Source organism: Crinia signifera, chromosome 2 (assembly GCF_055691185.1).
Source record: "Crinia signifera chromosome 2, ASM5569118v1, whole genome shotgun sequence".
In the NCBI taxonomy this organism is placed as follows: domain Eukaryota; kingdom Metazoa; phylum Chordata; class Amphibia; order Anura; family Myobatrachidae; genus Crinia; species Crinia signifera.
Window position 1 is genome coordinate 142,980,522 of NC_139218.1, and position 72,089 is coordinate 143,052,610.

Consider the following 72,089-nt stretch of genomic DNA (forward strand, 5'->3'; position numbering starts at 1 on the left):
AATGTAGATTTGCACAAAATGGGACGGTCACTAAGAGTGAAAGAATTTTTCCAGAATAAACAGAATACCCAACGTGACAGACATGAGGATTTCATAAAAAAATTTGGTCACTCCACTTTCGATCCCCCTTCAAGTAACGCTGCTATAAAATCTTTTGTGAACATTGTAGATGAATCGGTGAAGAAATTCGATGTTACAACTCCCAGCAAGTGGTCGAACATGACCAGGAGGGAAAATCAAGCCCTTAAACAACTGTCAAACAACCTAGCCATTACTATACGCCCCGCAGACAAAGGCGGGGCTATAGTGATACAGGATACGGAGCAATACATCAAGAATTTAGATGAGCTGTTATCAGATCCAGTAACATACAGAAAACTGCCAACAGATCCGACTGGTCAATTTAAGAAAGAATTGGACGCAATTTTAGCTCAGGCTCACCAGACGGGCCACATCAGCAAAAAAGTTCTGCGTACATTAACCAAAGACCACCCTATCACCCCGGTCATCTACACAATACCGAAGGTGCATAAAGACCTGCAGAACCCCCCGGGTAGACCGATCATCTCTGCCCGGGGGTCATTATTCCAACCGATCTCGCAGTTCTTGGACAATCTTATTCAGCCATACATCATGACGCAGAGGACGTACTTGAAGGACACGACCCAGTTGCTTTTAAAACTTAAGGCACTGGGAGAGTTACCCCAGAATACAGCACTGTGCACTTTAGATGTGAAAAACCTCTACACTGTGATCCCCCATGCACAAGCACTTTCAGCCACTAGGGCGTTCCTTTTCAAAGTCAACTTCGCGGCACTAGACATTCCGCTATACTTGGAACTACTGAACCTCACACTTACCAGAAACTTCTTCCTCCACAACGGCAGCTATTATCTACAGTTAACTGGATGCTCTATGGGGTCTAACGTATCACCATCACTTGCAAACATATATATGTTTGAACAGGAACAGGAGTTCTTCTTCATGGATCAGATTATCAGCAGCCAGATAGCTATGTATACCCGTTACATAGACGATCTGCTGATCGTATGGACAGGTACTCAGGAAGCCCTCATAGACCTCATTAACAACATCAACGGCCGTGAAGGCCCCATCAAGTTTACTTATAACCTAGGAGGACAGAAGGTGAACTATCTGGACGTGAACATTGAGTTGATAGACAAGCGGATAGTGACTACAGTGTTCCACAAAGAAACAGATAGGAACACCCTACTGAAGGCTAATAGCAACCACCCACTGGCGCTGAAGCGAAGCCTACCCAAATCGCAGATGATGAGGGTGGCCAGAATACATAGTGATACTTCTACAGTGGGTCAAGAACTGGACAAAATGGTTGAAAAGTTTGCTGCCAGGGGCTACGCAAGATCCCTTTTAAACCAACAAAAACAACAGGTACTGGAAATCCCTCGTGAACACCTATTACAAACGAAGAAGAACTACAAGACCAATACTACCAACATCATTCCATTCATTACGACCTACACACCGGCGACTACAGTCCTTCCAAGAGCGCTCAGAGCAGTCTGGCCCTTAATCAAATGTGATAAACAACTGCCGGGGTTTAAGGACAAAAACATCATGCCATGCTACAAAAGGGGCCGCAATTTGCGGGATTTCCTAGTAAGGACCAACATTACAAAACCTCCACCCCCTACCCTGTTTAACATACAGGAGAAAAAACCCGGATGCTACCGATGTCCCTCTTGCACTGCCTGCGGGTACCTTATCACGGGCTCCTCGTTCAAACATCCCCAGACAAGCAGGACATATCAAATTAAGCACGTAGTTAATTGTAAAACACCATACATTATATACATTATTATGTGCCCCTGCGGGAAATTCTACGTGGGTCAGACCATAGTCAACCTACGGGTTCGCATGGCATTACATCGGTCAGCTATTTTGGGTTGTCTGCATGGCAAAGAAACAAACCAGCCGGTAGCGAGACATTTTAAAGCCAGTGGGCACTCTTTGGCCCAATTAAAGTGCCTGATCATTGACCATGTGCCACCATTGGACCGGGGAGGTGACAGGCAGAAGATACTCTCACAGCGAGAATCCCAGTGGATTTGCAGACTGAACACGATGGCACCACTGGGACTCAATGAGATGATAGCTTGGAACTCATTTGTGTGAAAAAAACCCTAGGAGGCTACAACATCTAGCCAGTTTAGAGGGTGTACCACTGTGGGTCATGTAACATCTAGTTTAATAATAACACTGAGACTTGAGTGCTAAATGCTAGATAGGTTTATTTGTCTGATTGCCATAAATATGATGTCACTATAGTATATTACCTTCACACAGCCATGTTCGCAGGAAGCGCTTGGATGTTCATAAGATGTAGAATACTTGTAATAAGAAAAAGTCATATACCTTTAATTCATGGAGAGAGTCATTTTAATTCTTCTATTTCTAAGCACTACTTATATACCCTTTGATATTTTTAGTAGCCTCAGCACACGTTTTTTATTTGTAGTGGTATGCATCACTTGTCATCCAACTGTATTTGTAAAGTTGGTCTTACGTTTTCCCGCACACAGGCACAGCATGTCCAGCTGATGACGGCAGGAGGCGTCCAGGGTAACCAGGGCAACGGCGCGACGTCACTGTGGGCTGCGCCCCGGGTCCCGGAAGCTGGAAACCGCACACGCCGGCATGTCCCCCTACACAGCTACAAATAGGTAAGAGAGCAGACTGCTCGTGTTTATTCACCGCACCTTTGGCACTTTAGACACATCACAGCGCATCCTGACGAAAAGGCATTCTGCCTTGAAACGTTGAAGAATATGCTGTAACTTTTTTTCATCTATCATGTATTGATAAAATTACCCTGCTTTTCAAATCCGTGAGTGCCGTTTTTTCCCCTGTGCCTGGGCTCAGGACAGGGGGTTTGGATTTCTGTACCTATCATCATAAGGGCACCGCGGTAGTTACTACTGTTGTCCGGAGTGCCGAACATACCAGGACACTATATATATATATATATATATATATATATATATATATATATACTGTATCTGCACCGATTTGGACAAATCAGTGGGGAGCAAAGATATTTATTTGACTTTGTAAGACAGGGGTGGGAAACCTCTGGCCGCGGGCCGTAAACGGCCCCCATAGCCAGTTTGACTGGACCCCCCACCCTACGGCTTGCTCGGGATTCAAGGAAGGGGGAGTTCTCACGAGAGGTGTCTTATTCAGAGCAGGCAGCCGGAGCATGGGATGGGTGAAGCAGGCAGCAGGAGCGTGGGGTCATTTGCAGAAGCAGGGTAATGTGTAAGTGTCTAATTTACATATGGTCTACAAAGGATTTTTTCACATTACAAATGGCCCTTGGAAGAAAATAGGTTCCCCACCCCAGTTGTAAGACAATGAAAATCCTATATTCAAGAAAAGTAAACAAAGGAGGAAATTTAATAGAATGCGAGATTCAGAAAGTGATAGATTTGGTAAGAAATCTCCAGGGTTTTTTTAAAGCGGCAATCATTTACAATGCAAAACCAGTTTGATTTTGCAGTGTAAATGATTGCTGCTTTAAAAAAACCTGGAGATTTCTTACCAAATCTATCACTTTCTGAATCTCTCATCCTATTAAATTTCACCCACTTTGTTTTATGTAAATTAATACAAATGTTATGTTTGAAGCGGCTGACAAGTCACTACGAACCTTGTATAGTGTCGGTGTTGGTTAGAGGAGAAGAGGAAGACGATGCTCTTGGTCTGTCACTAGTCTGCCCTCTACTGGATGTCCTGGAGTTTAGTCCTAGAGTGTTGTCTGCATAGAATACATTTTATATTACTAGGACCATTCACTCACTGCTGATGTTGCAGCTTTTTATATGAAATTGCCGATAGACTCCATTACTACACCGAGGCAAGCAATGCTGGTGAATGAACTCACTTTTCTATAGATATAATATGCAATCTGGTACACCTCAAACTAATATTGTAGAGGCTTCTAATCTGTTCCCATTCTAGGAAATTAGTTCTAAAATTGAAAGCTAAAAGATTACATTACTGAGCATGGTCATAAGATCTGCGTAAGGAGGGCCACCAGTGTTGAGTCATGTGTACCACCAGTTTCCCCTGACTGAACAGTTGTAGTTATGCTGGCTGTTTTGTAGATATATCACTGTGATGCTCTTTGTATTGGTACAATATTAAAGTAATCACACACATTTTGAATATGGAACTATTTTTTGATTGACTTGTTCTGAATTTATGTAGCCATGGTTACCATTAGTCTACATTTCACCCAGATTTCAGTGATTTTCAAATCAAACTTTTCTCCGTAGTCATCCCTGAATTAAAGAGATAAAAACTCTGGATCGAGCCCAGATAATAACTTTTCAGAATTGGAGGTGTATTTAATCCAGGGTGCTTTTTCCCACAGGGCAAATTGCACCCGCAACTTATTCAATGCTGCCATTTTCAACAGCATTGAAGGCGGAATTCGAAAAAACAGATTCAGCTTTAAAACAAGTTAGATCTATTTTGTTGGAAAAGGCCATGGATTGACAAATTCACGGCCGTTTCATTCCACGGCTGTTTTCGCCAACAAGTCCTCCTTTTCGCCGCTCGACAGGTGAAACATTGAATTGAGAAACTGTTGATCAGCCAGAACCCCGTAGTGTTCAGGTGACCTAAAAATAACACATTTTAAAATGTGAAGTCTGTCCTGAATAAAAGGGAAATAACTGCTACAATTCAATGGAGGCCAAAGTTATTTGTAAGAGTTTGTGCAAACATAAAAATCCTATATAAAATGAATAGTAACAAAGAAAAAAGAAATGTAATGCTTGCAGTTGCTGTTATTTTACTACCAACCTTGTCTACTGTCAGAGGTGATTAGGGGAGAAGAGGAAGATGTTGTACTTGGTCTGTCACTAGTATACCCACTTTTGGATGTCCTTGATTGGAGTCCTATTGTGTTGTCTACATAGGAAACATTTCACATAACTATGACCTTTCAAGCACTGGTTATATTGTATCTTTTAATATGAAAATACCAATAACCTGCCATGCCCATTAACACTACATGTCCTTGTTACCGGTGGTAGATTAATTATTTTTTCAACATTTACATAAAATACAATCATCATACCCCATATAATCTAGAATATTCTCAAATGTTCCTAAAGCTGTGTACATAGGTATCGCTGCCAATATTTCCATTGAGCGACCATATTGCCAGTGATCTGTTTGTGCTGTGCCTATAAATCGTCAGGTGCACGCTCCCGTGTTCAGCTCCTAATGGTCACTGGTCGCAGGAGCATGCTCCTGTAACCAGCTATTTCCCCCTGCGGCTCCCCCAGCAGAGTCTACTTTTCATCAGCGACCATCTCTGGTCTGAGCAATATATTGCACCGTGTGTACACAGCTTAAGAAATCAGTCTACTCTTTTCTGTATACATTTTAGCGACACATGTACAATAATTTTAAATTTGAACATGTTCTGAATTAACTGAAAGCACAGAATGGCTTTACTGAATGTGTCCAGAAGAACAGAGTAAGGACCTCCAGGGCTGACGTGTATTTCACCTCTCACCCAGCTGTAGTTACAGTAAGTCTCTGAAATCCTAACTGTATTGTAGATACAGTATGTCACTGAGGGGCAGATTTATTAATCTTGGAGAAGAGATAAACTGGAGATAAAGCGGAGAAAAGGTAAAAGGAGATAAAGCACCAGCCAATCAGCTGTGTTTGAAAAAGACAGTTGGGAGGTGATTGGCTGGTGCTTTATCTCCTTTTACCTTTTCTCCGCTTTATCTCCAGTTTATCTCTTCTCCAAGCTTAATAAATCTGCCCCTGAGTGCATGTCAATTCTGGAACCAGTTTAATGAGTTGGTTCTGAATTTAATTTGCTATGGTAACCAAGACTCTAGTCCTCACCCAGATATCTTTAGATATCTCTAAGAACATAAAAATTGTATATTAATGAATATTAAACAAATAGGGGGAAATTTACTAAAGGAAATTTGTAAAAAATAGGTGTATTTGTATTTAGAAATACACTTATTTTTGACATTTACTATCCCGAAAATACGGCAATTCGTATTCGTATTGATGTGCTATCAATACGAATACGAATTGCCATATTTTCGGGATAGTAAATGTCAAAAATAAGTGTATTTCTAAATACAAATACACCTATTTTTTACAAATTTCCTTTAGTAAATTTCCCCCATAATGTTTATATAAATTATAACTAATGTTTTGGTTGAATCTGTGCACAATTCAGTACCAACCTTGTATACTGTTGGCGGTGATTAGATGAGAAGAAAAAGTTGTCACACTTGGTCTGTCACTAGTCTGCCTTCTACTGGACATCCGGGAGTCTACTCCTTGAGTGTTGTCTGGATAGAATACATTCAGAAACCTGTGACTTTTCATGCCATAGTGGCACTGTATCTTTATATATGAAGTAACTAATAATTTCCCTTGCCAAGTCAATACAACACTGAGGAAAATTAAAATGGTGTTAGTGGGTATGGAGGAACTAAAGTTTCAAAGAATTAATTGTATTAGGCATATGTTGTCATCACACCCTCCAGAGCTGACTCATGTGTATCCTCAGGTCTCTCTTTGGTTGCGGGTGTGAACCCATAGCCATGACTGCTGTTCAGAACGGCCACAGTGGACCCTACACTGACACTACCTCTGTTGCCTTCCCCAGTTCCCAGTTAAGTACCTGCAGAGCTAAGCTTCACCTATAACAGCCACATTTGAAGGGGCAAATTAAGTCCCCCCCCCCCCCCCCAACTGGTGCCACCAGGTCTCAATTAAGGACAAAGCACTAGCAGGATACAGAGAAAAACAAAAAAGGCACATTATCTGAGGCTAATAACAAAGAACCAAGGGATAAAAAACTTAAGCAAGTGACACCGTCGCACAAGGGAGGTCTTAGCCAGAAGCAGAAACGACCCAGTCAGTAACCAAAAGCAATAAGAAATGCAGACCAAATTTCAAAACATAACAAAACACCAGCGACTCCATCACAAGAATACACAGAACTGAAATATAACAATAAATAAGACGACAAGATCTTCCCGCAATGTACAGGAGACCTGAAAAATTGTACTCATGACACCCTAGTTGGAAAGTGGCACCAGAGACTGGAAGGAAATGCACTGCTAATGCAGGCAGGAAGCATGGATACAAAACTCCTGATGGACTCAAAGACCAAGACTAGGTCAGACAGGAACCTGGACAAGGCAGACTGGAGACCAGGGACAAGACAACCTAGGATCTATCACCGGCAGGGCTGAATTGGCCTGAATCCTATAAAAAGACCTAGACGGGCAATCAAAGGATTCCTAGTGATACTAAACCCAAGAATCCTAATAACTCCAGCTGCGCCTAGGTGCGCTAAACCCGGCATCATATGTATATATATATGCATATATGTATATATAGACACTATGGATGTGCACCGGCCACTTTTCGGGTTTTGGGTTCTGATTACCTTGAGGTTTTGGGTTCTAATGGGTTTTGGCAAAACACCTCCTAAGTGTTTTGTGTTTGGATTTCTTGGGTTTTGGGTTCTGATTTTTTTTGTTAAAAAAGCACAAAAACTGCTAAAATCGCAGAATTTTGGTTTTTTTTTGCTCCTACGCTATATTAACCTCAATAACATTCATTTCCACTCATTTCCAGTCTATTCTGAACACCTCACAATATTGTTTTTAGGGCAAAAGGTTGCACCGAGGTAGCTGGATAACTATGCTAAGCCACACAAGAGTGTGGCACAAACACGTGGCTCATGTAAGAGTGACACTGCAGAGGTAGACACGGCAGTATTAGGCAGTGGGCCCCAGACCAGACAGCTAGATACAGCAGTACTAGGCACCAGACAGTAGATATGACAGTATTAGGCAGTGGGCCCCAGACCAGACAGGTAGATACGGCAGTATTAGGCACCAGACCGTTAAATACGGCAGTACTAGGCACAAGACAGGTAGATACGTCAGCAATACTAGTATGTGCACCAGCAGAATTTATAATAATTAATTTTATTATTAGGTACTGCTTGGCAGTGACACTCAGTGGCACACGTCAGTGCACCAGCAGCATGGAATTATTTTTTACAGTCCCACACAGCACAAGTATTATTTTTTTATTAAATTAGATATAGCAGCCAAGTATGTAGTTGTACTACTAGGTAGGTACACTTAGGCAGTAGCACTGCCAGTGGCAACAGTGGACTGAGTAAATAATACTGGCAACCTCTATTCACAGTATTCAGTGCAGGCAGCACCAGTGGACTATATATAATTCAATTAATTATTAATAATATAGCAGCCTAGTTTGTAGAGAAAATAAACTACTAGGTAGGTAGGCAGGCAGGCAGGCAGTAGCACTGCCAGTGGTCACCTCAAGAGGTAGTTATATTACACACCACCAGTAGCTTTATGCAGTGCACCAGCAGAATTTATATAATAATTAATTTTATATTAGGTACTGCTTGGCAGTGGCACTCAGTGGCACACGTCAGTGCACCAGCAGCATGGAATTATTTTTTACAGTCCCACACAGCACAAGTATTATTTTTTAATTAAATTAGATATAGCAGCCTAGTATGTACTAGGTAGGCAGAAAGTGCTTCTGCCTACCTAGTACATACTAGGCTGCTATATCTAGCTGCTATATCCAGTGGCAAAAGTGGACTGAGTAACTAAATAATACTGGCAGATTCAGTGCAGGCAGCACCAGTGGACTATATATAATATAATTAATTAATTATTAATATATAATATAATATTACAGGCACAGCACAGCACCAGAGGTAGGCCCCAGCACTGAGGAGACAGTAGTACTACAGGCAGGGCCGGCGCTGCCCGCTCAGCAGCGCCTGCAAAGCAGGGAGGCGCTGAGCTGTAGAGGCGCACTCCCGGCCTGCTATGCCGACCCTGCTGCTGTGCGCTGCTGCTTCTTGCCTGTTGCGCTCACTGAACTTTGACAGCGCAGCGCAGGAAAGAGAAGGCAGCTTGAAGAGTGGCTCCCCTCTATATTAACAACGGCGCCACCCGCGCATTCTTCCCAAGTGCTGTAACGCTGGACGCCCACCATCCAGTGAGCACTGAGCAGCAGCCTCTCTTCCATCTCTCCCCCAGTTCCTGCACACGGTGACCCGGGCCGCCCAGTTCCGACCTCTTCCCCTAATTATACTAGCGAGGTCACAGGCAGGCACTGCAATTCTGCAACCTGTGTATGCATGCACTCAGGGCATATACACCTGCTGCTGCTTGCCCTCAGAGTGAACTCAGGTATGCAGCCTTCTTACTTTTTTTTTATTTTCTTTTTTTTTTATGAATACTTTTTTATTTGTATATTTATGATAAGCAGAGACATATATAGTGTAGGTGTATATAGTGTAGGTGTATATAGTGTAGGTGTATATATTGTAGGTGTATGAGCAGCATACTGGGAGAAATGGAGACAAAAACCTGCATAGCTTCAATTTAACAATATATATGTATATATAATCTCAATCCACAGCATTTAGCCAACCTAGATATGGGGGTGTACCTGTCCGGTGCCTCTCTTGAGGGATAAGCCTCTGTATATCCACACCAATGTGTTAAGATGGCACCCTAGAGACTTTCCAGTGATGAAAATGAAAACGGTGTTTATTCACATAGTCTATGTTTTGGGGAACGTTCTGTTCTGTCCCAAGGAAGGGTAGTCTGTCCCCGAAACGTAGACTACATGTGAATAAACACTGTTTTCATTTTCATCACTGGAAATTCTCTAGGGTGCCATCTTAACACCTTGGTTTGGATAGATTAGATATATATGTATAGTTTATATATGCAGCAGGCACTTCAAGCGCAGTTTTTGCTTTTCTCATTTCTCGCTTTCACCAGTATGGCGGTGGGGCCCTTTACTGTATACTGCTCTCCCGCAGGCAGTGTCCATATGCCCCACTCCTTTCTGCTGCAATGTCTTCCACCGCTCTCCCACTGCTCAACGACTATTTCTCCTAGAAGGTCTTGCCCCCCTACCATCTGGTGACAGTGCAACAGTGTCTCTTATCACACTTCCCTGCTCCTCCATAACACGGCAACCAGCGGTGTAGCTAGATGACAGGGTGCCCGGAGCAAGGGCAAGTTTTGATGCCCCCTCCCCAGCTCTCAGATGGCTGCCCCCCCCCCCCTCCTTCTAAGAGAAGTTAGATGGAGGGGGAGGGGTGAGAGGCAAATGAAGAGATTGCAGCAGAGAGAGAGAGAGAGAGAGCGATGTTAGATGAAGAGTGAGTGAGAGGCGGGTGTGAAGAGAGAGAGAAAAGGTTAGAGGGAGCAGAAGGGGGAGAGAGAGGGAGGTCGAGGTTAGATAGAGGGGGAGAGTGCAGGAGAGAGAGATATAAAGAGGATAGATGGAGGGGGGAGAGTGCAGGAGAGGGAGAGATAAAGAGGATAGATGGAAGGGTAGGGGGTGAGAGAGAGGCAGGCAGGCTAGCAGAGAGAGAGAGAAGTTAGATAGAGGGGGGAGAAACAGGGGTAGTGCACTTTATTCCTCCTATTCTCAATCTCTCCCCTCTACCAGCTGAGTACATGCTATGTTGTTTTGTGTGTCCCTCCCTCCCCCCCCCCTCCCCTCACCCCCTCACCCCCTCACCCTTAAGCAAGCAGGAGTGCTGCTGTATATGTCCTGGTCGGCGCTGGGTCCTTCCCTGGTCGGCGCTGGGTGCTTCCCTGGTCAGTGCTGGGTCCCAGCTTTGCCATTTCTCCTGCAGGTTGGTCATGCGTGCTTGATTCACGCCGGGGCTGGTCACTAGATAGTGACGTCGAGCCCCGGCCAGCAGCATCAGAGAGGGGAGAGGGGAGGGGGACAGGCAAGGAGGCTGGATCAGCCGACACTGCCGCGCTGACTGGGAAGGGGGAGGCGGAACAGCGCCGCCGACAATGTTGCCCATGCATCATCATTTAAAAAGCACAGAGCGGCAGCAAGTTCTCTCCGGCAGCGGGTACTTATGGCACACAGGGAGGGCAGGGATGCCATTGCGATGCACGGCTCCGCCCTCCCTACGCCTCTGGAGCTGGCTGGCGAGCGAGAGGGCGAGCTGGCGGTGCCACAGCACAGCTCCGGCGCCATGCAATCATCCTGCGCCCGGAGCGTGTGCTCCGCCGGCACCGCCCTCGCTACGCCTCTAACGGCAACTACTGTATCTCTCCTCTCTCCCCTGCTCTCCCACCTGTGTCTGTGTGTCAGCGTATATGCAAAATCATCTTTGTGTCTGTGTGTCAGCATCAGTGTGTCATTGTTTAATTATATGTGTCAGCATCACTGTGCCAGTGTCCATGTGTCAGCATTTATGTATTTCAGTGGCTGCCTGCATGTCTGTAGCAGAATCCATGTGGCTGTATGTCCACGCCCATGTGTCAGTGTATATCTGTGTGTTAACTATTAGTGTCTGTGTGTCCACATCTGTGTGTCAGTATGTCAGTGGATGCCTGTGTCAACATCTGTGTGTCAGCATCTGTCTGCATGTCCATTTGTTATTCCGTCTGTGTCAGAGTTTGTTTGCCAGCCATTGTGTCAGCATCCGTCTGTGTCAGCTTATCAGCCTCTGTCTGTGTCTGTGTCCATGTGTTAGCATCTGTCATTGTGTCATCATCTCTAAGTGTGTCAGCATTCATGTGTTGACACCTGTGTATCCATGTGTAAGCATCTGTGTGTCCAGGTGTCAGTCCAGGTGTCAGTCTGTCAACGTTTCAGCATCTATGTGTCAGTCAGTGTGTCAGCACTCATGTGTTATCTTCAGTTTGTGTGTCAGCACCTGTCTGTGTCAGCATTTGTATTTCCATGTGTCAGTGTCTGTCAGTGTTTTAGCATATAAGTGTGTTAGAGTCTGTCCGTGTGTCATCTGTATGTCAGCATTTGCCTGTGTAAGCATCTGTGTATCCGCGTGTCAGTGTCGTCTGTCAATCTATCCTTGTGTCTGAGTGTGTCAACGTCTGTGTATCTATGTGTCAGCACCTGTCAGTGTGTCAATGGCTGTATGTCAGACTTTGTCCGTATGTCAACTTCTGTGTGTCATCATCTGTCTTTTTTTTCAACAGTGTGTCAACATCTGTGAATATATCAGTGCAACACTTCCCCAGTGTGCCTCACCGCCCCTCTCTCCACACAACTTGTAGCAAGTGGCACTACTACTGTGGGCATTGTGTATATGGAGTATTACTGTGTAGCTTAACATGAATAAGGGGTACTACTGTGGGTTGCAATGTGAATAAGGTAGACTACTATGTGGTGTATTGTGATTAAGATTGTGCCACTCTGCAGTGTAATATGAAACGTGGGTACTATTGTGTGACAATGCTTCTTTTGAGAGTAAGCCTTTTTGTTTTGTTACATGCACTGAAGTTATGAGAGTGAGGGCGCAAATTTATAGTTCACAGGAGGGCGCTAAACACCCTTACAGGTACACAGTTAGACTGTCCTCCTTGCCTGGGAGAGCCCACCCTAAGCAGAGAGGAGAACAAAGTACACAGCAGCACTGAGGGAGACAGCCCCAGCGAATAAAATAATTATTACAGCACAGCACACCAGAGGTAGACCGCACAGAGGAGACAGTAGTACTACAAGTACACAGTTAGACTACACAGCAGCACTGAGAGACAGCACCAGCGATTGAAAAATATTGCGCTCAAGGTCAAGCTCAAGTTTAAGCCCCAGCAGCAGCACCAACACACCCTCTCCCAACCCACTACTAGACTGGAGTGAAGATGGCGGGCGCGGCAGCCGCTTTTAAAGCCTCGCGAAATCCGGTGCCGGGAGATGACGTTCTGACTACGCGGACGGACCCGAGTCAGGCGGGAATCTCCGAGCGCTGCTCAAAATCGGGCTCGGAATGATGACGTCCGTGGGGGCTCGGATCTCTGGAATCCGAGTCTGCACATCTCTAATAGACACACAAACATAATTAAATAAATGTTATTTTTGAAGCTGTGGGCAAGTTACTACTAACCGTGCACACTGTCTGTGGTGGTTAGTGGAAAAGAGGAAGCTGTTGCACTTGGCCTGTCACTAGTCTGCCCTCTGCTGGACGTCCTGGAGTGCAGTCCTGTAGTGTTGTCTGCAAAGAATACATTCTGTATGACTATGATCTTTCATGCACTGCTGATGTAGTAGCTCTCTATAGGATATAACTAATAACCTCCCTTTCCCACTAACACACTATTAAGGAAAAGAAACATTGCTGTCACTAGGTTGACTGAACCCATTTTTGCAACATTCCCTTATTGCAGTGGTTCCCAAACTGTCTGCCTAGGCACCCTGGGGTGCCTCAGGACACTTGCAGGGGTGCCTTGAGTTGGTGGACCAAGATCAATTCATATTATTTTATGGTCAATGTACCAGGCAAAACCAGTGCTTGTGGCTGCCAATCATAATATATGTGGACAAACAGGAGCAAATCCTGTCCCTCACCAGATAACTGTGACATACACACAATGCACTTTAATATTTTTTTTCTGAATTTCTCGATAAGAAGCATTTGGCCTAGGGGTCCCTTGAAAATATTTTGATGCTCTAGGGTGCAATGAGTCAAAAAAGTTTGGAGTAAGGGTTTGTCAAAAAGGAACCACTGCCTTATTGACAATACATTATTGTGCATGGCCCTTCCCATGCATCTCCCTTTATGCAAAGAGTTGTAAGTGCTAAATGTAACTTTGTCTGAATTTGCATTCCTCCCAGAATGCTCTATTCCTGGACTTCCATCTTACTTAACTCCCATCACCTGTGGTGAAATAGGAAAGGGAGTTTAGACGACCGTTTCGCTGTCGCTTCATCAGTTTGTGATTCATCAGATTCCTCAGATTGTGAAGCAAACAGCCAGACACGAGACTAGCAACTATCATTACAAATTTCTGATCTTCGTGTTGCCAATTGTAATATCTCAGAGTACACTGACTGAATCATTACAAGTGAGGCAATATCACATTGGAAGCATACTAGATATTCCCTCACAAGGTGATATTTTCGCCAGTTTGCTATCATTAAAACGTAGCTCATGTGTTCCAAATTGTACAGTAGCAGAGAGCTACATTACAGATATTAACAGTATTTCTGCTGTAATATATTTTTAATATTTCTTTGTTCTCCTGTCTAGGAGATATATTTTCTCTTGACATGTGTTAGATGTTTAATGTATGTATGTAGAATTGTCTTTGTCTTGATAGTTGGCTCCCAATATTTTAAATTGAATCATAATAAAAGTTAATTTTTAATATTAAAACATTATACAAATAATTAGTTGTGCCCCTAAAAAAGAGAGTTCTTTTCTGTCTTTCCTTCCTGCATCTTATCACTCTCTAGGGAGCACCTCCACCTTAATAATCTACAGATACGTTAGTATCTATTATTATATTTTTTCTACTGTGGAACATTACATTTTGACTTGACATGAATTTTTGTGTTACAAACAGTGATACTTGTGCATAGACAAAATTTCCCTCTCCCCTTTCCCCTGGTAATAAAATATTTAAGTGGAGCAGATACTTTAACAATACAGAATCTTAAGCAGCCTAATATTCTAGAGCAGGCATTCCCAACCTTAGTCCTCAAACTTGGCACACTAACATTGCATTTTTTTAGTGATATCTAGGCTGCAGCACAGATGGTTAAATAAAAAAAAAATGAGGTTCTGTGCTGCTGAAGTCAACTGTGCTCAAGCATGGAAATCACTAAACCCTTGAATGTCAGTGTGACTTGGGAACAGTGGCATAACAATAGCGCCGAACACCCTGCAGTGGCGGGGAGGTGCCGAGTAAGTGTGGGTGCCAAGGTCTGCGGGGGCTATTGTTACGCTGCCGCTACCTGCCTTATCCCAACGCCACGTCTGTACTCTGTGGCCGGGAGTCGGAACCGCAGATCTACTAGTCTGCATCTCGGCGCTCCTCCTGGCTCCTTATGACAAAATGTCCATCACAAAATGTCCACCCCCTTGCAGAAGACAGTTTTTTAAGATGCTAGAGGAGGCAGCGGGGGCCTCCTCTAGCATCCTTAAAAACGGTCTGCTGTAAGGGGGAGGCCATTTTGTGATGGACATTTTGTCATAAGGAGCCAGGAGTAGCGCTGGGACGCAGACTAGTAGACAGAGTGACGGGGACGGGTATGACAGGGTGGGGTTAAATTTACAGGGGGGGGCACCAACATTTTCAGGTGTGTGTGGGGGGGGGGGGGGGGGCGTAAAACTTGGCGCTACGCCACTGCTTGGGAACCCAGGTTGGACATGCCTGTTCTAGAACATAAGCAACTTGGGTGTTGATTTACTAAGCCATGGATAGCCAATTCCAATCCCAGATAGCTACCAGCAGTTCACTTTTTCCAGACCACCTAGCTGGTGCACAAGTGTGCTTATAACTAGCAGATTTTAAAATATCCACAAATGGAGCTAATAACTTCACTTGTGATTCTGTGAGGAGACATGGAAAACTTTAACTGTTGTTAGCATTTAATAATAATGATAAATAATGTCTTTATTATCATAAAATGCTCACATACATGAACATTAAACGAAATTCAGTTATGAACAGTACAAAAGATAAGAAAAGACAATAAAAGTAGAACAACATGCAAATAAGATCTGTACCCAGAAAAATTCCGACTAAGAATTTAAAACATGAATTGCTGTTGGAAAGAAGCTCTCTCTGTATCGTTTAGACTTGCACAAGACAGAACGATAACGCTTGTTGGAGGGGAGTAAGGAAAACATGTCGCTACTGGGATGGGAAGAATCCCTCAAAATACTGTTTGTCTTCTTAAGAAGCCTGGATTCGAATACATGGTGGATACTTGGCAGAACAACCCCCACTATTTTGCTTGCCACTGACACCACCCTCTGGAGGGCTTTACGATCAGCTGCGGAACAAGAGCCGAACCACACCACAATACCGAAGGATTGGAGTAGACGTTTCGGTATACCTGCGCACTAAGTGTTTCTGTTATGCACTAGCTACAAAACACTAGGACTGGTCTGACTATACCTTCCTGTTCAAAGAGTACATAAACAAAATTGGGTTTTGTGTTGAGCTTTGTCCCTATGTGGAATTAAGGGATGATACAGTTGGTAATTAATACAGAGGTATCTTTACTTGGTAGGATCATATGTTACAGTGCAGGGTATGACATCCTAATGCCGAACAAAATTTACAATATTGACATAGAAAAATACAAAGTAAAATCAATCTAGAGTGATACAGTAGCGAGTGCTAGTGTATGTCCGTAATCAGTGCCAAGTCCCTATTTTTGCGCATCGGGCTTGCAGCCCGTCCTGTCAAACTTGGGAGGATTGGTCTCCTGGGTATTCTAGATTGATGAAGGTCTGCTTGTCCTCCTTCAATAGGGGAGATGAGATTGTCCAATTACTGTAGTTAAACTTGTCCTTTTCTGTAGGGTTACCACCCGTCCGGGATTACTCCGGACAGTCCGGTAATTAGACAGGGTGTCCGGAGTCCGGACGGGTGCCGTTCCCGGACTATACAATGTCCGGGAACTGGAGACCTGACTGGTGATCCTGCACAGCGCTGCCGGGGACAGCCAGATCGAGACCGGCAGCGCTGCGACAGTGTGTGGAGGAGCCTGCCCTACTCTCGGTCAGCCAGCCAATCGGGTGCGGCGGCACCTGATTGACAGCTGGACCATGAGCAGGGGCATTGTTAATACCACAACAGCCTCTCTTAGCCCGCAGGGCGTGTCACTGCCAGCCACGCCCCACGCCGACGGCCGCAGGACGGAGCTTCTCCGCTGTTCCGACCTGCTCTGCTCTGATTATCAGGGAGAAGTCACATGTTTACTCAGCCAATAATCTGTTTTCTCAGCTCACCACAACAACACCCGTGAGGGAAAGGAAAAGGAAGCAAATGAGGAGGTGAGTGTGTGTGAGGGGGCGCGTGAGTGTGTGTGAGGAAGTGTGTGCATGTGTGTGTGTGAGGGAGTGTGTGTTAGTGTGTATGAGGGAATGTGTGTTAGTGTGTATGAGGGAGTGTGTGTTAGGGTGTATGAGGGAGTGTGTATGAGGGAGTGTGTGTTAGGGTGTTTGAGGGAGTGTGTGTTAGGGTGTATGAGGGAGTGTGTATGAGGGAGTGTGTGTTAGGGTGTATGAGGGAGTGTGTGTTAGTGTGTATGAGTTAGTGTGTATGAGGGAGTGTGCGTATGTATGAGGTATTATGTGTCATCGATTGTGGATTGCCATCCCTAGTGTGATCATTAATACAACCAAACATGCATATGAATTGCAATGTGATCAGGCGTTAATTTGACCTGGGGTTGGAACCTGATTATTTCGCTTTTTAGGCTTTTTCAGAATAGGACCTTTTTCTTTTTGCCCGTGTACTGGCATCTCAGCCCCCCCCCCCCCCCCCTCCCGCCTCCTGACATCCTGACGCTTTTATCTATAAAAATGAATGTCCGTTGGTCACATCTAAAGAGCTGGACTATACCCAAGACACATTCTGTACGTCTCCAGTGACACTGGAAAATAACACATTATGTTGCAAAATAATAATGGTGTACTATGGCATTTTTGTACACTATGTAATGGGTGTGTGATGTTTAATTGCCATTATGTTGAAAATTTTTGGCGCGCACTGTCTATTTTGTTCCTCCTTTACAAAACACGTTTTCAGTCCTAGCATATTGTAATGAGCATTGCCGTGTATGGCGTAACATGTAATGGGCATCGCGCTGTGTGACGTGTAATGGGCATTATGGCATGTGGTATACTACGGCATTTTGTACACTATGCAATGGGTGTGTGACATGTAATTATGTAGAATTTTTTTGACGCGCGCCTGCGGCGCGCACTGTCTGTGTTATTCCTCCTTACCAAAAAACTTTTACAGTTCTGGCATATCGTGTAATGAGCATTACTGTGTATGATGTAACATGTAACTGGCATTATGGTATGCAAAATCAAGAATGAAATTGAAGCAAAGGTTAAAAAAAAGCAACATAAGGCGGGTCAAAGGGCGGAGCTGGGGGAGGGGCATGGGTGGGGCAGTGGGTGTGTCAAAGGGGCGGGCCACTGTCCGGGAATCTCTCAACTAAAAGGTGGTAACCCTACTTTTCTGATTGCGGCGTCCCGCAGATCAGAATGTAAGTAATAGGATGCAATTGTTCGGGTACCCCTTTGTGAACGTCAATAGTGATATAGTCGGGCTTTCGGTAGAGGGACTGGGAGGTGCAGCTCAGGGGTGCCAGTAACGTTGGAGTGTCCAGTGAGGTGCGGTGCTGCACGCGTGTGATTCACACAGTGTGCCGCAGCCGCAGTACTTCTGGAGCTCCTCCGGGTGTTTGAAACAGGAGGTGGAGGCACGTCGCCGTAGTCAGGTAGCTGACATGTGCGCCGTGTCCACCGTGCTGCCTGGGATCCCTCCTGCCTCTCGTCACCAAGCCCCGCTTCCTACTTACCGATTCTTCACGTTTGGTGCGTCCTCTGTCTCGCTCCCGCTGGCGGCTTCTGTCAGGTCTTGCTGACTCCTCAGTGGCCACTGTCGGGGGAGTGGATGGTATGCTCCCTGGGGTAATCGTCCTGGATTGCTTCCTTTCGATGTGTCCCTCAACGCGTTTCTGCTCTTTAGAGCCTTCTTCAAGGAGGTTGTTCCGTCTGGTGCATTGTGGGTTTAAATGTCCCTCTCCTGGATGTGAATGTTCTGAGTGTCTGCTTGCTCATTGGCTCAAGCAGCTGTCAGTCTTCAGTTGATTGGTTTGATTTTACGTAGCCAGTCTTTTGCTTATGTGAATTGTAGCCTCAATCTAGAATAACCAGGAGACCAATCCTCCCAAGTTTGACAGGACGGGCTGCATAGGTACTTGGCACTGATTACGGACATACACTGCACTCGCTACTGTACCACTCTAGATTGATTTTACTTTGTATTTTTCTATGTCAATATTGTAAATTTAGTTTGGCATTAGGATGTCATACCCTGCACTGTAACATATGATCCTACCAAGTAAAGATACATTTGAGGATTGGAGTTAGATGCCCCTTTACTAAGCAATGAAATAAAGAGGAGAGGTACAGTAGACAAGCAGAGAAGCCACTCATAGCAACCAGTCAGCACCTGCAGTACCTATCATATTCTATAATGTACTTTCTAAATGCTGCCTCAAAGCCTATTGGTTGCCATGGGTAACTACTCCAATGTACAGTTTCTCCACTCTCTTCACTGCTTGATACATCAAACCCTTCGTTTTCAGTGCATTAACAAAACTGGATAAATCTTTCATTTCAGTTCTATTATTTAAAAAAATGGCTATTTTTTGTAGTATTCATGAAAATTGTGCTATGGATTATTATTTTTTTAAAGGAGGGAAATAAATTAAGCATATTTAAATAAAAAAAAACAGTTCAAAACATCTATTTAAATAGAAAGACTAAAATGAATTATGGTTCTAACCAATATTCTAATAATATTATAAAAATAATTAAAAAAAAACCTTGAGTAGTATCTGGTAGCAGGTCTGACAATGTTGTGAATCTAGGTGGCCCTCTGCTGGAGGATTGCTCACTCCTGGCCGAACTGAGGTAAACTTCTGTAGTGGTAGCTGCTAAGACAAAGCCAAAAGACAATTGTTAGTCTATTCCACCATTCTTTTTAAATAAGTAAAATTAATTTGAAAGATATTATAATATTGTTTTGTTTATTATTAGTTTTATTATAGCAGTCAAGGACTTAATGTAGGACCATGCTATGATTTTATACATTTGTTTTGGGTTAACAACTTAAGTGAATTATATATTATGTGTCCGTTTTGTAACATCCCAAGAACACAAGCAGCTCATGTAATAATATGTTAGTATATGTACCTGTACTGACCTATATTGCAGTTTAGAAGAAAATAGTTGAGTAAAGAGCTTTATAAAGCTTATATTAACCCTGCAGTTACACAAGTGTAATTTGCGTTGGAAATATGAATGTATTTGTTTTGGTACTTGTTTCGTAGCACGGCGCCAGCGATTTTAATTGCATCCATCGGGACCCAAAAAATCGCGTTCATCGCATTGCATGCAACCAAATCGCATGCGATTCGATCTACATGATTACATGATTTTTTACATTGGAACTAATGTAAAATGGTCCCTGAGACCCAGGGGCAGATTGGGAATTAAAACCAGCCCGGGAAAAATCTTGAAGCAGCCCTAAGAGGGGGGGGGGAGTGTTGTTGCGCGCCAGAGGCGCGTCCGAATTTTTAGGGGGTGTGGCCTATCAATATGGGGGTGTGGCCTATTCCAACAAGGCCACGCCCAATTTTTGCCGCTGTGAGGGGAAGGGGGGGGGGTGACAGGGGGTCTCCCAACACAGTAGAGTGGCAGGGTGGAAGAGGATGCAGGGAGGGAGGGGGGGATGGAGGGTGCCGTAGAATGCTGGGAGGGGAGATGCAGAGTGGCTGAGAACGAAGGGAGTGAGGACTTACACAGGGTGGCACAGGACGCAGAGTGTGAGGGGGCATGGTGGCACAGGATGCAGGGTAGGAGGGGGGATGCAGAGTGGCAGGGGATGCAGGGAGGGGAGTCACAAAGTGGTGGAGGAGACAGTGATGCCCATTATAGATATGCCATACACCGTGATGCCCATTATACATATGCCACACATCCTGATGCCATTATACATATGCCGCACACCGTGATGCCCATTATACATATGCCGCACACCCTGATGCCCATTATAGATATGCCGCACACCCTGATGCCATTATACATATGCCGCACACCCTGATGCCATTATACATATGCCGCACACCGTGATGCCCATTATACATATGCCGCACACCGTGATGCCCATTATACATATGCCGCACACCGTGATGCCCATTATACATATGCCTCACACCGTGATGCCCATTATACATATGCCTCACACCGTGATGCCCATTATACATATGCCGCACACCCTGATGCCATTATACATATGCCGCACACCGTGATGCCCATTATACATATGCCACACACCGTGATGCCATTATACATATGCCTCACACCGTGATGCCCATTATACATATGCCACACACCGTGATGCCCATTATACATATGCCACACACCGTGATGCCCATTACACATATGCCTCACACCGTGATGCCCAATATACATATGCCGCACACCCTGATGCCATTATACATATGCCGCACACCGTGATGCCCATTATACTTGTGCCGCACACCGTGATGCCCATTATACATGTGCCACACACCGTGATACTCCATTATACATATGCCGCACACCGTGATGCTCCATTATACATATGCCGCACACCGTGATGCCATTATACATATGTCACACACCGTGATGCCCATTATACATATGCCGCACACCGTGATGCCCATTATACATATGCCGCACACCGTGATGCTCCATTATACATATGCCCCACACCGTGATGCTCCATTATACATATGTCACACACCGTGATGCCCATTATACATATGCCGCACACCGTGATGCCCATTATACATATGCCACACACCGTGATGCTCCATTATACATATGTCACACACCGTGATGCCCATTATACATATGCCACACACCCTGATGCCATTATACATATGCCGCACACCGTGATGCCCATTATACATATGCCACACACCGTGATGCCATTATACATATGTCACACACCGTGATGCCCATTATACTTGTGCCGCACACCGTGATGCCCATTATACATATGCCACACACCGTGATACTCCATTATACATATGCCGCACACCGTGATGCTCCATTATACATATGCCGCACACCGTGATGCCATTATACATATGCCACACACCGTGATGCCCATTATACATATGCCGCACACCGTGATGCCCATTATACATATGCCGCACACCGTGATGCTCCATTATACATATGCCCCACACCATGATGCTCCATTATACATATGTCACACACCGTGATGCCCATTATACATATGCCGCACACCGTGATGCCCATTATACATATGCCGCACACCGTGATGCTCCATTATACATATGCCACACACCGTGATGCCCATTATACATATGCCGCACACCCTGATGCCATTATACATATGCCGCACACCGTGATGCCCATTATACATATGCCGCACACCGTGATGCCCATTATACATATGCCGCACACATGTGATGCCCATTATACATATGCCTCACACCGTGATGTCCATTATACATATGCCACACACCGTGATGCTCCATTATACATATGTCACACACCGTGATGCCCATTATACATATGCCGCACACCGTGATGCCCATTATACATATGCCACACACCGTGATGCTCCATTATACATATGCCACACACCGTGATGCCCATTATACATATGCCGCACACCCTGATGCCATTATACATATGCCGCACACCGTGATGCCCATTATACATATGCCGCACACCGTGATGCCCATTATACATATGCCGCACACATGTGATGCCCATTATACATATGCCTCACACCGTGATGTCCATTATACATATGCCACACACCGTGATACTCCATTATACATATGCCACACGCCGTGATGCCCATTATACATATGCCGCACACCCTGATGCCCATTATACATATGCCCACACCGTGATGCTCCATTATACATATGACGCACACCGTGATGTCCATTATACATATGCCCCACACCGTGATGTCCATTATACATATGCCCCACACAGAGATGTCCATTATACATATGCCACACACCGTGATACTCCATTATACATATGCCACACGCCGTGATGCCCATTATACATATGCCGCACGCTGTGATGCCCATTATACATATGCCACACCGTGTTGCTCCATTATACATATGCCGCACACCGTGATGCCCATTATACATATGCCGCACGCCCTGATGCCCATTATACATATGCCCACACCGTGATGTCCATTATACATATGCCCCACACCGTGATGTCCATTATACATATGCCACACACCGTGATGCCCATTATACATATGCCGCACACCGTGATGCCCATTATACATATGCCACACACCCTGATGCCCATTATACATATGCCACACGCCGTGATGCCCATTATACATATGCCGCACGCCCTGATGCCCATTATACATATGCCCACACCGTGATGTCCATTATACATATGCCCCACACCGTGATGTCCATTATACATATGCCTCACAGTATGAACCTCTCTCTCACACTTTAGTTACCTTAAAATCAAGCTGGCTGGCACTTCATCTACTTCTTCCTTTCATTAGATGTGTGCTCCCGTGTAGCTCCGCCCCCTTCCACTCGTGTAGCCCCGCCCCTCAACTCCGTGTTGCTCCGCCCCCTTTCCAGTCCCTGCTGTCATGACTGATGACACATGAAAGTGGGTTGGAAGCCAGGGAGAGAGCTCTGTGCTGCCGGCGCTGCTGCCTCTAATGTAGTGTGACAGTGTACTGGCAGCCGGCAGCTACAGAGTCTGAGGACAGAAGCGGCCGGGGATGTACAGCAGGGAGAGAGCCTCCCTGCGCAACCATCCTCACAGTGAGTGCTTGCCACACACAGAACCGCGGGAGCAGCTGCGTGCGGTCGCACATGCGCACCAGCACTCCCGCGGCCATTTTTATTTCTGTAATAGCCGAGGCTGCCCGCAGCCATATTTGTTTGGGGCACAGTGCTGCGGCCACGGCCGCCCGTTAACCGCAGAGATTGCGGTCTGCGGCCCCGCCAATGGGGTGAGCGGCCTTTTAGTGACTATTAGGGGCCGGCCCACCGGGAAATGGCCCGGTTTCCCGGTGGTCCAATCCGCCCCTGCTGAGACCCGATTTTACATTGGCCATAATGTAAAATGCCCCCCAGACCCCAATTTTCATTGTACACCCACCCTCATGGGTGAAATGCTCCCCCATTGTTAATGCCACCCCACGCTCAACGCCAACCCGAAGTGTGGCGAGCGCAGCGAGGCCGCGAGTGGCGGCGGTACGCGTCCTCCGCCCTTTTCATACCCCACTATCCACGTCGGCGTGGAGTTGATTTTATATAGTGTGGCAAGCGCAGCAAGCCACCGAGCCCGAAGCTTGGCGAGGAGACGCGCATTACCTCACAGGTATTACGCATCCCCACGCTGGGCTCGCTGTGCTCACCACGCTCCGGTCTCGATGACTCGCCACACTACATAAAGTCAACTCCACGCCGACGTGGATAGTAGGGGTATGAAAAGGTTGTAGGACGCGTACCACTGCCCCTCGTGGGCTTGCTACGCTCGCCGCGCTTCGGGTTGGCGTTAATCGTGGGTTGCCGTTATCAATGGTGAGGTGTTTAACATACACATCACCCATTAGGGTGCCTATACAATGAAAAATCGGGGCCATTGGCCCATTTAACATTGTTCCCTATGTAAAATTGCGCTGATCGCGTCGGTCGCGTCGGTCGTGTCAGTCGCATCGCATGCCATTATAATGGCATGCGATGGACACGATCAATGCGATTTTTCATTGCCGGCTAATTTAACATTGCTCCCTATGTAATATCGCATTGATCGCGTCGGTCGCATCGCGTGCCATTATAATGGCATGCGATGGACGCGATCAATGCAATATTTCTCATTGCTGGCAATAAAGGCTAAAAATAGCCAAATATCGCGTCGGTCGCGTCCATCGCATACCTTAAGTTACCTTAACTTAAGGTATGCAATCACCCACGACGGGCGCCGTGCTAGGAAACAAGTACCTTTGTTTTTAATGCATGTAAAGGGATGAGGCACTAAAATTATTTTTACAAGTGAACTTGTAGCCATTTGTCTAGCATTGAGGTCTATTTTTCTGAATGGTCTTTGTTCCTTTATGATGCTTTCATTAATCTATATAGACAACACTTAAAGTCACATTACAACACACGTAACTATACTTATCAACTGCATAGGAAATTAGTATTGTATGCATTTTATGTGTGTCAAGTGTTTTTTTTTTTATCTGGGTTAAAAAAAATCACTAATGCCATTGATCAAGTTGTCAATTGCTATGTTAATTCACTGCAAAATATATTCATTGAATAAGGATGCTAAAAATGGGTACTTTACATGTACAGATAAAAGACAAAATGTACATACAGTATACAGATGCAAGACAAAAAGACAAGATTTTTTATGTCTAAAAATTGTTTTGTAATTACAGGTTGAGTATCCCTTATGCAAAATGCTCGTGACCAGAAGAATTTTAGATAACGGATTATTCCATATTTCAGAATATTTTTAGATCGAATTTAGGTTCTTTCTTTGTTTTTCTTTGATTAATGTAAACCATAGTTCTGAGCATCATGATTACTGGACCAAGGACTAAATGACCCCATACAGTACATTTAAATCTTGTTACCCCCAAACCACTGATTGAATCAGCCAATCAGCGGGATACGGTTGTGTTGTCGACCCGAATTAGGTCGACAGGCAACAAGGTCGACAGGGTTCTAGGTCGACATGGATGAAGGTCGACAGGTGTCTAGGTTGACATGGGACAAGGTTGACAAATCCGTTAGGTCGACATGGCTTCAGTCAACATGTTTTTTTCCCCCTGTTCTTTGAGCCGACATGTGCCGACAGGCGGTATTTCATGCCCTACCATCCACTAGGGCGTGGTGGGAGAATAAAATAGTGTGCCCGAAGCATTGCGAGCGACTGCGGTTGAACTGTGTCCATGTCGACTGTGTCGACATTCGGGTCAAAAAACTGTGAAAAAACCCATGTCAACCTCGCGACCTGTCGACCTAACCCTTGTGGAGCTAACGCATTTGTCTCCCTAAACCCATGTTGACCTTGTCCAATGTCATCCTAGACACATGTGGACCTAGTTGCCTGTCGACCCAACGGTGTGTCGACCTAATGACTGTTGACCTAAGTCGGGTCGACAATACGATCCACACCCCAATCGGCTACCATCAATGAACTGTGATACAGAAGGCAATCTCAAAATTCTTTGTTTTAGAAATCCTCGTTTTGACAATCCCAACTGTTTTTGGTTGGGATCAGGGAAACAAGATTTTCTAAATGTTTAATATTCCAAATTCCCTAACCTGGCCCACACGTGACCAGGTAATTGTGTAAAAATGAGGACCCTGTCTAGTTAGATGCCTAAAAATGGTTTGCAGTGTCTAGATCAACATTAACAGAAGAAACCAGAGTGTTTCAGTGTGAAATAGCTCCTACAGAAACTCAAAATATTCAATAAAAACATATTATACAAAAAAAAAATATTGTACTATTTATACTTTTAAGAAAACTACTCCTTTTCCCACCCCTAAATCTTGTATGATAAAGCCTGCCTCAGGTTTCCTCATTATAGGCTAAACATTGGTCTGCTAATTTATTGTAATTTATATGGTGCACACATATTTCACAGTTCTACACAGAGAAGTGGCTCATTCTTTTCAGACCCTGTTTAAATCTGTATTGCCTATCATATGGGTAGACACTGTTGTAAATGGGGAGGGGGCTGTATGGGCTTGGTAACATGGGTCCTCCTCTCTCAGGAGGCCCATCTGGTTGAAGCACACATAGGGATCACCAGCTGGCCCTACAATGCTAGGGAAATTGTGTGCCTTCTCCCCCAGTGGCTGCTGCATCAACACTGCCTCTAGTGACCTGCACTCACTTGGATAGTGCAGCCTCCACTAGGAGGAGAGGAGAGAGTCGAGAGATAGAGAGGTGATGGCAGCAACACACAGTGCCCTCCTCTCCAGAAAGGAAAAGGAGGAGAGGAGGGGAAAAAATGGGGCAGCTTGGACAGATGAGCAGAAAACACAGTCCCACTCCCACCACAGGTTATGTGAGCTAAAGTGGAGCGGTGCAGATGGGGTGGTACTGCATAGCAGTACTTTCCTCTCCTCTTCACCCTGCACTCTTATGCATGCTGAGTTTGAGGTTCCCAGTGAGGAGGAAGAGACCAATGTGTACCTGTGTGAGGACGGGAGTGTTAGCACTGGCTTCCGGGGTCCATGACCAGACACGCGCAAGGTGCTCTCTTGCTTTTACAGATACCAGTGTCTTGGTGATTTTCAAATTTGCTTTGACAGTAAATCCAGGTAAGTTAAACATAGAACAGCAGCGATGGCACTCTTTTCATTCACATGAAGAAGCAGACATATTCCTTTTTTTTTATCAATCTTGACAGTTTCTTGGCTGTTCATTTGAATTCATGTCACAATATACTGTATGTCTATTATAGTAATTCCAGAGAATATTTACCAGTGTATAGAGCCACCGGCCACTGTGCATATGAACAAAACAAAGTTTGCCAAAGTGTGACAGTGAAGAATAAAAGACTGATACACTCCTGTGTTCAAAGGGAAAATGATTTCAGCTGGGTGCCTTGCTGTTGGGGACTAGCTATGAAATATCCAATCCCACAATTCTAACAAGGTGCAATTGACCGGCACTCCATTGCTTTTACAGATACCAGTTTTAACCTGGGTTATAGACTCTTTCCTTTATTTTTTTGCACAAGTCTAATAGAAATGAGCTACACCTACATTCTCACCGAATATGGGATGTGTTGTCTCTGATGTGATGTTATTGTATAGTTAAGGAATATGTCTGCATCTTCATTTGAATAAAAAAGACATCCAAAGTACTGCCACCGCTGCAGCTCTATATATTTCTGTAGCTTCACTGCCTGGCATTGCCATGCCTTAAATTGACCTTAATTGTTATTACACCCTTCCCCCATTCGCCTCCTCAATTTGATTAGTTTACAAGTGGGAGTCGACCGAATGACAGCTTGTGGTGGGCTGAATGGTGGGTGGAGACCGTGCTGATGATGGAAGTGCTCCCCCCCCTCAATGCTCGAACCGACCTTGTCAATAATTGTAACCACTATGAAGTCAAGATTCTTACCTAAAATATGAACAACAATGGATGACGTGTGCAGTTTCCTCCCATCGATGATGACACACCAGTACACTCCAGTATCGTTCAAATCCAAATGAGACATGGTGACTGTGGAGATTATGTTAGTGACATTCCGGGTCTCCAAGTACATTCTGCTCTGAAAGTCATCCTGGACAAATCCATTTGAGTCTATTAAATGCAAGCAGCCAGTCTCATTCCATCTGCACCAGTATATCAGGGAATTAGGTCCAAAGCTTTCTGGAACCTGACATTGTGCCATAAGTGACTGACCTGGAGATCGAATGAATTGCTTGGGAATTCTGTTCTTCAACTTATTTGGAGCTAAAATACAAATGTAATGGCTGTGAGTAAAATAATAAAGTTTTAAAATTCAGTCAATACGGTGCAAACAACCATAATCATTGGTAAACTGCAGCAACACATTACTTCCCTGAAACACACCTTCCTCTCCTCCTCAGCTTCACACAGGACTTCATCTATACCAGGCATGTCCAAAGTCCGGACCAGGGGCCAATTGCGGCCCGTGCTGTCATTTCAAGTGGCCCTCAGACTCCAGCCGGAAGTGTATGGAGCATCAGATGCGGGATGCACAGGACACTAAAGGTGGGGCCCCGGCGAGCATGCCTTTACCTTGCTGTGTGCAGCAGTGAGGCCGCCACATTGAGAGGTGTTTGGCATCTTTTGGGTGAGTATGCGTCCAACCCCTGCTGCTGCAATTGTATATCACCCTCCTCCACAATCACAGTGACAGCAGTGTGTGGGGAGGGGTCGCACCTGTAAGATGCAGAGTGGAGGAGGAGGGCAGCGGGAGCCCAAGCATCTCCTGTCCTTGCAGTGCCTGCTTTGCCTCTCTGTCCTCTGGATCACACAAGAGGCTGGGAAACATACAGAGAAGGGAGGGGGCAGGCAGGGGGACATACAGTGAATGGGGCAGACTTTGGGACATGCAGGAAAGGAGGGTCGGGCTGGGGGACATACAGTGAATGGAGGCAGTGATGGACATTCAGAGAAGGGGGGCAGGCTGGGGGACATAGAGTGAATGGGGACAGAGTAGGGGGGACATAGTGAATGGGAGTCATACAGTGAATGGGAGTCATACAGTGAAGGAGGGGGAGGCTGTGGGGCAGATTGGGGGACATACAGTGAATGGAGGCAGTGATGGATATTCAGGGAAGGGGGCAGGCTGGGGAACAGAGTGAAAGGGTGCAGAGTGGGGAACATACAGTGAATGGGGGACATACAGTGAAGGAGGGGCAGGCTGGGGAACATACAGAGAAAGATTGTCAGGCAGGGGAATATACAGTGAAGGGGGCAGAGTGGGGGGGCATACAGTGAATGGGGGCAGACTGGGGGAAATACAGAGAAGGGGGGCAAGCTGGGGAATATACAGTGACAGGGAACGCTGGGGGACATAGAGTTAATGATTCAAAGAATGTCAGGCTGAATGGTCGGCCCCCACATCATTTCACCTCACCAAATCTGGCCCTCGTCTCAAAAAGTTTGGACACCCCTGATCTATACCTACTTTGTATACCTTCTTTCTGGTCGTATGAAAATTGTACATACTGTACTGTAGCAGGTACTTTTCAGCATCAAGTAGGTGGATGTAATCAGATGTCTAGCTGGCATTTATTTTGCTGGCTGCGGAGTTGCCTTCAGGGAGAATAGCCTAATTCCCCAGAAGTCCAGGAGGTCTGTCAATAATCTGGAGCATCTGAGACAGTAGGCAACTATGTAGTACATACCCAAACGCATACCTCTGTAGTACTGATAGGGTGCTTAGTGGTTGGGTCTTTGCAGAGATACTAAAGATTATATTATATTTTCTATATTATATTATATTATTTTCTATGTTATATTATTATTATTATTATTATTATTATTATTATTATTATTATTATTATTATTATATTTTTCTATATTATATTATTATTATATTTTCTATATAGAATTTTGTTATACTTACAACTCAAGATATGAATATGAACATCCTTCCAATCAGTTATTTCTTCATATGTCCCAGTTCCACAGCGGTAGAACCCAGAATCTTTCATTTGAAGGTTAGTTACAAGAACCTTGAAATGTGTTTTGTTGGTGTCCTTTTCTAACAAAACTCTACCCCAGAAGTTCCCATGAACATATCCAAAACTATTTATTATTGTGTCACAAGTTCTGTGAGTAGTTTTACACCAGTACATCCTTTTGGTATTAGACTGCAGACGAATGGGACAATCAATCATAAGTGTATCGCTGAGCATTGCAATAATAACCTCAGAAGAAGAGGGAATCTTGTATCCTGCAAAGATATTATAAACATACAAATAAACTGAATTAAGATACATATACACTGTTTTTTTGCAGTGCATAGTATACCTGTATACACACAAAAATGATGCAGTAAATATTAAAATGAATAAAATAATAATAATTGAACTGTACTTAAGAGTGTTTCATAAGTATATTCTCTATAAGTTTTTTTTTCCTACATTTGATTAGCATCATTATACTGTGCTGTAAATCTCTTAATGTGGTTGCAGATTTGACTATTGGTCAAAAGAATTTGTTTAAGAAAAGTTCAAAATAAATTAAAATAACTAATCTGATAATACCCTAAAAAGAAGATTTAACATCATATAAACAGGGACATATGAAAAAAATAATATTTAGCTCTCACATTGCATTTGCATTGTTGTTTGTGTTTTTATGTTTTTTTTTTACAATTTTATTTGAGACTCGGATTAAATCAGATTTGCTGATACAAAATATAATTTTACATGACACTTAAACTACAAATGTATTGATGCGAGTATGGGTGAAATAAAACACAAGGCCCTCCCATCTATTGAGTCATCTGGTGAAATTTAATAGGATGAGAGATTAAGAAAGTGAGAGATTTGGTAAGAAATCTCCAGGTTTATTAAAGCAGCAATTATTTACACTGCAAAATCAAACTGGTATTGCGGTGTAAATGATTGCCGCTTTGAAAAAACTGGAGATTTCTTACCAAATCTCTCACTGAATCTCTCATCCTATTAAATTTCACCCATCATTTAGGAGATCACAGGAAACCACCAAAAAAACAAAAGATGCAGTGCCAGATAAAGGTTTGTGGGGCTCTGGGTAGACTATATTGTGAGGGCCGCCAACAACTTAATTGATACCAAGCCTCCCCATCCCCTCTGTCTGATTCTGTGGATGGTAGAGAAGGAAAGACACATAGGGTAGCTACTCACTGTCACTCTATTGGTGGGAGCGCGGACACTCACTAAAGTGAGAGATCAGTGGTCAACAGCAGGAGTCAACAAGAAGCTGGATGGAGGTAGGTGGGATTCCCAGCCCAGCAATTTCCTAGCGACTGGGCAGCCCACGGCACCATGCCTGCCCTACTCCCTGCACTGAAGAGATGCCGTGCGCAGGTGCATGGCATCTCTGCACCAATTACCCCTAACTGCCCCCCATCTGCCCGCGTGACACTGCCACATGTGGGAAGGACAGTGGAAAAGTATCCAAATAGCAGGGCTATCCCTCTGTAATCGGGACAGTTGGGAGGTACAGTATGCTATATATACTGGTGTGGCACCTGGTAATGCATGCTACATGAGGTTGTGCAGTCTATTCATCTTTGTATTGATTGTTGTCTATATTTATTCTCACAAAATCTCTTCTCTGTTTACATTTTCCTACTCTCTGTGGATCTCCTATATAAAGTGAGCGCCCCCAAGGGTTTTATCCCCAAAAATGTTTGATGGTTTATATTTGATGGTGCTAGGTGACACATTTGTGATCATTTGTATTGTGGCTGACCCTGAGTGTGCACCGGTATTTACTGCTGTTTTATATTAGTAAAATATTATTTGGTTGAGTTTCAGTTACCCTTATCATAGATATATTTATTTAGATATAGCTATAAATATCCTACAGTATATCTAGATTTCATGTATAATAAAATCTCAAGAATCCTATGAAAATTAAACATATTTTTTTTAAAAACAGAGAAGTCTCCATTTCAGCTACTCTTGCCTAGATTAAATTATTGTATTTCCTCATAATGAGAAATGCAATTAACTGTTGCACTTACTAATCATATTCTTAAGGGGCAATACATTAACATATATACAAGGGTATGTACTGTACCTTCAGAAATGGTCACGTTAACGGTGTAATAAAAGCCATTATTATTGTTCCCAATGCCACACCTGTAGGTTCCACCATCTTTGTGTTGCAGACTTGTCATATTTATCATGAAGTTACTCCTGAAATCCTGAAGATGAGTCCGGTTAATGTGATCTTGTGCAATATAAGGAGTGGTGGATATGATGGTGTTACATTGGCTTTTGTACATCTTGCACCAAAACTTCCTTCCATGGACATTGGCAGAAATAGTATTGTAGTAGCATGATATTGTCACAGACCCTTCTAGTGCTCCTGTAACTTCTCTTGGTCCCAGCAGATACCCAGTTGCCACTGTGTAATATAATTCAGTTAGGTGCATACTGACAGTCTAAGTGATTTGATTATTAAAATGAAACGGTCTTACTACTGTATCACATGTACAATATCATTGCTATAAGGAAATGTAAATGTATTCCTAATAGTAATTAGACTATTGAATCATGTTATATTGTTCCCAGATAATTAAAAACAATGAAACACATAAAAGAATAGAAATCTAGCACAAACACGGATGCGGCCTAAAAAGAGCCGGATAGCACCACAATGTTCCTGATTGGAGCAGCATTGCTAGTGTACATTGGCGTGTGCAGTCTTCCGATAAATGCTCAGCTGCGTGAATATCAGCATTGCATACAAATTTGAATCAGGCAAATTACAGCAAAGTACAGCACTTCTTGGGGATGTAGGCTGATGCACATTGCAACCACATCACTGATAGCTTAATTTACCTCTAAGACTTATACCCCTCTTCCACCAAAATCCTGGGTTTGGAATTAAGTTCTAATCCGAGTAAGACCTCGGACAGTCCCCCATTTCCACTATGGCATCAACACAGATTATTCCCATGTCAACACTATTTACGCTTCACATCTGTGGAATCTTTCTTCTACCAGCACTTGTAGATGCACCGGGAATTCTGTCCCTCCCAATGCTATAAACAGGACCGAGGTCCGATGATTAAATCAAATTGACTGTGGGACTAATGAAGTCAACCGTGCTCAAGTATGCATTACCTTAAAACCTTGACAGTCTTCCATCGAGGACACCAGGGGAACATAATAAGTGTTTGCACCAGGTGACAAAAAGGCTATACAGTATTTACTGCTGGAGAGGATGAGATGGATTAGGGCCATCTCCTCTCTCAGGGACCACAGGGCTCTTCCTCTCTTACCGCAGCAAGCAAGGGGTCTGAAATCACAATCTTATGGCAGCAGTGCTGTGCCATCCGATACATTCCTTATACACACAGCAGATTCTCTACACAGGCCATCAGTAATTATTCATGTACAATGCAAAATAGGTCAAATGTACATAAATAAATACTGATACCCTGTCTACATTGAGGCAATGTCTTTTCTCTGGTCACATGTGAAGAGTCTACTTTGGGATTCGGGATTGGGGACCAAAGCATATTGTTGCACCTGTGCCCACCACTCACTAGTTCTGCCTCTGAATACAGTCACTTGTTAACTATTTCATTGATAAGAAAGGTGTTTCAACACAGGGGGTACCATTCTTAAATTAAGTTGGAAATCCAGGAACAGAGCATTTTGTAACTGATGGAAGGGATCATATTGCGGGGTCTGCAGGACAATTCAAAACATAATATATTAATTAATAAATTAATAAAAATACACAAAGTATTTATGTGTAACAGTTTCTTTTTATAGGTTATGATGTTTATAAGTAATTTTGCAAAAACTCACCATGAATAAGAAATGAACACAGAATAAACACTGGCATGTTATCCCAATATCACTGATCTCAGAAAATGAAATGATGTAATTTGGCCACAATATAAACACTGTATAGTCATTGCAAGAAAAAGAAGAAGAAATACTGTAAATGCTGTGCACATCCAAATGTTAGCACACCACAATGAGTCCATAACATTAACCTTTTATGACAATTAGTTTACTGTATAAAAGAGCACCATGTGACCGGACTGAAGAACACGCCTACCACAATATAATATAAGACTATAAAGGTATAAAGACTACAATATATTCCCCTAATTAGAAAACTCTAATTAGATTTAACTCTGCTGTATGGTTTCTTTTTCATATAATTTAATTTAGACTCCTTTTCTTTCCTACAAACATTTGTGTGTAGCTTCTATACAATGATTTAATTCCTGGAGGCAATTGAGACTTTCCACTGGGCATTAGCCATCTGAGGGGCAAAGAGAGCAATCACACAGACCCTGAAGACCATGATTGCAGTTAGGGGTAGCATACTTTTCACAGCAGAGTCCTGGGAGACCGTGCATTTACATGAACTGCTGCGCTGCGGGCCTTAAGGTCTGTGGATGCACTCAGAGCCTGGGCCTATCTTGTGGGGCCTCCTCAGGATCCTGACGGATCCTGTCAGTGTCCTCTGCAGTACCTGCTATCTCACTTCCCATGCTGTGGAGTAGGCTGTTATTTGAAGTGTATTGTTAAGGGGATTCTTCTTGTCCACTTAGTTCACGTCCTCTGTGCTGATTGGTATTCTCCATGTTCAGTGGTACTAAAAGGGGTCCTCTCTGCCTCATTAGTATTCACTATAAGGGGTTCTGTCTTCTGGTGTCTTCCTGGTACTGAGAGTGGGATACATCCATAATCTTTGGATGCTGCTGCACTTCTCCTCAGTACCTAGACCTTGAGAGGAGTTGTCTTGGTTACTTCAGTGGCTGTTGTCCCCACCAGCCACTCTGACTTCTCTTAGCAGGTCAGAGTCCTTCTTCAGTTCTTTATCCTCGCAAAGTCTCAACAGCCTTTCTCCTGACACCACAGTGTAGGGTCTGAGTTGGAGGTGTTGGTGTGAGAGGTGCAGGTTCTGAGCTGGAGTCGTGGGGTTGAGAGGAACAGGGCCTGAGTTGGAGAGGTGATGGTGAGAGGTGCAGGGTTTGAGATAGGGGTGCGGGTGGGAGAGGATGCAGGGACTGAGTTAGAGGTGTGTGGGTGAGAGATGCAGGGTCTGATTTGGAGGTGTGGGGGTTGAGAGTTGCAAGATCTGAGATAGAGGTGTGAGGTTGAGAGAAACAGGGTCTGAGTTAGGGGTGTGGGTGGGAGAGGTGCAGGGTCTGAGTTAGAGGTGTGGTAGTGAGAAGTGCATGGTCTGAGTTAGAAGTGTGTGGGTAATAGTTTCATTGTCTGAGTTAGAGGTGTGGGAGGGAAAGGTGCAGATGCTGAGTTAGAGGTGTGTGAGGGTGAGGTGCAGAGGCTGAGTTAGAGGTGTGGGAGGGAGAGGTGCACAGGCTGAGTTAAAGGTGTGGGAGGGAGAGGTGCAGAGGCTGAGTTAGAGGTGTAGGAGGGAGAGGTGCAGAGGCTGAGTTAGAGGTGTGGGAGAGGTGCAGAGGCTGAGTTAGAGGTGTGGGAGGGAGAGGTGCATAGGCTGAGTTAGAGGTGTGGGAGGGAGAGGTGCAGAGGCTGAGTTAGAGGTGTGAGGGTGATAGGTGCAGTATATGTATAAAACATTTATTAGATAGCATATCCATATGGTGGTTATAAATGCTGACTGTGTGTGTGTGTGTGTGTGTGTGTGTGTGTGTGTCTGTGTGCATGGGGGGATCACTATCTTTATCGCTTCCAGGGACCTTGTATGTACTTATGCCCCTGCTTCTATATACAACACAACTATATTTTGAGATAAGAGCTTTAGTAAGTTTTGTAAAATAAGCTGTTTTATGTTGATTTGTGACTTAAATATTATTGCTATGTGTGCTTGGGATTATGAAAGTATTAGTGATAATGTCTGTACAGTAAACCATAGTGATTGCATGGATGTACATCATAACTCACCCAGACCTATACATAATATGTTGGGAAATGGTGCTACATGTTCACCCAGACATATTGGTTTTATGAGCTATACCACCCGGGCAACTTTGCCTTTGTTTTAACAGCGCTAGATATATTTGTACCAATCTCCATTTATCAAAGCTTTGAGAGAGATAAAATTGTCAGAGATAAAGTCAGCTTCTAATTTATGTGTTACATGTAGTGTTTGAAAATGCAATTAGGAGCTGACTGGTTGGTACTTTATCTCTTGCAAGTCTTGATAAATACTCCCCTAAATATCTAATTTATCAATCTACAGAACAGGTGCCAAATATACAAACAACTGTACCTTATAAATTTTCTAATAAAATATACATTTTTATTATTTATTGATTATTTCTATTAAAAGGTTCTTATTGTCTATTTTCTATTATTTTTTGCAATACGTTGTACTAAATATTTTTCTCTTTGTCTTCAATTATAATTTATCATATGTTGCCAGCTGAATTCTGCCTTAATAGTTAATACAGGTTGAGTATCCCGTATCCGAATATCCGTTATCCGAATTATTCCGAAAACTTACTGGGGACATCTGTAACCGGCACTACTGAGTACATGACATGTAACTGGCACTATATATCTGCAAGAAAATGATTGCTTGGCATTCAAAGTCAATATCTGAGATAGTACACAAATTTTGTTTCATGTTTTGAAACCTTGTTTTTTGAACAAATAAAATATATTTGTGTGCATTTCATGTGTTTGTTGTGTTTATACACTATAAATGTAAGATACTTCAAAAAACATCATTGAAATATTAAAATATTCCGAAATACGGAATAATCCATTATCCAAAATTCTCATGGTCCCGAGCATTACGGGATACGGGATACTCAACCTGTACTGTATAATCGACTGTAAAGTTTACATCAATATAAATACAGTGCAAGAATAGAATTTTAAGAAATGGTGAAAAAAATATGTTGCTCTATATTGCCAGACTAGCCTGTTCTGTCGCAAAACCTAATGTGCTGAACATTTTGCATGATTTGTCACCAGTATTTGGCATATATTTCAAATTAAAATAACTACAGGTATATTGACACCATTTGTCCATGAACATCTGTGCTGGAAGTACACTATAGCTTTACATAAATGTGTTATCAATATAACAATAAGTCCAGCTCTTACCTTATTCTAGTGATTTGGATTTAATTAATCATGCTTAGACAATAATATAAATTGTCGGGGGAAATTTTGAGATCTTCATTTATCCTTTGCTTCCGTTTAAAGATTTTAGCCAGAATGATAGAACTGAGCATTTGGGAAGAGAACATTATTATACTGCCCATATGTGTCATGTGATTGTAGTGCAGCTTACAGTATGAATTGAAAATGAAAGTCCCTACTATAGACCGACTTCTCCTAGACATTGTTCTTTTGTTCCCTTTTTTTTTTATTAAACATTTTAGTTACAACATATACTGTAATTAATTCAATTTCAGTGCTAGATATTTGTATGTCTCTTGCGTAATTCCAGATGACATATTTAGCTTTTATAATGCTACATTTAGCTCTTGTTAATTTATTCAAATACTGTATTTTGAGTTTGTCATCAGAAACTAAATACTTTTAAAAATAATAATAATAATAATAGTAAATACTGTATATGCTCTCCCCTCCTGATGAATTTTAATTTGGAGCAACGTGACTGGCTCTGCGGTACAATCTCAAGGTTGGGTAGGGCAAGTATAATTAAAATGAATGTACTTCCCAGAATCCTTTATTTGCTCCAGGCCCTCCCAATACATGTACCCAAATCCTGGTTCTTGACCATTCATCGATTAGTAGAGGAGTTCGTATGGGGGAGTTGTAGACCATGCTTCCGGCATGATGTACTCTTCTGTTGCAGACATCTCTGTGGTATACAGCTGCCCCACTTCTATTCCTATTTTGAGGCAGTGTCTCTGGGTAGAGTTTTGGAATTAACTAGGCGGGATTCGGACACACAGTGGGTGACGCTCAAGAGATATGGACTTCCGGTCCACCTTGAAGTGTCCTCTTGGCTTCAGTCCCTTCCCTATACTGCACACCCAAATGTGGGCCACTAATGGTGTGGAAGTCCCTAAGAAAAAGATTGTGTGTTTCTTCCCCGCTCTCTCCAATTACGCCACTTTTTCGTAATCCAGATTTCCCACCAGAGTTGAATCCCTCCCCATTTCATAGATGGATGCGGACTGGAGTTTTACGCATCGGCCAGCTGGTTTCTCCTCCAGGTCTATTTCCCTTCCCTTTAGTATGTGAGATCTGGGATTTACACCCCAGTATCGCCCTATTAAACATTTCCTTTCAAGACTATCGATCCACGAGGCTGCCAGTATACCCCTTAGAACTTTTGAATCCCTGTGCCAGGCTAGGTCCCATCCTCAACATTTCCATTTAACAGGCTATAAACATCTTATATACGATACTTTCTCCAAATTACTACACTTCACCTCAGATTGGGAGAGAGACCTTGGTATACAGCTGGACCCTAAATATTGGGATAAGATTTTCTAGGTTACTATGTCCTCCTTTGTCAGCTACTCAGTAGTGGAGACCCAGTTTAAGGTCTTGGCCTGATGGTACAGATGCCCTTCTATATTACATAAAATGTACCCGGGTGTACCTGCTTCATGTTGGAGATGTAACTCGGCTGTAGGCTACCCGCTTCATATCTGGTGGAAATGCACCACACTCTGTCCCTTCTTGAACTCTGTAGTTTCTCTCTCCAAAGAAATCATGGGTCAGGAGTGAGTGCAGAACCATTGTTCTGGCTTCTTAGTAAGATTGACTGCTCTATATCCTCCAATAAAAAAAATCACTTCTGAAGCATTTAAATAGTGCAGCTAAGGCTTTTATCCCAGTTCACTGGGAACTCCTTCCTCCGTGGCAGAATGGTTCACTAGAATTGAGTTCTATATGACCATGACATTATATCACTTGACATTATCTGGTTTATCTAATTATAAAGCGTTTGGTACCGTCTGGACACCTTGGCTCTTTTTCAAAGACTCCCCTTCCTACTTAAGTTACACTTAGTAAAAGTGTTTATTTATTCAGGTCTATAGTTGGCCTTCAGACAGTTTGCTGGCCCGGATGGTTTCCATTATCCTTCCCTCTCCTGCCCCTCTCTCTTTGCCTCTGTTTTAGTTTAAGTAACCATTTACCAATCTCGGCCTATAACTCTGTTGATATGTAAATGTATACTTCCTAATATCGTAATGCTTTCATGTTTTTCACATGTAGCTGTCAGTGTTTTGTACCTTTTCTTATTGCTCGCAATGATTTCAATAAAAACTTTTTTTGGAAAAAATATATATGCTTCAATTTTGTAGAAAGGTTACATCTATATGCAAAACATTTTGAGAACGTGAAACAATAGGTACATTTGTTACAGCCCACGAGTAAGGTGAAACACATAGGTATAAATATTACACAACAAAAGCAAAGTGTAAAGGAAGCACAAATATAGCCTATACTGGAACAAGAAAGCAAGTCGGTGTTAGTGTAGGTACCATTCCATAGTAAAAACATGTTGAATGGTGAGGAGAAAGCTGCATCAGCAACTAGACAGCCAAAGGTAGGAACTCAGCTGAGTACCATCCTCATCACTAATCGTTAAGCATCGATATTGAACCATTACTGCAGCATGAGATACACCCATACTAATTCACATCTGGCTATATTTATTTATTTATTATTTATTTGCAGTTTCTTATATAGCGCAACAGATTCCGTTGCGCTTTACAATAGTAGACAGTGATAAAACAAACTGGGTAACAACAGACAGACATGGAGGTAGGAGGGCCCTGCTGCAAGCTTACAATCTATAGGGATATAGGAGGGAAACACAAGGACAGGCACCAGTAATAGCATAGCAGTCCCAACAAGTTACAAGTCCAGAAGGGAAGCTATATAATACATAAATGCCTCGGAGGGTTATGCATGTAGAACTTAAATATGATAGGCTTGCCTGAAGAGGTGAGTTTTCAGGGAACGCTTGAAAGTTTGGAGGCTAGCGGAGAGTCTAATTGTGCATGGAAGGGCATTCCATAGGATGGGAGCAGCCCGATGAAAGTCCTGTAATAGTGAATGGGAGCTAGTGATCCGCTCAGATGAGAGACGCAAATCTTGTGCAGAGCGGAGTGGTCGAGATGGGAGATATTGTGTGATAAGTGCAGAGATATATGCTGGTGCAGTATGGTTAATAGCTTTATATGCAAGTAGAAGTGTTTTATATTGAATACGGTAATATACAGGCAACCAATGGAGGGACTGGCAGAGCGGATCAGCAGACGATGAGCGTCTTGCAAGGAAGATCAGCCTAGCAGCAGCATTTAAAATGGATTGCAGTGGTGAGAGTCTGTTCTTGGGAAGTCCAGTTAGGAGACTATTGCAATAATCAATGCGGGATATAATGAGTGCATGGATAAGAGATTTAGTAGTGTCTTGTGTGAGATACGGTCGTATTTTGGATATGTTTTTTAGATGCATGTAACATGATTTGGAGACAGATTGAATGTGGGGAACAAAGGACAGGTCAGAGTCGAGGGTGACCCCTAAGCAACGAGCTTGTTGGGTAGGGTAGATTGTCGAGTTGTCAACAGTGATGGAGATATCAGGATGGTAACTGTTCTTAGTTGGCGGGAATATAAGTAATTCAGTTTTGGAAATATTGAGTTTGAGTTGGCGAGAAGACATCCAAAGTGAGATGGCAGAGAGACATTCAGAGACTCGGCCCAAAACCACTGGTGACAACTCTGGGGTTGATAGATAGATTTGAGTATCATCCGCATATAAGTGATACTGAAATCCGAAGGAGCTGATTAGTTTGCCAAGCGAGGAGGTATAGATTGAGAAAAGCAGAGGACCTAAGACTGAGCCTTGCGGAACTCCGACTGACAGAGGTAGTGAAGAGGAAGTAGAGTCAGAGAAGCGAACAGTGAAAGAGCGATCAGATAGGTAAGATGTGAACCAGGAAAGGGTTGTATCATTAAGACCTAGGGAGTGTAGTGTTTGTAAAAGGAGAGTGTGATCCACAGTGTCAAACGCAGCAGAAAGATCTAGAAGAATAAGCAGTGAGTAATGGCCTTTAGACTTAGCTGTTACCAGATCATTAACCACTTTAGTCAGTGCTGTCTCAGTGGAGTGTTGAGAACGAAAGCCTGACTGAAGCGGGTCTAATAGGGTGTTGGAGTTAAGAAAGTTTGTTAGGCGAGAGTAGACAAGTCTCTCAAGTAGCTTGGAGAGGCATGGGAGCTGAGAGATAGGACGATAGTTAGAGAGAGAGTTAGGGTCAGAATTGTGTTTTTTCAGAATGGGAGTAATCGCTGCATGTTTGAGCAGAGACGGAAAAGTACCAGTAGCAAGAGAGAGATTGCAGATTTTAGTTAAGGTTGGAATAAGCACAGGAGATAGATTTTTAATGACTTGTGCAGGTATAGGATCAAGAGGAGAGGTAGTAGAGTAGGAGGATAAGAAGAGTGCGGATACTTCCTTTTCATTTGTGGGCTCAAACGAAGAGAAAGTGCCAGAGGGTTCAGGTGTGGCAGAAAGAGGGTTAGAGATTGTGGAGCATACCATTTCATCTCGGATGTTATCAATCTTGTCCTTAAAGTAGGAGGCAAGTTCTTGTGCACTGATGGTAGCCGGTGGGGGAGGAGGGGGAGGGTACAGAAGAGACTTAAATGTGTTAAAAAGTCGCCTAGGGTTGGTGGCATGAGAAGAGATGAGAGATTGGTAGTATGTTTGTTTGGCCGTGTCCAAAGCATTGCAGTAGGAGTGGTAGCTAGTCTTATATGTGAGGAAATCAGTAATATTACGAGATTTACGCCATTGGCGTTCAACTTTACGTGACTGATTTCGTAGTTGTCTTGTTGTGTTGGAGTGCCACGGTTGGCATCTAAGCCTACGTGGGGTATAATGGGTAGCTGGAGCCACTCCATCAAGGGCTGTTTCAAGAGTCTGGTAGAGGTGGGAAACAGCAGAGTCAGGAGAGGTAAATGTAGAAATTAGTGAGAGCTGTTGTTGCAGGGAGGTGGAAAGTTGTGGAAAATTAATAGCATTAGTATGTATACAGTCAACCGTAAGAAGAACTTGATTTGCTGTATTAGTTGCTGTCTATGGACTAAAGTCTGCAGGCTATATTAATCTTGCCAGAAACAATGGGTGAGATTTAATAGGATGAGGGATTCAGAAAGTGAGAGATTTGGGAAGAAATCTCCAGTTTTTTTAAAGCGGCAATCATTTACACTTCAGAATCAAACTGGTTTTGCAGTGTAAATGATTGCCGCTTTAAAAGAACAGGAGATTTCTTCCCAAATCTCTCACTTTCTGAATCTCTCATCCTATTAAATCTCACCCAATATCTATTACAAATAGTATAGCAGTAGATGAATTAACAGTTGCAATAGAGAGAAAAAATTATTTATATGGGGCAGATGTATTATTAATCACTTTTTTTCATGCAGAAATGATCCCTTTTTTATTGTGGCAATAATAAAGGGCTTTTCATTATAATGCAGCAAATTGCATTCATAATTGAAAAGTGTTTATTCCTGCAAGAGTACAAAAGTAAAAAGTAAGAATAATGGCTTCAGCATATGACTGCGAAACCATGATTTAATAAAGTATTGTTAAAACTATTTAATAGCTATTATATTGAAAAACAAATTATTACATATATGGTACAGAATTAACTTGAGGACAATAATGACGAAACTTAAAAAATGGACTGACATGGGTCAAATTTATATAATATGGTTATTTAGAAACAATGTTTTTAATACATTTTTTATATGTATCTGGAGATAATAACTGAAAAATATCAAGTAATCGGATTAAAGTGGAGAAAATCTATTTAGTATTCTGCTGTTACTGCAATACGCTTGTGCGTCAAGAAGAGCAACCAACACAGATATTCAGGGGAGGGATGAGAAAAGATGCCTTTCACCAAAAGATGGCAAAAAAATCTAAGGTTGATGCATTAAAAATATTTATTTAAAAAATCAGTTGTTTGGCTATATTGTATCTTATATTATGAAAATTTTTGTGGCAAAGATTTGCAATATCTACAGTAAAACATAAACAGGTTAATACATATCAAAAAAATTAAATGAACACCAAAATGAAGAGTCACTGCATCCCCCCCCCCCCCACCTCCTAAGTTCACTTACCGTCCCCAGCTCCTGCTCCCCCATCGCCTCTTCGATGTCCTGCCTGCACTGTGCTCAGTGCGCTGAACGAAGCAGATCCCGGAGCGCAGACTTCTTCAACTCAGGATACCGGCGGACAATTAAAATGTAGCACCGGCTGGTGAGCCAATCAGAGCTTGCCTACCGGCAGCCGCTCTGATTGGCTAATGGTACACGAGCTCTGATTGGCTCAAAATTGTATTCATTTTAATTGGCCACTGGCGTCCTGAGTTGAAGAAGCCTGTGCTCCGGGACCTGCTTCGTTCAGTGCACTGAGGCAGTTGGGGGCAGGGCAGCACAGTGGAGGCAGTTGGGGGCAGGGTGCAGTGAGCAAAATTCATCTCTCTCAGAAAAGCCAGACCCAGGACAGGTGTACCCACAGCACCCTCCTATGCAACCGCATGTAGGAGAAATCATTCGATGGTCACTCGCCAATGAATGATTTCTCCTGGCTTCGCTAAGAAAAGTCAGCGGGCGCTGATGTCATGTTATGTCAGCTGCCCATCCCAAGAAGGCATCACAGTGCCTGTGTCTGCAGGGGAACGGCCAGCATTATTATGGGGATGCTCATAAAACATTGAGCATTCCCCTGCTCCAGTTTGTCTGATATAATCAATATATTTATTTTTATTGTTTTTACCTATAAGTCCTCTGATGTGATTTAGCTATTTTATAATGTAACGTTGATGTTTGCCCTTGCATTTCACTTCTTTTCTGTTTAAATGATAGTTTAAAATAGAACACTACTGTAACCTAATTTCTTTGTGACAATAGTGTTGTAAGAATATTTTTTTGTAGAGGTCAGATCATGGGGAAAACAAGTGTGGAAGGCAGATTACATCTTATAGCTAGCACTGTACCTCCATAGTATTAAACCGAAGACAGGTTTCCATCTGTTGCAATCTGTAACAGAATGTTGCAATGAAATGTGAAGGAAAAAGTTGTTTGCAGCATTGTTTAGATATGACTTCCTCTGATGAGCATTTTGTGTAAGACAATTTAGTTTCCTACTATCTGAAGCCACAGTACGTACCTTATGAAGTCTTAGAAATAATTATATATATATAAAAAAAAGACTCTCAGCCAGCGCTGGGAATTTTTAGAGAGGCGCTCCATCTGATGGGGATGCACAAGCGTCTCACACGCATGCGCGTCCCCATCAACCCGGTGGCGGGGAGCACTTTCCCTGCCCATCTCTGCTTCAGGGAGATGGGCAGGGTTAGGGGGGACCTGGGGGCAGTTGCTGGGGACAGCTGCTGGGGGCATCGGGGGAGCTGCGGTGGAGGGCTCCGTCGGAATGGGACGTGTGAGCATCTCGTATGCGCACACCCCCTTCTGGTGGATGGCGGCGGTTAGCGGTGACTGATGGTTTGCAATTTGATCAAATAGTTTGGATTCATTATAATAATCACACAGACTTCTAACACACAAACCTCAGAAACTTAAATGGTCAATTGAGTATTCTGTTTTGGCTTTCGTGTCCAGTCTCATGTACTGTATATGTCACACACAAAAGTATTTTGAGGTGAAGTAGATAGCACAAATATGTCATTTTGGTTCCATTTTTAGCTTATCCCAGAACATGTCTTAAAATGCTGGAAGCAATTCATTTAGCAAAGTCAAGTTCAATGACCAGTAATTATGGTCTCTACACACAAGCGACCCTGGCGAGCGTTCTGAGTGATGTTAGATCCTTTAGAACGCTCAGTAAGATCGCCCAGCACACAGCGATGTGTCAGCACTGTGTGCGGGGCAATCTGGTAGGGCCAGTGTTCTCCACTGAGAACACTGGCCCTGACCCTAGTGATTCACTTGATTTATCCAGCATGCTATCACTATGCCCCTATACAGTAGTAACATCACTCAGAAACTGGCCTGACATCGCTACGTGTGTAGGCCCCATTAGACTTGTTTCACTTAATTCTACTCGCCATCTTATTATCTAACATCAGGGCCGGCGCCACCACTTGGCAAATCTAGGCATTTGCCTAGGGCGCCGGCCACTGGAGGGCGGTATTTCGCCCCCTCTTGCCGTCCAGGTACCTGTCCTGCGGCGTAAAAGCATGTCGGCGGCAGCGGGGGGGTCCCTGCAGTCAATAAGAAATAACGAGCGATATCCGCCGGGCTATGCGGAAGCGCTTCTGTTTTGGAAACACTGGCCGCACGCTGATTGGCTGAGATTCAACCAATCAGCGTGCGCCGTGCGGCCAGTGTTTCCAAACAGAAGCGCTTCCGCATAGCCCGGCAGATAGCGCTCGTTATTTCTTATTGACTGCAGGGATCCCTCGCCGCAGGACAGGTACCCGGGCGACAGACACCGGGGCGACCCCCACCTCGACTTGCCTGGGGTGCTCTGGTGCCTTGCACCGGCCCTGTCTAACATAAGTGAAGGCAACGCAATTGTAACTTCTTGTTAGAGCTCATTGCACATTGCACGTATCAGTGTTGGAATCTGACCTATACAGCTTGCTCAATGAGTGTATTCTTCCTAATATGGGCTTTCTTTTCCTCCTGACAAAACATAGGACTTCGGAAATGTCATTAATTTCACTCTGCCTATTTTGCAGTTCCTTTAAAAGGAAGTGATACTTCTAGTTGTTTCATAGAAAAATGTCTGCTGTGTACAGGTTCCCATCACTAACTGAAAAGTATTACTTGTGAGCAGTACAGATGGTAGAAAGGTTAGCATTACTGCCTCACAGTAACCTTTTCCATATGAACATTTTGCTTTTGTCGACCTTTCCTCAATATCGACCTGGTGCATGTCAACCTCTTGTGTTGAACTATTGACTGTTGACCCTTTTATCCGCACCCCATGAATGTGTGTGTTACAAATATAGACTGTATACCCCACTGGGGCAGGGACTGATGCGAATGGCCAAATATTCCCTGTAAAGTGATGTAGTGTATATGTGTGCTATTAAATAACTGGTAATAAATAAGCAAGTACAGTGTAGAAGCAAACTGATAATCAGTTGTGATGCCTTTTAGGTATTTACTGAAACACTTCATTATGCCTTAAAATATTTCTTATGAACAGGGACATGGAGAGCCAACAACAGAAATATTAAAGCCTAGTAGCCTAGTACACACTGACATGAGGCCTCCTCAACCAACTCAAGGTGATGTCTTGGAACACCCAGAGGTTTTGTTAAGGAAATTCATCTAAGGATCAATAATCTATTACAGCTGAATGTTGAGAAGGAAGAAAAGAGAAAAGGGGCTTGAAAGATACTGTTACATGTCTTTTAGAGCAATATCCAATTACCCAAGATCACAGATCACAAATAATAGTCTTGCTTGGGGCTATCATATTACCCCAATAAGCCGGCATTAGCTATGGGTTATCAGTGATTTGCTTCACACACACACACACACACACACACACACACACACACACACACACACACACACACACACACACACACACACACACACACACACACACACACACACACACAGTACCTCTTTATCAAGACTTTATAATTTCCCTGAACCATTGAATATATACTGTAAGTGACTACTTGTTTTCATTACGTCGTTTGTACAAAGATATATATATATATATATATATATATATATATATATATATATATATATATATATATATACTGTAGACAGAACTTGCAATAGATGGCACTCGAGAGATTTTGTAAAACTGCACAGCGGCAGCTATTGCCCTTTATCAAGACATAAAGACATGAGTGTAAAAGTACTTACATATATAAGGCTGTGTGGGGGCAGGGGCACCTCGTGCAACCATCACCAGCACGACTTCCGGCGGGTAGTGGATGATGTCACCCCGATGTTCCCCTTGATGTCGGGGAACTCGGGGTCACCAGGGAGGCGTGTCCAAAACAACCAGTGGGCGGGTAACCAAGGAGACGATGGATGCTGTGATGTAGATATATATATATATTGTTATATCCTTCAGCAGCGTCTGCGCTGCTAGGACGGCGGCCATCTTCCTGGGACGCGTCACTGAGAGGCTTCGGGGACGTTGCTAGGCAACGCCCCGAACTTCCGCCGCGGCCGTCTCTGCAGGGGGAAGACTCTGCAGGACGGACCGGATGTGACGTCACTCAAGGGGGCGGCAGATTCAAAATATAAGCCGGCGTCTCTTTCAGACAGACGCCGGTTATAGCGTTCTTTCCGCCTGTGTCAGATCGTGTTCCTGGTCCTGGTTTCTGTCGGAAGCCCTCCTGTTGTTCCCCGCCTGTCCTGCCGTGCCTGGTGTTGTCCTGCCTTGCCTGGGATTAAGCTAGTGTGCCCCGATGTTACACTCTTCACCTTAAGAGATCTGCAAGTGCTTGTCTGGGACTCCGTCATCTTCCCAGATAAGTCAGGGGTTACCCTGTGTTTCTCCCTACGCAGTTTGGCATTCCTTGTTACTGGGCATCTTCCTCAGTATCATTACCATTTCTCTTTATAAGATCTTTATTAGCATTGTTGCCATTTCTTTATATAACATCTCACTAGCCAGTGTCACCTGCTCAGCCTTATTGCTTCCCTGGGGTTCTGGGAGTTCCCCGGTTCTGGGGTTTAGTTAGGTTGTCCCCTTGCTCTCTCCTGGCCTCGGCGGACGTGTTGTCTTTTCCTAAGACCTGCCTGTAGCGGAGTGGGGCGGACCTAATTCGCCCTTCAGCCGAGACGGGCCCAGGTGAAGCCTAGCACCGCACACGTCCGTCGATTCCAGTCAGAGACAACGGACAGAGCCGGCCTTAGGCATAGGCAAACTAGGCAATTGCCTAGGGCATTTGGAATGCCTAGGGGCATTAGTAGCTTCTGCTGATTAAAATGATATGCAGCATGCCTATATTATGTGTGTGAGTGAGGCTGTATCTGCATATGAAATAGTGTATTCATGGAAATCACTGTAACATAGCATTCTGTATGCAGGTACAGCCACAGTGTCACACAGAATATAGGCATGCCGCATATAATTTTAATCATCGTAAGCTCCTTGTGTGTGCCGGTCATAACAATGCAAATAAGATGAATTTTCAGCAAAAATGGCACCCATTGTTAGCAGGACTGGCCAGGAGCTGCATGGCCTATTGAGGCAAGATGTATGAGGAAACATCTGTATCCATGCAGAGGCAGAGGTCACAGTGTTAGCGGCTGTGCGACTGTTGTCTGCGGGTGGGTTGGTTGTGGAATAGTGTTCGGAATATGTGTAAGGGGAATTATGTGTGTCACGTATAAACGCATTATTAATGTGTGACATATGTGTAACAGGCATTATGTGTGTCATGTGTATAAGGACATTAATACTCTGCAACATATGTGTAATGGGCATTATGTGTGTCATGTGTATAAGGGCATTAATAATGTGCAACATATGTGTAATGGGCATTATGTGTGTCATGTGTATAAGGGCATTAATAATGTGCAACATATGTGTAAGGGGCATTATGTGTGTCTTTATGTGTATGAAGGGCATTAATAAAGGCATAATGTGTAAGGGGCATTATGGTTATAAGGACATTAATAATGTGTGTTATGTGTAAGGGTCATTACTGTGTGGTATTATCAGGGGTGCCTAGAGAAAGGGGTAGGGGGTACAAATTACCCAGGCCAAAGTCTGATGGAAGGGCCCAGTGGGGGCCCCAGGCTTCCTCCCCTTAAGTGACAGCAGCAGCTGCAGCTCTTCTCCTCTGCCCAGCACACACTGCTTTGTGCTGGGTTGCAGTGTGGCCATGGAGGTGCTTAAAGTACAATATTTTCTCAGGGTATAATGTGAATAATGTGAGGAGTAATGTACATAAGGTAAAGTGGTACTACTGTGTGCTGTAACGTGAATAAGGGACACCATCGCATGATATAATGTGAATAAAGTTGCACTACTGTGTGGCATAATTGGAATTGGGGGTACTATTGGGTGGCCATGCCCCTTCCCAGCAAGAATACAACCCTGTTTGGGCTGTGCACCGAATGTGTGCACTGTTTATATTTAATATATTGCAGGTAGGAGCACCAAAATGATGACTGCTATGATGAGGGTTGATGGTGCTGGGAAAGGGGAGCAGGGTCAGAGGCGGAACTAGTGGCGCTGCTAGGGGGCACCAGCCAAAATCTTGCCTAGGGTGTCATTTAGCCTAGGGCCGGCTCTGACAACGGAGTTAGGCTGCCGGGGATACTCCCAGAAACCTTACATATATATATATATACATATATTACTGTATATCTCCCAGACTTTCATACAGTGACCTACACCTAGCAGCATGAGGACATTTGTTGCAGCACCTCGCTTATCTCTCAGAGCTGCCTGCAGTACAGCATACACTATTCCCATTAGCATTTGCCTTGCAGGACACTCAGAGGAAACCAATGATAATAAAATTAGATTTAGAAGAATAAAAAGTATGTGGTTACTGTCTGCTAGTGAAATACATGATAACCGAAAGAAGGTATAAAAGGAAAAGCATCTATTCCTCATAATCCATCCTCCATTTTTATGTTTGAAACTATGTCTTTGAGAAGCAGAGAATAAAATCACCCTGCCTCAGTGCTAGTTTCTTCCTCCTACTCTTCCTATTCCCTTCCACATTCTCTATGTCCGGGTTCGCTCTTTGCAGCCGGAGGTCACTTTCTTGTGGCATGAGGTGACTTTTGCGCATAATCCAACGCTGCCTGCTGCGCTCCTTTGCCGCCGCCGCTGCTTCATTGCTCCCACATCTATCTTCAATATATCCGGATCTGGTACCACTTGGCTTTTTAAAAAAATGCTATTTAGCGGGCACTGTGTATGTGTTTATGCGCTGGCACAGAGGTAATGCACTGATTTCACTGCTGTATAATGGGCATCACGGTGTGGGGCATATGTATAATGGGCATCACGAAGTGGGGCATATGTATAATGGGCATCACGGTGTGGGGCATATGTATAATGGGCATCACAGTTTGTGGTATATGTATAATGGGCATCACAGACTGCACTATTGGGGTCATATGTGTATCTGGCAATATTGGGGGCATATGTGTATCTGCCACTGCACAATTGGGGGCATATGTGTATCACATCCCCATTTTCATTGGCCGCACCCCATGTGGCTACAGCTCTTATAGCACTGACCATGCCCCTATAGCGGAAAAATAGAGGATGTAGCCTCACAGGAGTTCCATGGTAGTATGTGAACCCTCTAATTTTGCGCAACTGTCCCTTCTCCTCTGCCTCCAGTGTTGGGAGGTATGTATGCAGTGGTGTAACCAATTAATTTGCGCCCCCCCTGCCGCATATTGGGCAGCACCCCCCCCCCAGGGTTAAAAAACAAAGTGCCCACATCCCATCAACCCCACCCCGTGTGGCCGGTACCTCCTGCCGCCGGCACTTCTGTCGGGACTTGGTTCCGGGCTGTCCCGGCTCCTGCTGCTAATAAAAAGTAACACTAAGAAAATGGCTGCCCACATAATGCAGGCAGTTTTTGAGGATGCTAGAGGAGATGGCGGCCTCCTCTAGCAACCTTTAAAAATGGTCTGCTGTATGGGGGCAGCCATTTTCTGAGTTTTACTTTTTATTACCGTAGCAGTTGGAACCCGGAGAACCATGAGGAGCCGACAGAATCGCTAACAGCAGGAGGTACCGGCCCGCCGGGGGAGGGGGGGGGCATCAGGAGCCAGACCTGCAGCGGGTAACCATAACCCCGCAGACCCCCCATGCCCACACCTTCTCAGTGCCTCCCCGCCATCGCAGGGGCTGCGGGGCTATAGTTACGCCACTGTATGTATGTGACATATAGATCATTACAATGTGTGGCATATTGTCTCTGGGGCATTGCAGTGTGTTGCATAATGTGTCAGGGGCATTACGGTGTGTGGCATAATGTGTAAAGGACATTTTTTGGATATTATGCAGAATTTTTTAATTTTTTTTATTTTAGTGGCTCTTTGGGCAGTTTATTTGGTACTTGTGAGTTATCTGGACGCCCGATTTTTTGATTGTATGCCTTAAGTTAAGGCATACAATCAGATGCGATGCGATGCGATATCGCATCGCATCGCATCGCATGCGATATCGGATGCGATGACCCGATTTTTCCATAGGAATCAATGTTAAAATGATTCCTATGGAAAAAGGGGTCCTTTTCATACCCCTACTATCCAAGTGGGCATGGAGTTGGATATAAACCTGTGGCGAGCGTAGCGAGCCACCGAGCCCGAAGCGTGGCGAGCGAAGCGAGCCCCGCGAGGGGACGGTATTCCGTGTCCCCTCGCGGGGCTCGCTACGCTCGCCACGCTTCGGGCTCGGTGGCTCGCTACGCTCGCCACAGGTTTATATCCAACTCCATGCCCACTTGGATAGTAGGGGTATGAAAAGGACCCCTTTTTCCCATTGAATTCCATGTTAAAATGGACTCAGTCCATTTTAACATTGATTCCTATGGAAAAATCGGGTCATCGCATCGCATCGCATCGCATCCGATGGTCGCATGCGATGCGATGCGATGTGCCCGATCCGACCCGATTTTCAAATCGGGCGTCCGGATAACTCACATGTACCGTTTATTTTGTTGCGAGTAGCTCCCGCCCCAAAAAAGGTTTTAGACCACTGCTCTATGGGCCTTATTTTAGTTCACTCTTTCTGACAAAATCCTTCTTAGATGGGCAAAACCATGTGCACTGCAGGTGGGGCAAATGTAACTTGTGCAGATATAATTAGATTTGGGTGGGGTTTTACTTCAAAGTGAGATCTATATTGCAGTGTAAAAATAAAGCAGCCAGTATTTTCCCTTCACAGAAACAAAATAACTCACCCAAATCTAATTCTCTCTGCACATGTTACATCTGCCCTCCTGCAGTGCACATGGTTTTGTCCATCTAACAAGGATTTTGTCAGAAAGAGTGAACCAAAATAAGGCCCTATGTTATCTCCATCGGCCCCATGGCCCATTCTGCAGGAACTCGGCACGTAGCAGTGATATCTGGTGGAGCACTGTATGTAGTTAATTGTTGGGTTGGCGATTTAAACAGTATTAACGGATGTTGAGCAGCGCTGTACAAGAGCAGAGGAAGATAACTAGGCAACAGATTTGGCTCTGCTTTTCATTTCCATTTGTCAAAAAAAAAAACTCAATATTGCGTTACAGCCAAATACTTATTGCCACTAATGTGTTCCTGGTGGTGTCACAGTCATTTATCTCCAGTCATTTATGTCATTTATCTCCAGTCTGCTGACCTTTACTACTCTATACAGATTAGTGATACAGACCATTATCATTTATACACATTCTTGCACTATCTGTACCCTAGCATGTATGCCAATAATGAAAACATTTGTAAAATGCAATTAATTGATGTGGTACTGTACTATGAAAAGAGACAGTACAGTATGGACAGTGGGGTTATGGCCAGTAGGGACAGTACAGTATGCAGAGTGGGTTCATGGCAGGTAGGAACAGTATAGTATGCAGAGTGGCCATGTATCCCATGTATTAGATCCAAGTCTTTGAGAATCCAATGCCGGGAAGATGGCGTTTATACTTATTCTGGGATCTGAGTCTGGAAACCCTGAGCTGCCCCAGAACCTGAAGTTCTGGTGGGTTCAGTTCTTGGAGAACCGGACCCGCTTACCCTTGGTTTTAGATAATCATGGTTTCCAATGGCATATATGTTCGTGTTTGGCTGCCATATTTGCCTGCTGAAAAACACCCATCTTTATATATATATATATATATGGAAACAAGGGGGTATCAGAGTGCGCTAGAATACAACAGAAGTGGATTCAAACAATCAATATTTAATATAAAATATAAAATGTACAAGTACAAGTATAAAAGGGAGCCCTTATTATTAGGGGAATCTCAAGAATACAATTGATGAACAGGGATGATTGTTGTTAAATTCAAGAGGTCTTGATCACAGTTAGCCCAACGCGTTTCGTCAAAACATGACTTCATCAGGGGCGGATATAGTAATCAGCAATGACTGTAAAATTGTAATACACAACATCAGTGATACATTCATGAACAATTTCATAGAAAAGAGAGACGGAGAACAAGTGGAGGAGATGGAGGTGGAAAAGGAAGGACAAAAAATGGACAACCCAAGAATTTCTGGGTATAACTACCCGTGAACACCACGTGGTGATGATAAGTAGTACATACCCATATATGTCATAAAAACAATGATTTGCCGCTTAGTATTCCAGAGTCAATTCTGATGTGATATCAGCAATCTACATAATTTTTCAAAAAATCGTATCAAAAACACACCAATAAGTTTATGGCGGAACAAGCTTCAAGAGTGAAGATGTTTTACATACCGTGAAGACACAGGTGGAATCTATGCAAGTTCTATATACAATTTTCGTCGCAATGTCTCAGAAACATTCCAATATGATTTCAGCAGTCTATATAGATTTTACAAAAAAATGTTTTTTCTCAAAAAAAGGGTTTTTTACAAAAGAATCATACTTTGACCCATAAATATAGAAATGTTTTACATACCATATAGGTAGGATGATTCCAATAGAAATGCCAAAAGAATTGCCAGATATGCAAAAATCTAAATAATAGAATCATCTCAATATTAGTTACAGTCCAGAATCACTATGCAAATTCATCTCTTAGGTCATACCCAAGAATAAAATGGTACTTACTATTAGAGAGCTCAGGATATAACAACCAGTCAGCAGGGGTTCACCAATGCAAGTGAAAGTCCTGTGTGACCAGTGGGTATATATAGTAAATGGAGTGTGACATCACTTCCGGTATAAAAAAATGCTGGGGACTTTAGGGGTGAAAAAGGGGACAAAAAAGACCATTATCTGCATTATTAAGCGGTGGAGTATCCTCTAAACTCCAAACCGCATAATAGACCCTTGTTAGGGAGTTGGAGCAGTGTAGTAAACTGCATATTCGCGTGTAAAAGCCGGTGGAACGCGAATATGCAGTTTACTACACCGCTAAATAATGCAGATAATGGTCTTTTTTGTCCCCTTTTTCACCCCTAAAGTCCCCAGCATTTTTTTATACCGGAAGTGATGTCACACTCCATTTACTATATATACCCACTGGTCACACAGGACTTTCACTTGCATTGGTGAACCCCTGCTGACTGGTTGTTATATCCTGAGCTCTCTAATAGTAATACCATTTTATTCTTGGGTATGACCTAAGAGATGAATTTGCATAGTGATTCTGGACTGTAACTAATATTGAGATGATTCTATTATTTAGATTTTTGCATATCTGGCAATTCTTTTGGCATTTCTATTGGAATCATCCTACCTATATGGTATGTAAAACATTTCTATATTTATGGGTCAAAGTATGATTCTTTTGTAAAAAACCCTTTTTTTGAGAAAAAACATTTTTTTGTAAAATCTATATAGACTGCTGAAATCATATTGGAATGTTTCTGAGACATCGCGACGAAAATTGTATATAGAACTTGCATAGATTCCACCTGTGTCTTCACGGTATGTAAAACATCTTCACTCTTGAAGCTTGTTCCGCCATAAACTTATTGGTGTGTTTTTGATACGATTTTTTGAAAAATTATGTAGATTGCTGATATCACATCAGAATTGACTCTGGAATACTAAGCGGCAAATCATTGTTTTTATGACATATATGGGTATGTACTACTTATCATCACCACGTGGTGTTCACGGGTAGTTATACCCAGAAATTCTTGGGTTGTCCATTTTTTGTCCTTCCTTTTCCACCTCCATCTCCTCCACTTGTTCTCCGTCTCTCTTTTCTATGAAATTGTTCATGAATGTATCACTGATGTTGTGTATTACAATTTTACAGTCATTGCTGATTACTATATCCGCCCCTGATGAAGTCATGTTTTGACGAAACGCGTTTAGCTAACTGTGATCAAGACCTCTTGAATTTAACAACAATCATCCCTGTTCATCAATTGTATTCTTGAGATTCCCTTAATAATAAGGGCTCCCTTTTATACTTGTACATTTTATATTTTATATTAAATATTGATTGTTTGAATCCACTTCTGTTGTATTCTAGCGCACTCTGATACCCCCTTGTTTCCATTTCTATTATCTGGGTCTTGCCTAACAGAAGATCCTTCAGAGGTGCTGCTTCCATTCCTATTAGCGCAGGAAGGGGTCCCCCCGTATCTATATATATATATATATATATATATATATATATATATACAAATGATAGGATACACAGCGCTATTTAGAAAAGTACTCAGTCCAGCAATAAAAAGCCTAATACTAGGCAATAATCTCACTAAAAGTCCCAGTATATTCGGACTGCAGCTCCCTCCAAAAGATGATCCCTGGGATTCTCAGGAATAGGAGATGTCTGTATCGGATAGAAGAACAGAGGGGCGCTCCATAGTGCATAAAACAATTTTATTTTCTTAAAAAAGCACACAGCAGAAGTAACAAGCCAATAATTGCTCGTACCGAAGTTAGCATCAGTGTGGGCTGGATACCACAAGGTTTAAACAATGTTTTACCAGGCCAGGTTACACCACCATACGTCCGGGGCACCGACAGGATAAGGCAGCCCACGCTGTTTCTTCCCTCACGGGTTACACAGCGTGCTGGGGATCCTTCGCGGGAACAGACGGCAGGAGGACACCTGGACCAAACAGGCAGCGAGCGTCACCGTAGCCACGCCCTAACGCGTTTCGTGGAACACTTCGTCAGAGGGCGTGGCTTACGGACGCTCGCTGACAGCATATATGACGAAACACAGCCAATCACTGTGCATTACGTCTAGACGGGCATATGTTTAAGCCTATCAATACGGGACTTCCCGCAGAAACCTGTCCGACATTTGTCTGGTCAGTTACATACAACGTCATAATGACGGACAGGTCACTCGGCCAATCCATTCGTGTACAACACCAGCCGAGCGATCCTTCCAAACAAATGCTTGATCACATATTTCTACAGCATACAATGTTATAGCAACTGACAGAGATTGTATAGCAGCAGTTGCTAACACAACAATGGACATTATCATATTGGGGAGAAACCAATACCCGCAGTTCATATACATGTCCTAAGAAACATTTTTTTAAAAAGTACATTTTTAAAAAATACACTTTTTTCTTAAAAAATCATTTCCTTTAAAAAAAACATAATATTCAAAATGGATATCTTTAGAGTACGCAGACTTTAAACGTAATTGCATTTCATAATATCACAATACGCAAATTGTGCGTACTTAGTACACCTAATATATTTAGTATACAGATAGAATTTCATAAAAATACCAAAAAACATCACATTAAAATCTTCATAAAAAATATATATCATAAAGAATCATAAAAAATTACTAAAAAGAATAATACAGTCATAATCATCGCAGAAAAGGTGTAATTTCGTAACCCTCGTTTAAACCTTCCGGGGCCAGGGTATTTAGATACAATATCCAAAAGGATTCCCTTTTGATTAAATCTTGATCCCTGTCTCCTCCCCTTTTATTGGGATACACAATTTCAATGCCTTTACACCTTAAACTGGATGGGTCCCCATTATGGAACTGTTTAAAATGCCTAGGCACACTATGATTTAAAACTCCATTCTTAATATTGCGGATGTGTTCTAGCATCCTGATTTTCAGCAGACGCTTAGTTTTGCCTACATATGCTTTTCCACACCCACAAGTTAAAAGGTATACCACAAACGCTGTGTTACAATTAATAAATTGTTTCACATGCATATTATCTCTGATTCTGTCACCTTTGTCGATATGTGGACATACCTTACATCGTCCACATGGGAAGCATCCCTTGATATCCAGCATATTTTTAGGGATTTCACTAGAAGCAACATTAGTAAGTTGGCTTTTAGCCACCATTGACTTCACTGTGTTCGCTCTTTTAAAAATTATTTTAGGCTTATCCTCTATATGTTCCCTTAGGACCGGATCCAATTTTAGAATATGCCAGTTTCTCTCCATAATATTCTTGATCTCCTTTTGTCTGTCATTGTATTTAGTAACGAACAAACAATTTAGTTTATCAGTGTCTTCCAGGGGTTTCTTTTCTTTATATCGTAAAGTCTCTTCCCTGTCTGTTGATTTTGCTCTCAGACAAGCTGATTGTACCAGACTAGTGGGATATCCACGTTCTCGGAATCTGTTCATATACACTTCTGCTTGTCTGTCATACACTTCCATATTCGTACAATTTCGTCTTAGACGTAAAAATTGTGAATATGGTATATTATTCTTCCAGGAGTCAAGGTGGCAGCTGGAGTATTCTAAATAACTATTACTGTCCACTTCTTTAAAGAAGTGGACAGTAATAGTTATTTAGAATACTCCAGCTGCCACCTTGACTCCTGGAAGAATAATATACCATATTCACAATTTTTACGTCTAAGACGAAATTGTACGAATATGGAAGTGTATGACAGACAAGCAGAAGTGTATATGAACAGATTCCGAGAACGTGGATATCCCACTAGTCTGGTACAATCAGCTTGTCTGAGAGCAAAATCAACAGACAGGGAAGAGACTTTACGATATAAAGAAAAGAAACCCCTGGAAGACACTGATAAACTAAATTGTTTGTTCGTTACTAAATACAATGACAGACAAAAGGAGATCAAGAATATTATGGAGAGAAACTGGCATATTCTAAAATTGGATCCGGTCCTAAGGGAACATATAGAGGATAAGCCTAAAATAATTTTTAAAAGAGCGAACACAGTGAAGTCAATGGTGGCTAAAAGCCAACTTACTAATGTTGCTTCTAGTGAAATCCCTAAAAATATGCTGGATATCAAGGGATGCTTCCCATGTGGACGATGTAAGGTATGTCCACATATCGACAAAGGTGACAGAATCAGAGATAATATGCATGTGAAACAATTTATTAATTGTAACACAGCGTTTGTGGTATACCTTTTAACTTGTGGGTGTGGAAAAGCATATGTAGGCAAAACTAAGCGTCTGCTGAAAATCAGGATGCTAGAACACATCCGCAATATTAAGAATGGAGTTTTAAATCATAGTGTGCCTAGGCATTTTAAACAGTTCCATAATGGGGACCCATCCAGTTTAAGGTGTAAAGGCATTGAAATTGTGTATCCCAATAAAAGGGGAGGAGACAGGGATCAAGATTTAATCAAAAGGGAATCCTTTTGGATATTGTATCTAAATACCCTGGCCCCGGAAGGTTTAAACGAGGGTTACGAAATTACACCTTTTCTGCGATGATTATGACTGTATTATTCTTTTTAGTAATTTTTTATGATTCTTTATGATATATATTTTTTATGAAGATTTTAATGTGATGTTTTTTGGTATTTTTATGAAATTCTATCTGTATACTAAATATATTAGGTGTACTAAGTACGCACAATTTGCGTATTGTGATATTATGAAATGCAATTACGTTTAAAGTCTGCGTACTCTAAAGATATCCATTTTGAATATTATGTTTTTTTTAAAGGAAATGATTTTTTAAGAAAAAAGTGTATTTTTTAAAAATGTACTTTTTAAAAAAATGTTTCTTAGGACATGTATATGAACTGCGGGTATTGGTTTCTCCCCAATATGATAATGTCCATTGTTGTGTTAGCAACTGCTGCTATACAATCTCTGTCAGTTGCTATAACATTGTATGCTGTAGAAATATGTGATCAAGCATTTGTTTGGAAGGATCGCTCGGCTGGTGTTGTACACGAATGGATTGGCCGAGTGACCTGTCCGTCATTATGACGTTGTATGTAACTGACCAGACAAATGTCGGACAGGTTTCTGCGGGAAGTCCCGTATTGATAGGCTTAAACATATGCCCGTCTAGACGTAATGCACAGTGATTGGCTGTGTTTCGTCATATATGCTGTCAGCGAGCGTCCGTAAGCCACGCCCTCTGATGAAGTGTTCCACGAAACGCGTTAGGGCGTGGCTACGGTGACGCTCGCTGCCTGTTTGGTCCAGGTGTCCTCCTGCCGTCTGTTCCCGCGAAGGATCCCCAGCACGCTGTGTAACCCGTGAGGGAAGAAACAGCGTGGGCTGCCTTATCCTGTCGGTGCCCCGGACGTATGGTGGTGTAACCTGGCCTGGTAAAACATTGTTTAAACCTTGTGGTATCCAGCCCACACTGATGCTAACTTCGGTACGAGCAATTATTGGCTTGTTACTTCTGCTGTGTGCTTTTTTAAGAAAATAAAATTGTTTTATGCACTATGGAGCGCCCCTCTGTTCTTCTATCCGATACATATATATATATATATATATATATATATATATATATATAAGTTGAAAGGAGAAGCAGACAGCGGCACTTTGAGGATTTTCCAAATAGTGTATTCAGCAAAACATACCAACGTTTCAGGGTATAAGTCACCCCTTTGTCAAGGTGTTGGTGCAGTAACTTCTTTCTCTTCGCTAATCTCTCTGTCCCTATACCCCCTTTCTATTTTGGCTCAGTTATTCCCTCTTTTTAAAAAAAAGATAATTTTTTCCCTGGTAAACTATATATCCACAGTGAGTGGGACTACAGCAGCCGAGATGTGTAACACATCCACAGTGTGCTTTTTCTTCTTCTTCACTGCTATTCTTTCTATCCCTTTACCTATTCCGATTCATTCATTTATGTTGTCCCTATTTGCATTTATTTCATCCCTGTAATGAGATCCAACTCCTATCTGGGGGACGTGATAACAGATGTTTCACGATATTTACCTGGCATCGTGACCAGATAATAGTTAGGTCCCTCCATAGGCGTGCGCAGCCCATTTTATTAGGGGGTGCACCGTCAAAGGAGTGTGTCTAGCACCACCTATTGGGCGTGTCTAGCATTGCCAATTGGGTGTGTCTAACACTGCCAATCATGTATGTTTACCATCATCTATTGGTACTAAAATATAAAGGGGGAGATTCTCTAAGAATCTCCGCCCCCCTTCGCCGCCCATCGCATACTTAATTATCGCATATGTTGTAACATATGCGATAATTAAGGCAAAGGACAGCTCTTGCGTTAAGAGCTGTCCTTTGCGGTGGGAGTCGCCGGGTCCCAGCAGGTCCCGGCGGCTCCCCCCTCCCTCACACACCCGGCGCTGCTGCTGCTGCGCCGGGCTCTCCTCCTCCCTGCACCCGGAAGAGGATCAGTGCAGGGAGGAGGTCACAGGTCCGGGCAGCACTGCGCTGTGCTGCCCGGACACAGGTGAGGGGGGAGGGGGCGATGCGGGGCGGCGGGGGGTCGGCGCGGGGTGGCGGAGGGATGCGGTAGAAGCCCATTGGCTTCTATGGGGCATCGCCAGATTTTTCTGGCGATGCCCCCCACCGCGTTAACCCGGCGGGGGATGCTTACAGCATCCCAAAATGCGGTAAAAACCCCGATAACGGGGGTTTTACCGCATTCCTTGTTTAGAGAATCTCCCCATATATGTCTCTCAGCCAGAACATAATCTCCGGCCTATTTCAGTTTTAATATTCTTATTACTCTGTATAACAGTACATTCATATAAAGTAAAAAAAAAATGGATTATGCAGGTATGTAGTGATATGACAACGGTCTATTACAATTAACAATGCAAAACACACAATTGATTGATGGGCACTAATTTTAATGGAATACAGGTCTAAAAAGCAAAAGACTTAGGTAAAAGGTATTGCTGGTATTGCTAGCGGCAGGGAGTTGTTCATAAGGGTGGGCATGGCATTTGGGGGTGCCTGTGCACCCCTAACACTCAATGTGCGCACACCTATGGGTCCCTCCCACATATTCAACATCCTTTTTGACAACACACATGTACTATTTACTGCAGCTGTCGACATAGGTGACTCTACTATCCACAGTGAGTGGTACTGTAACAGTCCAGATATGGAATACATTTACATTCATAGGGTGCTTTTTCTTCTTCTTCACTGTCATTCTGTCTATCCCTTTACCCATTCTAATTTATCTAAGTTGTCCCTATTTGGATTTAGTTCATCCCTTTATAGAGGTTACAGACCAGCCTGGTTAACTTGCTAATTGGTGTCCTACGGCACTACACGACATTGGGCCTTATTTTGGATTCATTCTTTCTGACAAAATCCTTCTTAGATGGACAAAACCATGTGCACTGCAGGGGGGCAGATGTAACATGTGCAGAGAGAATTAGATTTGGGTGAGTAATTTTGATTCTGTGCAGGGAAAATACTGAGTGCTTTATTTTTACACTGCAATATAGATCTCACTTTGAAGTAAAACCCCACCCAAATCTAATTCTCTCTGCACATGTTACATCTGCCCCACCTGCAGTGCACATGGTTTTGCCCATCTAAGAAGGATTTTGTCAGAAAGAATGAACTAAAATAAGGCCCATTGTGACATTAATGTACTCAGGTCCCTCTCGTGTGATCGACATGCGTAGTGACGACATGCATCCACTATTGATTGTAGCTATCGACATAGGAGACGCAATGTGACAGTCTCCAGTTCCAATGTTATAGCCCCCATATGCCAATGTTTGCATCATACGGTACCAGTCCGCATTCTTGTACTCGCAATGTCCTAATAGACTGCCTCTTGATATATATCCATTCGGGAATTTGTTGCTTTGACGTTATCTTGTGTCTATGTCGTAAGTCTTTTATTACTTAACACCTTGTACACGTATATAAATTTTTCCACTGGATAGATGTCTTGTATTTAAGATATGCTATATTTATTTCATGATTCCTACACTTGTTTCATCTATTTATGCATTCATGTATGTGTACTATGTCACCACAGATAATGACCAATCATGCTAAGGCTAGCTGGACCAAAGGAGACTCCGGTTTAGACACACCCACCATAGCCCCTTAACGAGGGTCTCCATGGAGACGGACATGCTTGCCGTCCACGCTGCGCTTCAAAGACAGGATATCTGCCTTACAGAGTTTCTCCTGTGTCCTTACTTCCGGGTCCCCGGCGCCAGCACGCCAAACAGCGTGATTCGTCCCTCCATTGCACTTTGTTATTTAAGGTAAGCACCTTTCACTATGCTTTGTTACTGCACCTACACCTTGACAAAGGGGTGACCTATACCCCAAAACGTTGGTATGTTTTGCTGAATACACTATTTTGAAAATCCTCAGAGTGCCACTGTCTGCTCCTCCTTTCAACTTTATCCACCGGGGTAACGTGTACCACGCTGAGGGCGTGCCAGGCCGACCAACAATCTCTCTCTCTCTCTCTCTCTCTCTCTATATATATATATATATATATATATATATATACAAAGCAGGTAGGAAGTCCATCAAACGGATCCAAGCACGGCACTGATGGGTCTTGTAAAAAAACTTTTATTAGTCTCTACGTTTCGGGGAACGTATCCGACGCCCACAACGCCGCTAATTGCAGAGGACTCCAAACACCTGAATGGGGCGATGCGAGATGACGTCAGCATGCCACCACAGGTGTGTTGCTAAGCAACTTCGGAGACAACTCCACAACCAGCAGCCCGGGGATACGTTAGCAGACAACCAGTACACGAACACAGGCAGAAATACATATACATAATAAAATATAACAGTACACAATATTTAAAATACACACCACGTGAAAATAAAATATAATATGCATGAACCATAAATTTATGCATACAAAAAAGAAGATAAAGAAAATAAATGAAAAAATTCAATAAAAACCAGCACAAGGAAAAAATGTATATTTACTAGCAAGAATATGTACAGTCAACTTAATGTGTAACTAAAGTAGTAACTAGAGGAAATATTTTGTCTGATTTCTTATCAACAGTCTTCAATAGATCATCCCTCTGTAATTTCAATACCTTCTCTTTAGACTCATGCAGTGACCTAAGGGGGTAACCTCTTACATGAAATTTATCCACTACTTTATCCAACTCCAGTGACAGATTGGTCCAATCGCTACTAAATTGTTAAAATTAGAGGCCTTCTGGATTCACAGATTAAATACTGTGTCTCCGAGAGGTCTCAATGAACGAATTGCTTGGAACAGTCTTATGTGATGCTGGAGTTCACATTAAGTTGACTGTACATATTCTTGCTAGTAAATATACATTTTTTCCTTGTGCTGGTTTTTATTGAATTTTTTCATTTATTTTCTTTATCTTCTTTTTTGTATGCATAAATTTATGGTTCATGCATATTATATTTTATTTTCACGTGGTGTGTATTTTAAATATTGTGTACTGTTATATTTTATTATGTATATGTATTTCTGCCTGTGTTCGTGTACTGGTTGTCTGCTAACGTATCCCCGGGCTGCTGGTTGTGGAGTTGTCTCCGAAGTTGCTTAGCAACACACCTGTGGTGGCATGCTGACGTCATCTCGCATCGCCCCATTCAGGTGTTTGGAGTCCTCTGCAATTAGCGGCGTTGTGGGCGTCGGATGCAGCGCCGTGACACCTACATAAGGTAAGCAGTAATCTATGTGCATTGTCTGTCCTTTTCTCCTGACGACGGGGATACGTTCCCCGAAACGTAGAGACTAATAAAAGTTTTTTTACAAGACCCATCAGTGCCGTGCTTGGATCCGTTTGATGGACTTCCTACCTGCTTTGTATTAATATTTGCAAAGGCACGAGGGCTATCGTTGTGAGTTGGAGTGAGTGCCGATCCGTTCCCGAGTATATATATATATATATATATGGGAAGTGAGGGGTGATTGGGGTGCGCTACCTAGTATAGAAACTGTACCTCCCAATAAAACATTACAATTTCAAAACAGAATACACATTTCTGAAATAGTGTTCTTGTATTTGAGGATGTTCCCAATGAATAAGCTCAGTCCATCTCTGGGTAAATAGTTCTTTTATTGGTGAAGAATGCCGACGCGTTTCGTCTCTAAGACTTCATCAGGGGTAAGAACTGGGGGATGGTACAGAAGAAAAAAATGGGGGGGGGATATATAAATGTACAATTTATTCACATTCATTCAATAAAAAAGCCAGTGGTTTGATTTATTTTCTTACATACCCAATGGGTGAGTGGATTTTGTGTGGCTGGTCCTATTTGAAGTTTCTGCTGATCACAGCTGATGCAAATAAAATAACTAAAATAATGATAATATACAATTAATCTATGTTTATTTTATATAAAAAAAGGTTGGGGAAGGAGGAGCTGGCGAATGAGAGAGAAGAAGGTATTTGGAGGAATATTTAATCCTTACCACCAAGTCCTTCTTGATGGGGCTCAATTAAATGGAAATTTCTGAGTTGAGAGTCTAGTGTAGGTTCTTATCAAGAACAATATCTGTGCAAGAACAGAGTATTATAATTGTTCTTGATATTGTTCTTGATAAGAACCTACACTAGACTCTCAACTCAGAAATTTCCATTTAATTGAGCCCCATCAAGAAGGACTTGGTGGTAAGGATTAAATATTCCTCCAAATACCTTCTTCTCTCTCATTCGCCAGCTCCTCCTTCCCCAACCTTTTTTTTATATAAAATAAACATAGATTAATTGTATATTATCATTATTTTAGTTATTTTATTTGCATCAGCTGTGATCAGCAGAAACTTCAAATAGGACCAGCCACACAAAATCCACTCACCCATTGGGTATGTAAGAAAATAAATCAAACCACTGGCTTTTTTATTGAATGAATGTGAATAAATTGTACATTTATATATCCCCCCTCCCCATTTTTTTATTCTGTACCATCCCCCAGTTCTTACCCCTGATGAAGTCTTAGAGACGAAACGCGTCGGGTTTCTTCACCAATAAAAGAACTATTTACCCAGAGATGGACTGAGCTTATTCATTGGGAACATCCTCAAATACAAGAACACTATTTCAGAAATGTGTATTCTGTTTTGAAATTGTAATGTTTTATTGGGAGGTACAGTTTCTATACTAGGTAGCGCACCCCAATCACCCCCCACTTCCCTGATTACTACACCGTTCCTCACTAACAGGAGGAATTTTGGTGGTGCTGCACACACAACCCAGCGCAACTCAGAGTCAAAAACCCTTTCTTCTATATATATATATATATATATATATATATATATATATATATATATATATATATATATATATATATATAGTAGCTGGGGCGGCACTCAAATGAGCAATAGGTCCCAGCCACGAAACGTCGGTTTAACTAAACCTGCCTTGGGTCTTTATTTTGCGAGTGCCGCCGTCCCTCTACATTAATATATATATATATATATATATATATATATGTATATGGTGTCCATGTGTAACGGAAACACTGCTGTCTGCTGACAGCGAGTGGAACTACATCTCTTCCTCTTTCACACACAGAGGTAATCACACATACAGAAACACAGAGGCAATCACAAGGTAGCAGACTAGCTTTTGAAGCCTTTGCTTCCAGTGGTATTAGCTAGTGTACACTAAGCCTACACAGATCAGTGAGTGCTTCTCTGTATATATGTGTAAAAAATTGGCTAATAGTGATCAACCACAAGAGAGTATTTTTTTTCTTTACAAGTTAAAGTGGATTCTAATGGACAAGAGGACATGAATGGCTACCAGGGATGTTGGTAAGTATGTGTCAGTGTGATTATGTGTGTGAGTAAGTATGAAAGGGTGTTTCATTTTTTTATTACTTTTTAAGTTATGTGTATCAGGTCTTTATTTTAAAATGTATTTTACTACAGGTACCAGTGGGCCCTTTTAATGCCCCACAAGCTGGTACTTGTGGTTCTCCAAGTACCAGTATATAGAGGAGGCTTGCTGAGGCCGCAGTTTCACCCATAAAAGACAATAAGAATCTTGTAATGGGCTTTAGCTGGTGTCTCCAGGGCCGCCGAGAGGAAGGGGGGAGCAGGTACATATTACCAGGGCCTGGGCATGTCAGGAGGGCCTGGGTCAGAGCTCACAAAAAGCATGTTTCATATATTTACATTTTTATAGTACCTGCGCCAGGTGTCAGACGGACTGGGATCAACCGGGTGAGCTGGCGGCGGGCGTGGGGGGTGGGGTGGCTGGCTGAATAAGGACTGCGCTATGGACTGTGTGCTATAGGTCCCCTCCTCTAGAGAAAGGAGCTGGTGGGGGTTAAAGAAAGGAGCAGGCACGGGGGGCACGTATAAAGGAGCAGGGGGGGGCATGGAGAAAGGAGCTGACAGGGGGCTTGGAGAAAGGAGCAGGCATGGGGGCATGTAGAAAGGAGCAGGCAGGGAAGGAGCAATGGGAAAAGGAGCAGGGTCAGGGGTAGGGAGCAGGCACAGGGGGCAGGGGGTAAGCAGCAGGCAGAGAGGGCATGGGGTAGGCATCAGGCACAGGGGGGCACGTGGTAGGGATCAGGGACAGGGGCACAGGGTAGGCATCAAGCACAGGGAGCATGGGGTAAGGAGCAGGCACAGGGTAGGCATCAGGCACAGGGGCACAGGGTAAGGAGCAGGCACAGTGGGCACAGGGTAAGGAGCAGGCAGAGGGGGCATGTAGTAAGGAGCAGGCACAGGGTAAAGAGCAGGCACAGGAGACACAGGGTAGGCATCAGGCACAGAAGCACAGGGTAAGGAGCAGGCACAGTGGGCACAGGGTAAGGAGCAGGCAGAGGGGGCACGTAGTAAGGAGCAGGCACAGGGTAAGGAGCAGGCACAGGGGACACAGGGTAGACATCAGGCACAGGGGCAAGGGGTAAGGAGCAGACACATTGGGCACAGGGTAAGGATCAGGCAGAGGGGGCACGTAGTAAGGAGCAGGCACAGGATAAGGAGCAGGCACAGTGGACATGGAGCGTGGATCATGCACAGTGGGGGCAAGGGGAAATGAGGCATGGGGAAAGGATGGGGGTGAGGAGGGACAACTCTATGGACAATGTGTGCTGCTGGTTCCTTCCTCTCTCCTCTACACTGTCTCTGCCGCCGTATGGCCCACCACGGCTGTATCCCCAGATGCCCCTGCTAAACATGCCCAAATATGGTGTGGTCACCAGGGGGGCCCCAGAAAGTTGTTGTACCTGGTCCCAGGATTTCTCTTGGCAGCCCTGGGTGTCTCTCAGGTGGACCTCATGCATTTTTTTACAACAGGACCAGCTGAAAGTGCCCGGGAATGATTATGTTATGAGAAGAGGGGATCCCATGCGTTTTTTTTTTTTTTTTTTTATAATATCAACATATTTTAACAGAAAAGCAATGCACAGATCTCACTGCTTATCTAGGGAAAATATAGTCCTGGGCAGCCGTGTTTAAAACTTCAATTTGACCTAACACTTCCATGTTGTTCTTTTGACTACTAAGGGGACTTTAGGTTACCAATTACCTTGTCAATATAATACCAGCCTTAACTTACCTAGGGGCCTCTCACAAGGTCAGGGTCGGTACCGGTGTCCATTTTGCCCCACTTCCCCCCCCCCCCCCCCCACACACACACACACACACACCTGTCACTGACCCTAAGTGCAAGGGTCAGTTTCCTGCCACTGGTCTTGAGGACCTTGATTGACAGCTTGGGGTGCGTTGAATAGCTAGAAATGACCCCTCATCACTGGGGGATTGTGGTATACTACCAATGTGTCTGCATATGTGAATAAAGTGCACAAGTTGCTTTACCCTATGTGAAAATACATTGATTACAGTATAATTTTTTAACATTTATACTAATATATACCCCTTTGTATGTACATTCATTTTGCAGTATATTTTGTTAACCCCTAAACAGGGGTACACTTCTCCTTATATACTTTACTTTATCAGGGTTACATGTTTGCAAACACGAGGCTTAGTAAATTTACCCCTTTATGTTAACAATATCAACACGATAACATGTATCAATTGAAATTTTGTATTCAATACAATAACCTTGTAATATGCAAACAAAGAATCTATTGAACAGTAGTTCCTATTAGGTTACTGATCACCGGTACTTCCCATCAATGTATAAAATAATCAGGGAAAGTACACTTTTCCACAAATCCACATTGTTACTAATCTGTACTTCTCTGTATTTACCATAAAGCCACAATTGATTACTTAGAAACACTGGTTCTTTTAAAGTGTATACAAATACAGTAAATACCAAATCTGTCCACATACAATAGGAAACATAGGGGGAAATGTAATAGGGAATTAGATTTGGGTGAGTTATTTTGTTTCTGTGCAAGGTATATACTGGATGCTTTATTTTTACACTGCAATATAGATCTCACTTTGAAGTAAAACCCCACCCAAATCTAACTCTCTCTGCACAAGTAACATCTGCCCCCTGCAGTGCATATGATTTTGTCCATCTAAGAAGGAATTTGTCAGAAAGAGTGAACCAAAATAACCCCCAGGGTGAGAGAATCAGAAAGTGAGAGAGCTCCAGTTTTTTTAAAGCAGCAATCATTTACACTGCAAAATCAAACTAGTTTTGCAGTGTAAATGATTGCTGCTTTAAAAAAATGAGATTTCTTACCAAATCTCTTACTTTCTGATTCTCTCACCCTAAGAGTTCAAATAGTTCAAATATTGTTAGTCTCCAGGGGCCCTGCTGCACTGCACCAGCTGCACCAATGGTAGTTCCGCCTCTGATTGGAGACCCTTCTTTCCTCAGATAACTTTTCCCCTACAAGAAGTGTCCCTAGCCTATAACATATAGGAGGTTATTCTAGTTGGTGCGTAAATTTCCGAATTCTTTCGGAGTGGACCGCACGCCACGCTGTGCGGACATTGTAAGAAGAAACGCCCACAGGTCCTCCGCATACGAACGGACTCGCTCTCTAAGAAGAGGGTGTGTTTACGGACAACATCCAAACCGTGCGTGTGCGGTGGCCACACAAAGATTCTGCACGGTCTTACAGCGTCAGAACGGACGTGAAGCTGCACATACGCACCGATGCGGTGTATTTCCGCAAAACTCACGACTATTCTCTGAACTCATAAATCTGTCACATGACACACTTATGCAATTAGGCTACTTCATTAAAAATTGTTTGTTTGTAATTGGAATCAATTAAATCCTAATAGATACTTAAACACATTAAACACATTACTACCACTTTACATTAACCCTTACATCATGTGAAGTGCTATTCATTCATTGTTACCCCTTTACCTCGGTTTTATGTATGCATATTATGTAATAATTGCACCTCAAATGCAATATTCTACAATGTGCTAATTATTACTAACACATTATAATGCAAACTTACCAACAGTTATAAACACAGTGTGTGTGTGTGTGTGTGTGTGTGTGTGTGTGTGTGTGTATTTATTTATTTGGATAATGTTATTTGGTCTACAATTGTAGTACATTTGTGTATTGCAAAGATGTGCACACTACAATAACATATATCTATATACAGTATTTACCTTTTGCAAGTGAAAAATATTGTAAACAATTTACACATATACTGTTTAATGTAAAAAAAACACACATACAACTTCTAACTGTCAACAACTATTTATTTATAATACAAAATATAGAAAAGTAAATATAATTTTAAAAAAAAGATTTAAAGCAGCAGGTCTGTCAAGTCCTGTAGGTCTGCCAGTACTAGCTGCAGGTGCTCCCTCAGTCGCAGGAGGGCCCCACGGACACCCTCACCTGCTTGGCTAGGGTCATCTGTGGGCATGTTAAAGGGGGTAAAATTACTATTGATATTCATGAATATATTTAACATAGTGATACATAAATCTAATAAATTCAAGGTGACATCTATATATATATATAGTATACACAATGTGCGGCACTCGTAGCAGAAATAATCAGACGGAGTCAAATATCGTAATAACGTTTCATTCCTATTGGAATTTCTTCAGATTACAAAATACAAATGAGAAAATCTTACCTTATATCCCCACCCTGTGCACATTGCGCCGCCTCGGCGTCCATCCACGCTGCACGGCATCCCGATGACGTCATCGTGTAAGCGCCCTGCAGACTAGCCGGCGCACATCGGTGACAGAGTTCTGTCCAGCGTCTGGTTGCCAAGGAAACGGTGTCTGTGAGTTAAAACAAAGACAAAAAGGACACTGAAAACAAGAACAAATAATGCATATTATATCTTACTTAAAGTAACTCGCGATTACTCGCAAATACTCAACTACTAGTACAAGACTAGCTGGTCAATATGCAGAAAAAACTCCATAGTGCAAATGGTCGACACATAGAGTCGACATAAACATCAATATACATAGTTAGAGAAAAATAGCATCAGTTTCAGCTGCACTGGAGTGGGGAAACAACATGGTCAATATGTTCATCAAAATCACAATATGATACCAATCATGTCGACCTATCTGGCCAATAGACATGATAATGGCATCATGTCATTAAGGCCACGAGGAGTGATGGTGTCTAATTTATGGATCCAGAATGCTTCCCTGCAAAGCAGCAGGGCATTCCTATCCCCCCCTCTCTTAAGAGGGGGCACATGATCGATCATGCGGTATTTTAAACAAGTCAGGTTGTGGCCGGCATGCAAGAAGTGTCTTGCTACCGGCTGATCACTGGTTTTAGAGGTGAGGGCAAGTTTAATTGAAGAGCGGTGGGCTCCCATTCGCTCCTTGAATTTGCGGCTGGTTTTGCCGACATACGCTAGCCCACACGGGCACCCAATCAGGTAAACCACGTGTGTGCTCTCGCATGTCAGATGATATCTGATATTAAATTTGGTTCCTAGGCGTGGGTGAAAAAATATGTCACCTGTCACTAAAAATTTACAGGTGGTACAGGAGCATTTAAAGCAGCCAGGTTTTTTAAAATGCAAGAAGTGTTTGGGCACCTCAAGACCTCTACCTGAAATGTCAGATTTGACCAGAATACTGCGTAAGTTCCTGGAATTGGAGTAGCAGGGCATGAGCCTACTATTACCCAGACCCAGGGCCTCATCGGTTTGAACAATGTTCCAATGTTTTTTGGAAATACCTGTAATCCCCCCCGAGGAAGAATTGTATTGCATTACCCAAGGTATCACCTCACCTGCAGTTTTTTTTGGTTTAGGCTCCAATAATTGGAGTCTATCCAACTGTAGTACACGGGTTTTAGTGGCCAGAAGGGAGTCTAATTTGTAACCCCTACACACAAATTTTTGTATTAGTTCATCCATTTGAGTGGCTGCAGATTGGCTGTTGCTGTTAATTCGGTGTATTCTCAGCATCTGAGAATACGGTAAGCCTTGTTTAAGTTTTGTGGGGTGACAACTGCGCCAATGCAAAAAGGTGTTGCGATCTGTATTCTTAATAAATACAGAAGTAACCAATTTAGAATCAGCGATTGAGATCGCAACATCAAGGAATTCTATACATGTCTGGCTCATTTTAAAAGTGAATTTCACCGGACTATCAGATGCATTATTCCTGTCAAAGAGTGCAATGAGGTCATCGGTGGCTCCTCTCCAGAAAAATAGGAGGTCATCTATATAACGGGTAAAAAATATTATCCTAGATGAAATATTAGGATCCGAAAAAAAGAGATCGTCTTCAATATCAAACATATAGATGTTCGCATATGTAGGAGCCACCGAAGACCCCATTGCACACCCCTTGGACTGCAGTAAGTATTGACCATCGAATAAAAAGAAATTTTTGGTTAAAATGACTTCCAGTAGTTCCATCCAGAAATCTACCATGGCCAAATCTCTGTCAGGTTGTTTAAGAAGCAGATGTTTGACTGCCTGCAGACCCGCTTCGTGCGGTATTACGGTGTACAGGCTAGTCACATCAGCTGTGACAAGCCATACATCGGATGAGATCATGCCCACCTTGTTCAATTTTTTAAGTAAGGTTGATGTGTCAAGTAAAAAATGGTCATGAGCTTGGATAAGAGGCTGTAAGATCGAATCTAAATACACTGCACTCGGTTGAAGGAGCGACCCCCGTGCCGATATGATCGGTCTACCGGGTGGGGGATCTAATCCTTTGTGGATTTTGGGGAGGGTATACAACAGGGGAATTATAGGATGTTTGGGCAGTAAGATATCATGCAAATCCTGTTTAATAAGCTCGAGATCAAAAGCATTATTCACAATACCACTTAGAACGGTAGAAAAAGTATCAGTGGGGTCTCTGAGTAATTTACAATACACCCCAGGATCGGCCAACTGCCGATAAATTTCAGCGCGATATTTGTCGATGTCTTGAAGGACTATCGCGCCCCCTTTGTCCGCCGGGCGGATTATTATCCGCTCATTAGCGGCTAAATTCTTCAGAGCTTCCTGCTCCTGAGGGGAAAGATTATTCATGGATCTGTCCGTATTTTTAATAATGGGT

At 43.1% G+C, this 72,089-nt stretch overlaps 1 protein-coding gene across 1 annotated transcript; it reads right to left on the reverse strand.

Annotated features, from left to right (window-relative positions):
• Positions 1-16,303: 16,303 nt before the first annotated feature.
• Positions 16,304-33,828, reverse strand: LOC146058447 (polymeric immunoglobulin receptor-like). Its single transcript, XM_083170729.1, has 7 exons — positions 33,730-33,828; positions 31,985-32,314; positions 29,817-30,146; positions 27,836-28,171; positions 19,471-19,578; positions 18,439-18,665; positions 16,304-16,363 (listed from the first exon to the last, which is right to left on the reverse strand). Exons 1-7 carry the CDS (start codon positions 33,764-33,766, stop codon positions 16,304-16,306), a joined length of 1,428 nt encoding a protein of 475 aa, XP_083026855.1. The 5' UTR covers positions 33,767-33,828.
• Positions 33,829-72,089: the final 38,261 nt, after the last annotated feature.

What these genes read in the sequence shown, in the direction of transcription:
- LOC146058447 (XM_083170729.1), bottom strand. Translation starts at nt 33,766, where the DNA reads ATGCCAGTGTTTATTCTGTGTTCATTTCTTATTCATG. An exon ending in TAACGTGACCATTTCTGAAG is followed by an intron (nt 30,147 to 31,984) that starts GTACAGTACATA and finishes ATATCTTTGCAG; the next exon opens with GATACAAGATTCCCTCTTCT. An exon ending in GCACCAAACGTGAAGAATCG is followed by an intron (nt 16,364 to 18,438) that starts GTAAGTAGGAAG and finishes CCCCTATTGAAG; the next exon opens with GAGGACAAGCAGACCTTCAT.